At 44.0% G+C, this 72,089-nt stretch overlaps 1 protein-coding gene across 2 annotated transcripts; it reads right to left on the bottom strand.

Moving 5' to 3' along the window:
• Positions 1-20,101: 20,101 nt before the first annotated feature.
• Positions 20,102-53,135, bottom strand: WDR1 (WD repeat domain 1). 2 transcript variants are annotated; one of them, XM_084857112.1, is made up of 15 exons: positions 52,945-53,135; positions 52,213-52,334; positions 41,713-41,803; positions 38,765-38,912; positions 37,208-37,388; positions 34,710-34,787; positions 33,097-33,177; positions 31,706-31,939; positions 28,896-28,983; positions 28,018-28,174; positions 27,210-27,297; positions 25,409-25,519; positions 24,902-25,075; positions 23,459-23,603; positions 20,102-22,033 (listed from the first exon to the last, which is right to left on the bottom strand). In XM_084857112.1, the coding sequence occupies exons 1-15, from the start codon at positions 52,958-52,960 to the stop codon at positions 21,924-21,926; spliced, it is 1,824 nt and encodes a 607-aa protein (XP_084713238.1). In that variant the 5' UTR covers positions 52,961-53,135; the 3' UTR covers positions 20,102-21,923. The 2 variants fall into 2 exon arrangements, with proteins under 2 accessions (XP_084713238.1, XP_084713239.1); XM_084857113.1 differs by lacking the exon at positions 25,409-25,519.
• Positions 53,136-72,089: the final 18,954 nt, after the last annotated feature.

Below are 72,089 nucleotides of genomic sequence, written 5' to 3'. Positions count from 1 at the left end.
CCAAATGGCCATAGGAAATCATTGGAAGATTTTAGGGATCATCTTCAAATCAAAAAGAGATAAACATTTATTTTTCATAGAAAACAAGTCTGGATCAAAACACTTACTAATGGAGTGGTTTTAGGGAACAACTCCTATGAGCCCCAACAGAGCAGTTTCTAAGGATCATCTCCAAGGACACTGCAGTCTTACATAATTTTCTATAAGCACCAGGTTCAAAAGGCCTAGCCATGTGGGGGGCTGGGGGTCCCAAAACTGCCTAGGATTATTTCCATGTTTTCACCCCCCCCCCCCCCGCCGCAACCTCCCCTCACAACTGACCTGGATTTCTGAATGGCCATAGGAATACCTTGGAATGATACCAGAAGCCCCACGGGAAACACAGGGAGCCCCCAAACATCCAAATACTCCGGATGTGATGCATGCTGCATAGGAATGGCCCTTCCTTCGGCATGGCCATAATATTCAGGTGTCCTTTAGGATGGCCACAGGAATGCACTGGACTGAGATGGGCAGCCTCACAGGAAAAAGAAGAGCCCCAAACCACTTATGGGTACAACAGGGGGTACCCCAAACATCCCAGAATCACTGTGTGATGCATGCTCCATGGAATGGCCCTTCGTTGGGCTTGGCCATAATAATCAGATGTCCTTCTGAATGGCCATAGCAATGCACTGGACTGAGACGAGCAGCTCCACAGGAAGGAGCAGGAGCCCCAATACTGCTCACAGCTGACTCTGAGAGTACCCCCAAAAGCCCCAAGAGACCCAATGCCATTCCCTCTCCATAGCAATGCCTCCCCCTTGCGCATGGCCATAATATAACCCTAAGATGTCCTTCTGAATGGCCATAATAAGCAGCCCCACAGAAATAAGCAGGGCCCCCGGAATTAATCATGGGTGACGGAGGGAGTACCCTCAAAGGCCACAAGTGTCCTGATACCATTCCACCTCCAAAGCAATGGCCCCTCCTTGCACATGGCCATCATATTCAGATGTCCTTCCAAATGGCCGTAGGAATGCATTGGACTGAGACAAGCAGCGCCCCAGGAAGGAGCAGGAGCCCCCAAAATGCTCACAGGTGATGGTGTTACACTATCCCAAGAGCCCAGATGAGATGCACGCTCCATGGGAATAGCTCCTCCTTGCGCATGGCCATAATATTCATGTTTCTTTTTGGAATGGCCGTAGGAAAGCAGTGGGATGAGACAAGCAACTGCACAGGAGAGCAGGAATCCCAAAAGTGCTCACGCATGATGGAGTTAGCAACCAAGCATCCTAAGAGGATCTGTTGGATGCATGTTCCATAGGAATGGCGCCTTCTTGCACATGGCCATCATATTCAGATGCCCTTCCGAATGACCACAGGAATATATTGAGCTGAGACAAGCAGCCCCACAGAAAAGCATCCCAAGAGTCCCAGTTTAATGAACCCAGTGTTAATGAGTCCAATGCATTCCTATGGCCATTCTGAAGGGAACATGCTTCAAACAGAGACTCTTGGGGACTTTGGGGGTACCAGCTCTATCACCTGTGAGGGGTTTGGGGGCTCCTCTGTTACTATGGGGCTGCTCGTCTCAGTCCAATGCATTCCTATGGCCATTCCGAAGGACAGTTGAATATTTGGGGGTTGGACTCGATGGCCTTGTAGGCCCCTTCCAACCCTACTATACTATACTATTCTATGATTTTGGCCACCTGCAAAGAGGGGCCATTCCTGTGGAGCATGCATCACATCAGAAGTATTAGGATGTTTGGGGGTACTGCTTCTGTTACCCATGAGCAGTTTGGGGGCTCCCTCTGGTTCCTGTGGGGCTTCTGGAATCATTCTAATGTATTCCTATGGCCATTCAGAACTCCAGGCCAGTTGTAAGGGGAGATTGCTGGGGGCAGGGGGTATTGGGAGGTAGCTGGACTATATGGTGAAGATGTCTTGTTAGCACAGATCGTAAAGGAGTATCAAGTCCTCGCAACTGTGTCATGTTTTTCAACTCCTGTGGCCACTCTCAACTTGTGTGTAAGCTTTTCAGAAAGTGTGACATGCCAGACCCTCTTAATCTAACCCTGTATAGAGATACCCGATAGCATCACTGATGCAATGAATATGGACTTGAGCATGCTCCGGGAGAGAGCGCAGGACAGGAAGGCCTGGCGTGCTATGGTCCATGGGGTCACGAAGAGTCGGACATGACTGAACGACTGAACAACAACAACAACATAGAGAGACCCACTGTGGTTTCCCACTGTTTGGCCACCTCAATCCTTGCCATTGCCAGCAGCATTCTGATTAGATGCTTATAAAGCAGGGCTTTATTGTTGCCCTCAAAGGCTGATAGCAATGCCACCTCCCCACAAATCCTGATTGTTTGACCTGCCATATCTGCTGTCATTTGGAAAACTTGTTTCCAGAACTTAGCTACCAGTGGGCAATGCAGCCACATACGAGTGAATGAGCCTCGCTTCCCTCACACACACACCCTCCAGCAACTGGGCTATGTGGATCTGTCAAAGTGGTGCAGTCTGACTGGGTGAGGTGCCACCTGGGCAGGAGTTTTACAGTGGCTTCTCTAATTCAGGTGGAATTTGGCAGGTGGGTTGGACCAAATTAGGTCCCATTGAGAATCAGTGACCCTGGTTTCATGGTCCACTTCCCACACAACTTTCAATCCCACTGAGGGGGCACAGGTTTTTATCTCAGAGCCAGTTATAAATGATAGAGACTTGGCCTCTAGTTACATTTATCTGAGTAAGTAGACTTTCAAATAAAGTAAAGGAAGTAAGGACCTGAAGATATTCCCATTTGCTGCTAAGCTTGATGAAAGGTTAGAATTTGATCTTTCTGCTTATTCTCTAGATGTATTTTCCAAATAAAAGTGTTAGAAGATTTCCATCACTATTGTACTCCAGCACAAAAATGTAAAGGACAGTGAAAGCTAGATTTTGGAGATGAAACAAAGATGGAGCCAGTTTTAAAAGATTAGAACAAGGGTCTCCAAAATTTTTGGATGGGACGGCACATTTGGAATTTTGGGGAAACATCATGGATGTGCTCACAAAATGGCTGTCATGAGTGGGTTGCCCATTCATAAATGGCTGCCATGGTTGTAATTTCCCAGAAGGCAAGCTAGGGAGACCTGTGGAGGTTGGTGGCCCCAATTTCAGTGGGGCTATGAATCTATTCTGGGTTTCAGTCAGAACCAGCCAGAACTCTAAAGAAGCTATCCATGGTGCTGAGCTCTATCCTCAAAATAGGTTTGGTACCTTGGATAGCTCCTTTAGCATTCTGGCTGGTTCTGATTGAAATCCAGAATGGATTCACGGCCCCAGCAAAATTGGAGCGACCAGCCTCCACTAGGTGAAAATATAAGAAAAGTAACTTAGCCCAGAACCTAAGCACAATGCAGAGGGGGGTCTGAGCTTGAAAACACAGAATCACTCCATTGAACCCAGAGTTTTCTGCTCCAACTCCCATTTCACAGAAGCCAAATTGATGTGGCTCAGCAATACAGAGTGTGAGGCAGAGGTGGGGTTTGAACCCCAAATGCCAAATCACACATTAGAAAGCACAACAAAATACCCATTTCACAGATGGTAGACTGGTAATGCTCAGAGATGATGCTCAGTGATATACCCTACACACACACACACACACACACACACACGGTAAAAACACAATATACAAAAACAAACAATCTAACACAGAGGTGCATGCGTACACCCACCCACCCAGGCAGAACACCCCTCTTGCTCCCCACCACTTGCTCTAGCCCTAGGTATGTTTCCTGCTGTCTCCAGACTACCCTTTTATGTCATCTGGGTGGCTGGGCACACTATCAAGTGGCGCGCTGGGCTGCAGCTACCCATCATTCGTATTTTGTACTCTTGGAAATAAAGATGGTGCTGAAGGGTGGCCCTTCGCTCTGCAGCATGCCAGCCTCCCAGTTAATTTTTAAGAATTGTTTTCAAAACAAATCTTCAAAAATAAAATAAAAATCAGGAGGTGCTGGGAGCCTGGCAGATACCAAGAGAGGTGTCTGTGGGCACAATGTTGGGCACCCCGGGATAAGAAACGTTTGGACTGATATAATGGAGTCTATTAAACAATCAAGAATAAAATGTGAATTATTTCTAGATCTTCTTGCTTGGTAAAACCAAAGATATAAGAAATGGGAAATAGCATTATAAACTTGTTAGAAACATGCTGCTTACAGTAAGGACAATGATTGCTAAGAAATGGAAGCCACAAACATGTTTGTCATCATAGGAATGACGATGAAAGTTATAGCAGAGGGACACCTATGTGCAAGGTGACTTACTAAAGAAATCTGGGATGGAACCATTTTTTTAAAAAGATCTCTGGGTTTTGGAACAGAAAAAATCCTTTTGAAAATATGAGGCAGGAAGTCTTTCGTGTTATTTAGAGTATATAACTATTATAGAATTGTATTCTAAACCTTCTACATCCTAATGACATTATATACAATACTGTACTGAGAAAGCGTTCTCAGAGGGAATGTGTTGTTTGATACTCTAATTCCATTGTTTTTCTTAGGTATTTATAAATTTGTCTTTTATGGCAATTTTTGGATCCTTTTTCTGCAATTGGCAACCATGTCATTTTATCAGATGTATTAAAAATCATTCTGTTATTTTTTTTTCAATACTTCAATTTATTTTTAGGCCACCTTTAAGGGTAAAACTCCTTAAAGTTATATGAATGAAGCTGGCCAACTGTACAATCCAGGGCCAGATCTACATGGAAACAGAATGAGAAACGCTTTCTGGTTTTATGTGGATTTTCATGAAATTGAAAATCCACATAAAATTGTGTCCGTCAGTGACACAAGATGCAAGAGAAGTGGAGTATACACTTCCTAAAACTCCACTTACACAGATCACACAGCATTTGAAAATGACCATACTTTGGGGTTGGGTGGCTGGAGTCCAGCGAGTACAACATCAACATCATCAACCCCATAGGTGCTGCTTAGTGAATGAGGGAAGCTTGTTCCCCGCTCCTGTCCACACTCAGGGGAAGTTTACTGGAAGCCCTGAATGGAACTCCTGTAGTTTACCCCACACCTTCCTTCTCTCATCCACCATTGGGATATTGTGAAAGATTAAAACTGCACTTATATGAATGGAAAAATTAGGCTGCATTCTGTGAATGGGTAAAGCTGCTACTGCAGTATTCTGACTGGTTGAAGCTGCACCCTATTCCATCTGGGCCCACCTATGTAGCCAGTCATGCGCTAGACCTTGTGTTTGTTTCTGGAGGACTAGGGAGTGATCTGGAAGTCGGAGGTATATCCTCCACCCCCTTGTCATGGTCAGATCACTATCTGGTGATGTTGGACTTCTTGGTTCCACAACCCCTCCACATTAAAATGGTCTGCCCCAGGCATCTTATGGATCTGAATGGATTCCTGAACGCTCTTGGGGACTCTCTGGAACACGCAAACGGCCACTCAGTCGAGACCCTGGTGCGTGGGTGGAATGCCGCAATCACTGGGGCATTAGATCAGGTGGCTCTGAAATGCCCTCTCCCCCTGAACAGGGTTCAAACTGCACCATGGTTCAATCCGCAGTTACGAGCCCTGAAAGAGGAGGTGAGATGGCCAGTGGCAGAAGTCTCGCTCTGAAGACGATTGGACACGGGCTAGAGCTGTATCTTCAGCCTATCACGTGGCGGTGAAGGCAGCAAAAAAGGAATATTATGCTGCCTCTATCGTGTCTGCAGAGTGCTGTCCCAGGAGGCTGTTCCAGGTGGTCCGGTCCAGTTGCTCCAGAACCGATTCCAGTCCCCCAACCTTCAAATTAGCCCCATGGAGTTCCTAATTAATGAAACAAACAAACAAACAAACAAACAAACAAACCATGGGCCAGGATCTCCTGCATCATGTCTAGTTTGGACAAAGACGTCGATCTTCATTCATTGGAAGACCTTTGACCTAAGTGCATGGTTTGACAATATGTTCATCTGGATTGATTACAAGCCATCTCCCTTGCAGGCATGACAGGTGGGAGGGCTCCCAATCATACATGTGTCAAGAAGAGCCAAGCAATACCTTGCCCTAGCTTGAAGTCAAGCTCCTCCCCACTGTCACTTCCTTTTTTGCTCATAGCATACTATTACCTAGTTGTTACCTCAGGTATTTAACTTTTTATTATTATTATTATTAGCATTCATTGTATATTTAGCCAGTTGTCTTGTAGGTCAAATATTAGGTCAGAATTAATAGGCTGCTATTTGATGTGGGCACTCTTTGCAGCTAATTCTTTCATCTCTGCAATAAACTTTTTATTGCTAACGGAGATGCTAAACTAATCTTGCCCTACAATGGCAGGTTGAAGAATTATATTCGAGAAATCTGCTCTTAATTGCTGTAACAGAGTTGTTGAAGGAAAAGGTATTATGAAAAGACTTCTATTATTGGTGTGTTGGAAACACCCAGGGTTTACAAGCACCCACACTTTAGTGGCTAGCAATGTGACTAATAGCCTTGTTCATAATTTAGCTAAATTATTATCCTTGGGTTTAAATAGCTTTTGTCTCATTGAAGTTCATTGATGTAGGCCTTAATACTTCAGCTTAAACTAGTGCTTAAATTGCTGGGTAGTGAACTGGGCTTTAGGTGTGGCTGTTCTCCAAATTATTGATATTCTTAAAATAAAGTAGAAGAGAGTGAAATACGCAGTCTTTCTAATTGTCACTTTCTATAAAACCCTGAACAGAAAAGGGAAGTGTGACACCTTGAGACATGCTCTCCTCTGAGGGTTTAATGCAGGGGTGGGCAACCTTTTTTCTACCCACAAGATTACCTCGTCGGTCATCTCTTCGTCACACATCAGTGGTGAACAGGGCCAAAGCTACCTGTGGGCAGGTCCAGAGCCAAGAATAGGTGGGCCTCTCTCTCTCTCTCTCTCTTTCTTTCTTTCTTTCTTTCTTTCTGCCACCTCCGTTTTTCTCTCTTTCTGCCAACACTTTTTCTCTCCTTCCTTCCTTCCTTCCTTCCTTCCTTCCTTCCTTCCTTCCATTCCTTCCCAAAGCTGGCTGCCAGGGAAGGGACAGGTTACTGTTGCCAGAGGCCTGAGCTGACTGCATGCAGAGGCCTCTTGAAATCAGGCTGAGGGTCTCCGGTTGCCTACCCGTGATTTAATGAGAAGGGAGGTACAGCAGGAGTTCTTGATCACATTTGCAGAATTCAGGAGACGCTTAGAGAAATATCCTTTGTGTCCAAATGATTGTCCACTGAGGACAATTCTCTTGTGCAACCAGTATTAGATGTCCTGGCTAAGGTTGGACTCTGAGGGAAGTGGCTGGTCACTTGGGCACTTGAGGAGGCACTGGTATAAGGAAACCATGTCTGGCCGGGCAAGGGTCACCTTTGGTCAGCAGTTCTGCCAGGTAAACAAGAGCACAGCAAGGCAGAGACTAATTGCGCCTGGGAGAGCACTCTGCAGGAGCGGAGAGGCTGGGGCAGTTCCTCATGAAGAGATCTATTACATAGAAACATAGGAAGCTGCCTTATACTGAGTGAGACCATCTAGCCCAGAATTGTCGACACTGACTGGCAGCAGCGGCTCTCCAGGGTTTCAGGCAGGATTCTGTCCTTGCCCTACCTGGAGAAGCTGGGGATCGAACCTGGGACCTTCTGCATGCCAGGCAGGGGCTCTGTCACACTGAGCTATGGCCCCTCCCCATCTATTGTTCCAGCAAGAGCCTAGCAGCAGCAGAGGGCTTCCGTAACCCAGTCAGCTCAGGTCCCTCAGAAGCTCTGCCTCCCACTGGGTACTCACTGCAACTTTGATGTGCCCATGCTCATTTATTTAGCTTTAAGCTCCTACATGGCTGAGGGACCCGAGAGACTTTGGGAGAGCCATTCTTGGAGGCTTAGGCTGATGGGAGGGCTGAGTCCTTGTGTCCAGGGGATGTGAGCATTTTGCGTACTTTGTTGTGTAAAAGGTGAAAAAAAGAGCCAGCAGCCCACAAATCACTGGCAGTTGTTCCCTACACTCCAGCTGGAGTACTCTGGAAGAAGATAACTAGAGCACAAAATGTTTGTTCAGAAATGGGCTTTATGGATAACTCTGATCTGCAGTTTACTTTTCTGAACAAAGAAGACTATAACTACACCGAAAATTGATGCAATCTGCAGAATAATCTTTCTCCAAAACAACCAATCAATGTGACTAACAAGGAATGTACAAAATGATACTATAAGGGAGCCTTCCATAATCCAGTGCCCTCCAGATGTTTTGGACTTTAATTCCCATCAGCCCCATCCTGCATGGCTAATCGTTGGGAATTCTGGGAGTTGTAGTCCAAATCATCTGGAGGCCACCAGGTTGGGGAAGGCTGCTATAAAACTTCTGTATGTTAACAAAAAGTGGAAAGGAAGAGGATTTACCACCATTTGGCCAATGACAGCAAGGAAGTTACTGGCTGACCTATATGACCTGCACAGTTTTATATATGGAAGGTACCCTTGGGCTCCCTTTGGTGGGCCCTCTCCTCTATCAGTGGGCCCTGGCAGGCTTACCTGTAGCAGCCACACTCCAAATCATGCCAGGCAGCTGGATCTAGCTGCCATTTTAATTTCTCACAGTGCCCGAGAGCAAGGCTATTTCAGGGCATTGTGGGAAATTTAAATGGCAGCTGGACCCAGTTGCCTCAAATCATTTAGAATGCCAGCAGTGGTAGGCCCTGCTTTCAACTGCCAGGGCTTAAGCCCCCTAGAACATGCGAAGTAGAAAGTGCTGTGGCCCAGCTGCTAGATAGCAGGGTCCAGTTATCAGGGCGAGGTTGAGTTCTGCAGGGCCTATGTGTTTAAATTGCTTCCACTACATTTTAGAACATAGGTTCGTCTTCATCTTGGGAATGTTACATCTGTATTCACCCTGTATTTTTTGTTTTGCTTTGTTACTATGCTGAGATTTGCAAGACAATGTTTGAATAATAGTACTTCTATCAAGAGGAGAAATAACTTGATATATGTCCATATTATTGGTAATCATTACAATTTTAAAAATATATATTTCCCCAAACATGGCTGTGTAAGTCTGGCAAATGCTTTTTAGGCTGTCTCTTACTGTCTGCTAATGTACCTCTAAAGGACACCTGAACCACGTGAAAAGGCAGCTCTCACTGGTATGTTCAAGTTGCAATAGCCTTTGTTCCTTTGGTTTGACTCGGTTTCTGCATTAAGATCAAGATCATAATCTATAATCTGATAATAGACCTTTAAAATCAGAGAGATCTTTTTTTAATGCAAAGCAAAGAGTTTGCATGGAATTTGGCAAGGCTTTGGCATTTCAATATGACACATAAATAGTTTTATTATAATTTTTTTTAAAGGTCAACAATCCACCCAGTCACACTACAAAATTCATAGCAAAGGCATACTGGGCTGGTCGTGGGAAAAGATAATAACACAGGAATTCCATAAACGATAGAGGATAAAGACATTGTTTTGTAATGAAAGTATGTTAGTCTAGCTATAAAGCTTACTAAGGGTACAATCCTATGCATGTTTAGATGGAAAAAAGTCCTACTTCTCCCAGCATTCTCCAGCCAGTCATGCTGGTTGGGGAATGGTGGGAGTTGTTGGACTTTTTCCATCTAAACATGCATAGGATTGCACCCTAAGTTATCACAAAATCACACACACACCCCTTTCAATTTATTGTGATGTTGATATATTGCTTCTGATCTGTATGTCATTTAGATGCTGTTTAGAACCAGATAGCTAAAAATGTATGTGGGAAACACAAGTACGGCTGCTGGAAAGCATCTCTATTCCATTTATTTTCTGGAATGTGGATTCTTGTGCCATTAATGCCGTTTTTTCCTTCTGTCTCTGTCCCTTCTCTCTCTCTCTCTTCTTTACACATTGGCCCCAATCCAACTATACTTGCAACAGTAGGATATAAGTTAGTCACTAGTGTTTTCTCTCCATCAATGTTCATGGTACTTTACAAAGTAAAAACAAAAATGCAGAGTCCTGCCCCAAGGAGTTTACATTCTAAAATTTGACACAGGGTGGGGGACAGCAGAGTGAGAAAAGAAAAATGAAAATGAAGGCAAAATGTAGAAGAACATACATTCTGATCAGCTGCACATGCTTAGCTGCCTGGTCTGAAGTCTGTGCAACCTCGCTCAAGCACAGCAGGTCTGTGCCTAATCCAGAAGTAGGCAACATATGCCTGTTCCTGGACACTTTTCTTGGCCTCTACCAAGGCCCCTTACCCGGCCCACTCCCCCCCCCCCATTAACACATTTTCTTACTGGCACCTAGGATTGCTGTGAAATACATTTCTGTTGGTACTGAAAACTGAGTTCAAAGGCTCCAAGTGGGAATTCAGACCTCACCTCTGCCTAATATTCAGTCTTTTAGGCAGGCTAGTTGTCCTTTGCCACACCTCCCATGGCAGCCATTTTGTGGTGGTTCCTTGGACAGTTTCTCAATATGCCCACGGCCCAAAAAGGTTGCCTACCCCTGGTCTACTCAGTGCCTGGGTGAGAGAGTAGCTGGGAACCCCTTTTCTGCTGTCTTAAGTCCTATGATGAAAGAAGGACAGAATATGAATACAAAAAATAAATGGTACTTTCCCACTCCATCTCGACAATAGTTTTTGTGTATTATTATTATTATTATTATTATTAAATGTATTACTTAATTACAAGTGTTTCTTAATAAATAATTAATTATGATCATGATTCGTTGTTGTTGTTACAAGCTGTGCATGAGATCTGGAGAAGAAAACCTTGGTTCTGTAGTTCCAAGCTACAGCAGGAGAACAATATAACTACACAGAGATACTCCCTGTCTGGGAGCAAGGCGCTATTACTATTGACCTCAGTCCTGTTATCCATGAGACAATCATGATGGCTGACAAAGCACACAGGCCACAAAGGATTCGACAGGCAGCTAAGCAAAGATGGCAGTCCAATTCCTGCCAAAAATTGTAAGCAGAAGTACAGGCCACACTAAAATGCTGTGTTCTAGGCTGAGATGAGAGGAAGAAGTCTTAGGTGAACTCCATGAAAGGCAATAGATTTTCAGAGAGGAAAAGGAGACAGCATTGTAGAACTATAATTGTGCAATAATACACACCTTAAATTTTATATGCATGTGTACATTTCGGTGTGATTGCACTGGGTACCTATTGGGGAGTGCCCATGGCAAATATTTAAGTATGTCTTAGATTTATGGGCTGCTGTTTCCCACCGGCTGAGTAGAAGTTACAACAGTTTCTCAAGACACACATTTCTGTCCCCTTTGTAAAGAAAAACAATGTAAGGTTCTCTTTCAGGGTCAGCAATATCTCAACCAGAACATTTTCTTCCTTTTCCTTTCTTCCAGTGTGCATCAGATGAGGGTTTTATCATACCATTGCTCTGCCTCATTCATGGAATTTTATGGCAGCTGGAGTGTGTGTGTGTGTGTGTCCAGATGTTATTGTCTTCCATTTGTCTAGCCCTCCCATGTTTTCACAGTGCCTTTTCTAACTTTTTACTTACTGCAGAAAATCCATTAAGGAGAAAAAGACAGAAATTGCTGCACAGTGCCTTCTGATTCATAGTGCTGGGAGTCCTTTGTCTGGAAGAGTTTGAACTACAGCCTCCTTTACCTTTTTGCTGCCCCCAGCTATTCATTTTAGAAGGCTATGGGGCAGTAATGATTTGGCTAATATGGGTGGTGGGGTGGCAGAGTCAGGGGACGAGGCTTGTGGATTTCATTAAGGATACCCTACCCCTTTCCCCCCTAATTTGAACACTGTTTTACTTTGTGTGCGTGTGTTTTAAAGTTTCTCTTAGGAGTAAAAGTGGCTGACCAATTGCATTCTAATCTAGTCAATTTCACCTCTTCATTATTTATATAGGGAAAGAGGCTCCAATATAGAATTATGATAGAAAATAGGAAGATTTCATCCCCGTCCCATCACGTTAGTAGAATTCTCAAGTGACCTGTGTTGGATCAAGGCCTTGTCTACACCAGGATTCTCTCCCGCAACTTCATTTTTTGATCATGGGGGCTTCTGGCACAACACTGCAGATTGTACAGTCGATACCCCACTGTTTTTCTTTGTTTTAATCGAGTTTGAGAGCACATTAAAATGGACGCATGGAGAAGCCCTGCTTACGCAGACAATAAAACTGAAAGGTTAGAGGGAGTACATAAAGAAAGTATATGAGTGAGGGTGGCAGTGTCACTAACAACATAGCTTCAAAATGGCAGTATTAGAAATAACCATTTCCTGCCACCCACACAGCACAGAGCAAAAGCTGCAATTGGGAATGTGCTGTATGCTGCACGCATTCGATGGGATGCTGAGAAATTACTAAATGGATAAGTGGAATCACATCAGCAAGGACATGTGATTCTGCGTAAGAAATAGAATACCAAGCAACACATGGCCATTAAGTATCATGACAAAACCCCAGCTTTTATAAGGATCATTTAATCACGATGTAGCCAATTATACCATATTTATTGGGCAGGTATAACATGCCTTCAGAGTGAATGAAACTAGCTGGTTAAGCAACAAAATGCACACTTAACAACAGTGTAACTAGGACTGCCAATGAGAAGAACACACATTTGAGATGCACGTTGTTTTCTTCAGAGAAATATGCAACTGGATATTCCTGGCAGACAAGCATCCATTGTATTCCATTAGGCAATCATTTTGCTGTCATATATACTCATCGGGTCTCTTCATTCAGATTGCTACCCTATGAAGGGATTAAACCAAATGGTACCAATGCACCATCTAGTGCTGGCATGATGGCCATGCAAGCCACTCACTGTCTCTCCTGAAGGTTAAAGTGAGGGCCAGCGCACACATGATTTGTCCTGACATTTTTTTTTAAATGAAAAACGGTAATGGGAACCTGAAACTGGAGAGGACTTCTGGCCAGGAGAAAGGGAGAGGGATCACTTACCTCTTTTCCGTCCTGTTACTCGTCCTTTCAGAATAGCCAGTGGTGCAGTGAAGTTATTTTAAATTCTGGAGTTAAAGGTCTTACACAGCCCCCACCCCCTGCCCTGTTTGGGTGGTGATATGTATTCGTCACTTACCTCAAAATGTAGTAAGCCAGTCTGCTATGTTTGGGGACTCACTTGCTCATTCTGCTGTGTGGGGCCCTGGACTTGTGCCCTGACAGTACTACTGAAAATAACTATCCCAATTTGAAGGGGGGAAAAAATAAGGGACCTCCATTTTCTCCCTGCAGGGAGAAAAGGAGCAAGTGGGAGTCTTTTTGGTGGACTAGTGGCAGGAAAACAAAAGATTAAGTGGACTCTCCCTCCCTTTCATTCTCTGTTTTGAATTGTGTCCTGCCTGGCTGTAGAGAATCAGGAGGAAAAAAGGTCAATTTGTACCAAAACTATATATTTTTTCTATCACAGTCCCTCCCTGCTTGGTGTAAGGAGGCAGGACCAGCGAAGTCAAGGACACACAAAGTGGGCTGCACCTGTCAAAGCACCTTGTCCATGTCCTTAGGACTCAATAACAGAAATTCATCCAGCAACACAGGACCAGATGGAACTCTGGACACTTCCACAGACTGACCCAATTTAATTTTGCATCCAAGGAATGGCTGATACAAGTGATTTTATACATAAAGTGCTTTGCAAGCATGTCACAGCAAGCCTTCAAGGCTTCCTTAATATCACAAGATGGGCCAGATTGCAGAAGGCTCAGTGGATGGCACTGTGAGGATGCAATCGTGTAAGAAAAGAACTTCTTCCTGACAGTATTTGATCAGATTCCTTGCAAGTCTTCCACTACTGCTCCAGCCATCTTCCTATTTGCTTCATTGCTCTTAGCTCCCTAGAATACCAAGGAGCTGACCAGGCTCTGATCAGTGGAAGCGGACATTTAGGGGCAATCATGTCAACCAGAATATCAACAGGGGTGCCAACTGCAAATGCTCCAAGAGGTCTCTGGAACCCTGTGGATTCCATAAGCATTTTGGGGCGGACCATCCTAACTGGCTCCCACTCCTGCATAGAGGAATTGCTGCATTGAGTCTAAACCTTGTCTGGAAATGATTAGGACATAACAAGGAAGTTAAGAGTAAAATCCCCAGTTGAGAAAACCAAGTCAACAGTGTGTCTTGCTACATGAGTTTACTATCCCTATAGCCTTGAAACCATGTTTCTTTGTGGAAAATGTGCCTATCCTTCCATTTCATTGTGAGCAGAAGTGGGGTGGGTAGAAACAATACCAGACCCTTTCTCCTGTCTAAAACTCGTGTATGGTGACCATGACAGAAACAGTCTTTATAATAAGATGGAAAAGCCCAGCAAACAACATGTGAATTGAGGGTAGGAATGTTGAGAAATGTGTCATAGCAAGGGGTTGTATGGACAAAGTCATTAGGCCTGAACTGGGGAGGTGTCTTGAATCTCGCTCTCTGACACGAACCTTATCACTTGCATGTCCAGAGAGATATGGGTGTCAACAAGTTGAGGCACTGATGTCAATGAAGAGAACAGATACTACAACTTCTTGGGGATCAGTTGTGACAATTATATGACTCAAAGAAACAGGTCCCCTCAATTTGGGGAGAAAGCAAAGTGCTTGGAGGTGCCAAAACCCAGCACGCTGACAGTAGAAGTAGAATGCTATTATGATAGAAGCTTAGACTTCTGAAGACAAGTTCCTGCAGGGTGACCCTAAGCTATGTAGATCAATTGCAACGGGCTTGATTAATTTTTGGAAGAACATACATTTATGGTGGCTGTTGGGGGAAGGTTGAAGCTACAACTCTGGCACTTCACACGCTAATAGCAGTGAAAGTTCTAGACACTGCTGTGGCAGTCAGAAAGAAACTGGGTGGGGGCACTCACCTTGGGTATGTTCTCTCACCAAAGGGGAAGGCCTTTGCACCAAAACTGGCTTAGCTCTAGAAAGTTCTGAACAACTCTGCACAAGTACAGAACCCAACTGTGGATTAGCAGATTAAAAACAACGTGAAATATTGAGGTTCTAGTTATGATGACAGGCATTTCACTAGTTAACTTAAGTAACATTTCCAAGAAAGAAAAGTTATGCTGAAACAGGTATTAAAATTCAGAATAAAATAATCTCTTGCAGAACTGCTTCTGCCAATGTTACTGGATCCATAGTTCTAAGGTTAAGTAGCAATGAAAGGGGTGAGCATCCCAAAACACTTTTTGACCCCAGGTGGAGCTAGGAACTGTTTCATAGAATCATAGAATAGTAGGGTTGGAAAGGGCCTACAAGGCCATCGAGTCCAACCCCCTGCTCAATGCAGGAATCCAAGTCAGAGCATCCCTGACAGATGGCTGTCCAGCCTCGTCTTCAATGCCTCCAGTGTGGGAGAGCCCACCACCTCCCTAGGTAATTGGTTCCGTTGTCGTATTGCTCTAACAGTCAGGAAGTTTTTCCCGATGTTCAGCCGGAATCTGGCTTCCTGTAACTTGAGCCCATTATTCCGTGTCCTGCACTCTGGGATGATCAAGAAGAGATCCTGGCCTTCCCCTCTGTGACAACCTTTCAAGTACTTGAAGAGTGCTATCATATCTCCCCTCAGTCTTCTCTTCTCAAGGCTAAACATGCCCAGTTCTTTCAGTCTCTCTTCAGTCTCGTTTTGTTTCCAGTCCTCTGATCATCTTTGTTGCCCTCCTCTGAACCCTCTCCAGTTTGTCTGCATTGTTCTTCAAGTGTGGTGCCCAGAACTGGACACAGTACTCCAGATGAGGCCTAACCAGTGCTGAGTAGAGGGGAACTAGTACTTCCCGGGATTTGGAAGCTATGCTTCTATTAATGCAGCCCAAAAGAGCATTTGCCTTTTTTGCAGCCGCATCACATTGTTGGCTCATATTCAGCTTGTGATCGACAACAATTCCAAGATCCTTCTCGCTTGTAGTGCTGTTGAGCCACGTATCCCCCATCTTGTAACTGTGCATTTGGTTTCTTTTTCCTAGGTGCAGAACTTGGCATTTGTCCCTATTAAATGCCATTCTGTTGTTTTCTGCCCAGCGCTCCTGTCTATCCAGATCACTTTGAATTTTGTTTCTGTCTTCCAAGGTATTAGCTATCCCGCCCAATTTTGTGTCATCTGCAAATTTGATCAGCATTCCCTGCACCTCCTCCTCCAAGTCATTAATACAAATGTTGAAGAGCACTGGGCCCAGAACTGAGCCCTGCGGTACCCCACTCGTTACCTCTCCGCAGTTTGAGAAGGTCCCATTGATAAGCACTCTTTGAGTCCGATTCTGTAGCCAACTGTGGATCCACCGGATCGTTGTTTCATCTAGCCCACTTTGAGCTAGTTTGCTCATCAGGATATCATGGGGCACTTTGTCGAAAGCTTTGCTGAAGTCAAGGTATATGATGTCTACAGCATTCCCACGGTCTACAAGGGAGGTTACTTGATTAAAAGATGAGATCAGATTTGTCTGGCAGGACTTGTTTTTGACAAATCCATGTTGGCTTTGAGTAATCACTGCATTGTTTTCAAGGTGCTTCCAGATGGATTGCTTTATGATCTGCTCCAGAATTTTCCCAGGGATTGATGTCAGACTGACTGGTCTGTAGTTCCCAGGTTCCTCCTTTTTACCCTTTTTGAAGATAAGGACAACGTTAGCCCTCCTCCAGTCATCTGGCACTTCCCCCGTCCTCCAGGATTTCTCAAAGAGAATAGGCAGCGGCTCTGAGAGTTCTTCTGCCAGTTCCTTTATGACTCTAGGATGCAGTTCATCTGGCCCTGGAGATTTGAACTCATTCAAAGTAATGAGGTGTTCCTTGACCATATGCCTGTCGATCTCAAGCTGCAATCCTGCCCCTTCAGCCTGTACTTCGCCTTTGCCAGGAGGGTCATAGACCCTCTTTTGGGAGAAGACTGAGCCAAAGTAGGAATTGAGCACCTCTGCCTTTTCTTTGTCATCTGTTATCGTTTTGCCATCCTTATTTAATAGCTGAACCACCATTTCTTTCCTCTGCCTTTTACTATGCACATAGCTGAAGAAAGCCTTTTTGTTGCTTTTAGCATCCCTCGCTAACCTCAGCTCGTTCTCAGCTTTAGCCTTCCTGACGCCATCCCTGCAATTCTGTGCTACCTGCCTGTATTCTTCCTGTTACTTGGCCTTCTTTCCACTTCCTATATGTGTCCTTTTTTGTTTTCAGGTCATCCCTAAGCTTTTTGTGAAGCCACATTGGCTTCTTCTGTTGTCTTCCACCTTTTCTTCTTGTTGGAATGGTTTGTGATTGTGCCTTGAGAATTTCCTTTTTTAAAAGTTCCCACCCATCTTGGACTCCTTTTCTCGCTAGCATTGTTTGCCATGGGACCTTACTGATCATTGTTCTGAGTTTATTAAAATCAGCTTTCCTAAAATCCAGGGTACGCGTTTGAGTACACTCGGCTTTTGCTTCCCTTAGAACCAAGAACTCAAGTACAACATGGTCGCTTTCCCCCAGAGTTCCTGTAACTGCTACTTTATCCACTAAGTCATCTTTATATCCCACCTTTGTGCACACCACCTCTTGAGTACTAGTTGTCCTTCTGATATAATATAAAGTTAATTCACAAGATCTGATTTCATCAGGGTTTATACTATATTGGAGCCTCGTGTGGCGCAGAGTGGTAGGTGGCAGTATTGCAACCGAAACTCTCCCCACGACCTGAGTTCGATCCCAGCAGGAGCTGGGTCCCAGGTAGCCGGCTGAGGTCGACTCAGCCCTCCATCCTTCCGAGGTCGGTAAAATGAGGACCCAGCTTGCTGGGGGAAAGGTAGTCATGACTGGGGAAGGCAATGGCAAACCACCCCGCTATAGTCTGCCACGAAAATGCGAGCGTAAGCAGACGTCCCTCTAGGGGTCAGCAATGACCCGGTGCTTGCACAGGAGAAACCTTTCCTTTCCTTATACTATATTATCACATAATCACAGTGTTATAGTAGTTATGATTTTACTGCTCCACCTATGAGAAGAATTGCACCAATACACTTTCTTTAGCACACAACAAGAAGTCAAGGAAGCTCCACCTGAAAGCTAAGCAGCTTCATCTGCTTGTGCAGGTAGAAATTAATTCTTCCTTTTCCTAGAGTTATAAGCAGAGTGGTTGAGATAAAGAAATTTAAATCACCATCTAATCTTTAACTTTGGGGCTTTGTGGATACTCATTAGAAGGGATCCCATGTGCACTGGCCACATTGGCCATTACATTCTGGGCAAACTGCAAGATCCAGCTGGAAGGCACAGAAATCAGTGTCATGGGCAGCTCCAGACAGCATAGTTCTGTGGGAATAAATTATTTGTTGTAATGTAAAGCGTCAGGTGCTTGGTTGCACATTTTGTATTACAGCTAAATACCTCAGCTTGAAATGACACATGAAGTAATAATGTATCTGATTGAACTTCAAACCTCTCTGAGAGTCACAGTGTATAGGAACTTGACTGCTAACAGAGGCCTTGGTTACAATTGCTAAGGAGGGCAGCAAGTTTCACAGCAGTACTGGAAGTGAACGTCAAAGGTACTTATCAACTGATTAAGGGCATTACTAAGTGGAATGGTGTTTGGCGGGCAAGGTGGGTGGGTCCTTGGGTAAAATTCTATTGGTCCTTGGGCTAAAACCTGTAGGAGGTGGTCCTGGCGAGGTGGTTACATGTTATTGAACAGAGGCTGTTGCCGTCCTATTTATTCTCCACAAGAGAATAAGTAGGCCAGAAAAGGCATTGATGGGGGTGTCAGTCAGTTAGAGCTGGAGTCAGGTGCAGTAGATCCAGCGAGAGGAAGACAGAAGGCTGAAGGAGGAGGAACAGGCAGAAGAGGAGCCTGAAGAGAATAAGGCTGGGCTTGAGTGGAAGACCGTTACCAAACACCCTGAGAGTCTGTTATTGTTAACACAGTAGTCTGTGCCTGGGAAAAAGAGGTTTTGTTCCAGCTTGTGAAAAGTGCGAGAGCTTTGTTGCTCTTAGAAGCCAGGCCTGACAATCATGCACATGACACAAGGTTAGAATCCAATACTGATGGGCCTACTGTTACTCTAGAGTAAGTCTGAAAGAGTTCAGTGGGGCTTACTTCCAAGTAAGTAGATACATGATTGCAACCATAGTATCTTCTGCTCTTATGTTCTTTATTCTGGGAAACTAAGGGTGCAATCCTGTTGATTGTGCCCTTAGTAACTGGAAGCCCCTGAATGAGGTGGCTTCTGATTATCCAGTGCAGGGAGGGAGGAGAAATGGAGGTGATCTTCACTCCCCATCCTCCCGCCGTGCATTTTCGCTAGATGGGTTTTGCGCTTCTAGCTGGGGCATCTTGGAGGGGGAGGGAAGGAGGCTGGAGAGGCCCCCGGCCCGCTTGTATCCTGGCCTCTCTAGTCTCCTCCCCACCAGAACACCCCCTTTTCCCCCTCTCCAAACTTGCTTTTCCGACCTCACAGTGCAGTATGGTTCTTTCCGCACCGGCTGTGGGAGGGCAAGGGTGTGTGTGTCATATCCTTGACTCCCCCTTCTGAGGTTAGAGCTCTGTCTCCAACTTTGGAAGGGAGAATCCGAACAATCCTATGTCCCTCAGATAAAGTCTAGGGGCCACAGGATTCCCCCCTTAGTTCAGCTATTTTGGTGGATACGAATGGGTTTCCTAGAGTTATTGGCCTATGGCACCCAACTCCCATTGGGAAAAAAAAGCATGGAAGGGGCCCCTTCCCCCATATGTTCCTGCCCGATTGCCAAGATCCTCTTTGGAGGCTCTTCTCTGGGTGCCAACACCCACAATGGTGTGATGGGTGACTACCAGGGAAAGAGCCTTCTGTGTAATGGCCCCTCATCTATGGAATGCCCTTCCCAGGGAGATCTGCCAGTCGTCTTAGAATCATAGAATAGTAGGGCTATTGTATACATTTATACATTATACATTATTGTATACATTTATGAAGAGGGTCTTCATTGTATACATTTAGTCACTGGGTTAAGACCTTCTTCTTTAAGCAGGAATTTAACCATTAATTGTTGCTTTATTAATTTTACTGCTGTCCTCTCCAACTTTAAATTCTTTTAATGTTTAATTATTATTTTGATACTTGTATTTTTTATTTTAATTTTGGTTATTTTGTTGTTTTGTGTTATGATTGCAAATTCCTCTAAGAGCGTTGCTAGTTGGGCAGTATACAAATCTAATACATCCATAAATAAATACTGGCATCCATAGTAGGAGTGGGCATTATCTGAAGTCTGCCCACCCTTCACCAATATCCCATTGAGCCTCTGCACTAAATTGTAAGATACAGACCCAGGTCGCATAAGATGGTGGGTTATTGTGGGTTAATCAGCCCACGAATAGCCACAGCACATGTGGGGCATGTGCAGCTGCTGATTTGAATAATCTTTGATTAGTAGTTGGGTTAAGTGTGGGTTCTGTACCCCTCGATGAACCCGTAACAGCCAGGTTCACACGACACACCGCAACCCCCACTCACCCCGACTGGAGAACATATGTTCAGAATGGTGGCCACATGCGCTGGGGCTAATTGTCGGTTAATTAATCCACTATAAGCCGCCATGTCATGCAAACCAGCCCATACGTTCAATTTTCCACCAAGTGTCTCCGGTTAATGGTTAGAACCTGTTCTCCTTTTTGTTCTTGCTTCTTCTGTCCCTGGGACTGGGGGGGAGGGAGAACCCCAGATTCTTACCCCCCCCCCCAAAAAAAACCAGATTGTGGGAGAAGAAACTATCTAGATGAACTTATTTTGCTGCACCATTAGCCTTATTCAAGCATTGTAGTGATGAAGGAGCCTCTGCAAGTAGAAAAGGGCTGTTGGATTCTGCCTTTAGTTCAAGTCAGTGTCCCCTTGTTCTACTGTAACGTCTGCAGCGTACTCATGGAGGCTGCTCTGCATGATGGAGAATCCAGAATATTGGGAAGCTGGCACAAGCCATGCAATGGGCCTAGAGGCATAGCCTCACAGCTATGTTAAATGCGGAGATAAAACAATATCAAACCTTTTTATTGGGACAAGGGTCTCTTAAGCAAAAATTTGTCTCTACAAGGTTTGGGGTTGTTCTTCATAATGATAAGCCCAACTCACAATAATGCTTTACTTCACTTTAATTCCTGTACCAAAAAAGGTGTTTTTATAATTACTGCAAGTTTACTTACATCAACATATTTCTCCTTATGAAACAGGTATATTTAAAGCAGATCTAGAAGCATCCCTCTCCCCACAAACAAATCATGATCAAATATTCTCATTTGTTCAAAAAGGTAATAAACGTATATCTGGAAAAAATGCCTTCACATTTATCTGTAAACTTTAGATTTGAAAAGGATGGCAAAGTACATCAAACCCCCACATTTTTATCTTAAAAATAACTACAAATCTGGACATGAAATACAGGAAAAGTTTATTATGGATGTACCCCACTTGGATATCTGGTGAATGAAATCTGAGGCAACTATTTGGTGCATTACAGACAAGCCAATATACAGTAGCTGCACACGACGATTCATTTTTGGATCACAACTAGCATTCTTACTATGACTGTTAGTACAGAAATGTTCTGCAATTAGAAAAAAATGAGAATTCTCTCATGCTGTACAATACCATGTGCAAGTGTGTGTGTCTTAGATATTAAAAAATAAGGAACCAAATCACTTTAAACTCTTTTATGCCAACCTACTAGGCTGCAGACCCTGGAATGTTCAGCACACAAAAGGTTTTATAAGCTCCAGACATAATTTAAGTGCTTCTCATGTGCAAACCATTACCAACTAAAGCTTTTCAAAGGTCATTTAATTACAGATATGAACACCCTCTGCAAAGATATGAGAATATGCTATAGGACCACAAAGGGCATTACAGATTTGCTAATTTTTAAGAAAGAGAAATGCTATGTTTCATTCCAGTAGTTCTAGTCCCTGATGAGATTCTCCTGATTGAAGGCATTTTATTTGTAGGAAACAGACCACTCTTTGACAGATGCATCATGAGATGTCGTTACCAAGGTATGCTCATCCAGCCATGCCAAGCTGCTTACATGATGTAATCTGTGGGCATCTGGCAAAGGGAAGGTGAAATAAAAATGTAATTGGTTGCAACCAGTCTTGCCTCATCTTCCAGATTTACTCCTAAGTTTAGCAAGTATGCCATTTAGTCCAATGCTTATGCATGCACTTTCCACATGATGCTGTTTGCGCACCACTGTTGTATGATTACTGTTGTAATAATTATTGCATTTCTGCCCACCAGGGTGCTCAAAGCAATGTACAATGAAATTCGATAAAATAACATAAAAGCAACCCCATCCCTAGAACGTTCTTTAGAAACAGACCAGAGAATCTTAAAAGCCAAAGACCTGGTGAAACAATACAGTTTTTACTGCCTGTCTAATCTTTAAAAAGGATGGGGCCCTGTGGAGAGAGTTCCACAGCTGAGGTGCTGCTATGGAAAAAAGCCTTGTCTTGTGTTCCCACCAACCTCACCTCTTTTGGTGGTGGGACACACAACAGGGCCTCTGATGAAGATCTCAAATTAAAGGCAGGCTCATATGGGAGAAGGCGGTCCTTCAGACCCAATGCGCTGCAACATGGTCAGGTCTTCAAATTCCATCCGAGGTTCTGAGGGCACAATCCTATGGCTGCTAGTCAGCCACTAGAGGGCCACAGGATCGCTCAGTTCCTGGCAATCGACCTCTACCCCCTCCCGTGCCGCCTCGTAGGCAGCGCGGATCGGCCCTGCGCTCCACGCTCAGAAGAGCAACACAGAGCGGGAAAAACAGGGCATTCCAGGGGGTGGGCCAGGCAGGTCGGAAGTGCCAGTACGACACTTCCTACGTGTCGTCCGGCTGCCCCTTCCCACACTCCGAGGTCCCGTGGTTCGACTAGCCGCAAAAGCAGGGCGGTGGGAGCGTGGGGGACATCTGCTCCTCGCCACTCCACCCACCCTGCACTGGATAGGTGGCCACCCCCAGAGGTGACCCGGAGGTCGATCCAGATAGGATCGCTCCCTTAAGAGATCTCATCTTCCAGCATCTAGCAGCCCACACCACTTCTCCCCTACGTCCCTGTGCATGGTTCTGCTTCTGCTGGGATTTGCCTGTTTACCAGGACTGAAGGGAAGAGCTGCTGGAAGGTCTTGCTGTGTGGCACTGGACCAGGAGAAGAGGTGGTACAGTAGAGGGGAGAAGGCAATATCTAGGCCCTACAGCAGACACCCTGCACCCTCCTCTTTATGTGCAAGCAAAATTGCAGCCTTCCTCTCTCTGAATTAAGCCATGTTTGAAGAACCTATTTAGAAATCTCTAATCATCCTTTATTTTCAGAGCTATAATTTCCCCTGAAAACTATTTTCATTTCTGTATCAAATGTAATTAGCTATAAATAAACTGGGTAATTTTGACTGGCCAGCACTCTCTTATCAAGCTAGACCAGTATTACTCCTTCAAAATTAGATTTGCCTGTTACAAAGAAAGTATACAATTACCTTGTATTTTGACTCTGGTCTCTGGGTCACTCAGTGTCCAAACATATACCATCATATCCATGCCCCCAGAAGCAAAGTGTTCATTATCTGGTGACCAGGCAATACACACAATTTTTGCATGATGTCCATAGAACACATTATGTTCCTATTTAGAAAGAGAAAATAAAAATATTGAAGACAGACAACGTATAATATGAAGAGTGATTTTTAATCCTAAAATCTAATTATTGCCCAACAATTTAAGAACCCTAATCTAATCGCACAGGAGCTGTCAGATAAACAGAACATGATGCAGGAACAGCTGAATTAATAACCCAGTGTAATGCTAAAGGTAAAGGTGTCCCCAACCAGTCGTGTCCGACTCAAGGCTCATCTCCATTTCTAAGCCAAAGAGCCAGCGCTGTCCGAAGACGCTTCTGTGGTCATGTGGCCGGCATGACTGAACACTGAGGTGCACGGAACGCTGTTACCTTTCCCGCCGAAGCGGCACCTATTTATCTACTTGCAATTTCTTGCTTTCGAACTGCTAGGTTGGCAGGAGCTGGGACTGAAGATGGGAGCTCACTCCGTCACGTGGCACTCGGGCCTCAAACTGCTGTCCTGCCGACCTTCCGGTCTGCAGTTCAGCGTCTTAACCACTAAGCCACCACGGCCCCCTAGTGTAATGGTACTTTTAATGTAAATCAATACACACAAATTTAGAGAGGGGTAACAGATTCCAAGAGCAGGCTTCTATTTTTTCCCCTATTAATACTTTGTTTAGGACAGTGCTCAGTTCTTCCGCTAGTAGAACACTTACTAGTTTTGTATGTGCAATGGCCCTTCACAACTATAAATAAGCATGTTAGGTTTGCTGCAGCAGCTTTTAAATAATGGAGGGAGTGACCCTATGCCCCCTCCCCACGGACAGCACCTGGGGGGCACAGGGTAGTTTGGTCTCCTGGCTCTGAGGTCGGAAACAGGGCTCTGACCTCAGAGCCAGGAAACTGCGTTTCCCACCCCTCCGTCTCCCCAGTGTAGCCAGTGCTGAGAGAACCATGTGGGCTACCTCTCCGTACTGGAAAATGGAGTGCAGAGACGGGGAAAAGGGGTAATTTCTGGGAGAGGGGAGGAAACCAGGGAAGCTGCAATACATATCCTATAGCTGCCTGAGCCTCCCCTGCCCCCCCGTGAGGCGCTGCCGTTAGATGGGTGAAATCCCTCCACTGTCGCCCCGCCCTGCATTGGAAACTTGGCAGCCTCTGAGTTCAGAGGCTGCTGGCAATCCACATAGGATTGCTCTCTAAACAAACCTGTTTGTGAGAAATCTGTGATATAGATGCAAAATGCTCACAGTGCAAGATCTGGTTTATTTTGTGCTGACTGCTGGCAAAGCTACAATTACAATGTTTAAGAAATGAAAGTGAAATACACTCAATATGGAGGTCATAGACTGGTCCTTACCGCATAGCCATCAGCAACACTAAAGACAGTGACAACCTTGCTTGCATCTGTCACTGCAAGGAAGGCACCATCATGAGAGTATGCCAGGTCAGTCACAGGACCTTTCGCTTCCAATGTCTTCTCATCTCTTTTTAAAGATGCTCCCTGGATTGCATACAAGTACACTTTTCCATCCTGGAAGTCAAAATGTTACAGGGTCAAGCATGTAGTGTCTTAAAAGGCTTTGCCAGCTTTCAGATCTGGTATTGCCAACACTGAGAAATACCTTAAAAGCATGTCACCAGAAACTGCTTGTACCTTGCTACTGTCAGAAAATAATGGAGTTCATGCTTGGAAGTACTGACTTATTTTGGTACAGAAACAGCAGATGTATTGATTGGAAAGGAAAGCTAAGGGCCAAAACTGGCTGAGAGACAATGAGAACTCAGGCTCAGACATCTTTGCCATGCTGCTGCAGTAGCTGCCAAGTGCATGATGATCAGAAAATGAGAAAATAAGAATCCTTACTGTTCCTCCAACTGCTGCCATACCACCTCCTGGGTGAACTGCTACTGCTTCTGGTTCAAAACCAGGATTATCAATTGCAAAGCATTTCTTCTTATCCTTCATCAAGACAATCTATAATTGCAGGAGAGTATGCAATTTATTCCGAGCGCTTGCCTAGACAATTAAATTTTAATATATTCTACAAGCGGGTTGTAGGAATAGGAGTTTCCTGCTCTCTCAGTCCAAACGATTTGCAACACGAGCCCACTTCATTTCAACCTGTCTGGCACTGATCATTTCTGTCTTTCCCACTCAATTACCACTCTGAGGGAAAAGTAGGGTAGGAGATGCCCAGTTCTGCCTACATGGCTGTGGCATTCACACACGTACTGTGGTTGGGAGGGCTGCAGAATGCGCCAGCACATGCAAGAGGATGTTTTTCAGGAGTTCACACACATATACAGCTATAGTAGATCAATGGTTTATCAAATGGAATACCTGATGAAAGTTAGCAAAAATATATTAATTTTATTAAGAGATAGGGTTAGACTGAAATAATGTGTTTTAAACATTCTGTGATCCCAGTGTGAGCACTGCATGTTCTGAGTTATGCTAGTTAAGAGGAGGGTTAATTTTTCAGGACCAAGTACCTCATGAGAAGTCTGGCACAACCCCATAGCATTACATATTTTAGGCACCTATTTATATAGCTTGCTTGCTCTTTCTTTCTTTCTTTCTTTCTTTCTTTCTTTCTTAAGCAGACTTCATCTACAGTATGTGCACTTATTTTATCACAGTTGTTATGTTCGAGTAGAGGCAGCCCTAACATAAGACTAAGCAAGGCAGTTTTTGGCTGCCACTAAGAGTGGAAGATAGACAGGAGGCCCTCTTGTGCAAGCCCCATTATAATAAACAGGAGCAGCATAGAAAATTAACATGCTCTTGTGCCACTCCCACTAATTTCAGCTGAGCCTGCACAGAAGAACTTCCTAGTGGTTTGTGCCCCATATCAGAATGAGAAAGAGAGGGAACATATTCTGTAGATACATTCCCACTTTTTCTGCTGCAAGCCCCAACCCACCATGGGCTAACCCTGACTTGAAAAAGTCAGTCTTTGAAAAACCTTGATAAAAGTTACTGAAAAATAATGATTCTGCCTTTTATCTCCTTGTTTCCAATTCTTATGTGTTTTTGAATACCTCCTGGAGAGGTATTTTCAGACCTCTCCAGGAACGAATCAGGGATCAGACACATTAGCCCTCTTCAAAAGAAAACACACAAAGGGCAGATGGGGATGTACACGCCAGCCCTACCCCCTTAACCCCCAATCTGGTTATCCCAGGCAGTAACCACGTTTGGCTGAATGCAGCTATAATCCTCCACACGATCAGGAACCCAGACTGCACTGGGTTTCTGATCCTGTGGATCCGGTAAAAATATTCTGCTGAATGCAGTTACAGTGTTATTGAATACCTTCCCTATCAACACAGGATGCCCAGTGGTTGAGAGCTGGGGCCAGTGCATGCATCCTGTGTGTCCTCCATGTGCCGCCTTTCAAATATCTGAAGAGAGCTATTTTTGTGTTTTCAGACAAGCAGAGTTGCTTCCTCAGAACAAGAGAAACATGGGCCACTGGGTGACCTTGGGCCAGTCACTCTCTTTCAGCCTAACCTCCCCTACAGGGTTCTTCTGATGATAAAATGGGGTGGGGTGGAGGAGAACCATATATAGCACCTTGAGCTCACTGGAGGAAAGGTAAGATATAAATGTAGTAATTAACTAAATATAATAAAAGACCGTAACCCATTTTTCTGATACGCACTTCTCCAATGCATACGACCACTGCATATCCACCAGGTCCAACGGCTATACATTTTGGCTGAACATCCATTTTTACAACATCTTGGCCACTGGGGGAAAAAAAGATTTTTTCTTCAGCTGGAGGAATGAAGGCCACTGGCAAAGAGGTATCAGGATATAAACAAAGAGAGGGAAGACAAGGCAACGGAAGACTTTGAAGGCAAGGCTAAGGGGCACATAATGGATCTGGAAGCAGACAGGAAGCCAGTGACGGATTTTGTCATCAGAGTACTGGAAGGAGAGGAGAAAGCTGCAGTAGTTGAGGCAAGAGGTGACCAAGGTGTGATATTCTTCATCACTTCAAGAAGATGAGAACTAGCCCCAGATCAGCATGCGGTACTAAGAGAAAGGCTTGTTTGGTACAACAAAGGAAAATCTGGGAATACTTTGGACTTCCCATATTACAGTTCTCTTTAACAACAATTTAAGTTTCTATTAATGATTTGGTGAGCTATTAATGTTTTATTCTTGGCTGCTATTCATATATTTATTAATTCATTTCTACACTATGCAATTGTTAGTGTGAAACTAGCTAAATAGCTAATGCAGCACTTACACACTTGATCCACTTAACATGACAAAACTAATGTTATCTGAACACCAGTGGCGATATTGATTACAGAAAGAACTACACAATCGTCTGTGATATTTCGTTATCAGATACAGTTTTCTTAGCATAACAAATCTGACTGCCTAAAAAGTTGTATAAGGTCATTTTAATTTTATGTTGACAGTAAATGATTTCAGTAAATGTTATAACACACATCTACCTGTAGTCTTTTTTGCTAAGACTGGTGTAACGCACAGTATCATCCATGCTGCAACTGACCAGCTGCTCTGATTCATCCACAGCCATTCGTGAAACCTGGTTTGTGTGTCCTTTCCCCAAAAAGTCATCATTTTCCCCTGTCTCAGAATCCCAATAATGTGAGCAAAATATTAAGGAAATACTCTTCAGAATGAGCAAAACAGGAAACACCGATATTTATCCCATACCTCAAACTGACTTAATTCCAAAGTTGTGCTAGCAAGTTTTAAGACTGCAAACACATTTAGGGCCAAACTAGATGAGATGCCAATTGGTTTGTGAACTGTCCAACAGCCAAAAAAACTAAAAACTAGAATGCCACTGTGAACCAGATTGAAGCAGTGATGGCACAAGGTTTCAGAAGCTCTTGAAACAAGTACTGCAAGCCAGCACAAACATACATGATGAACCAAGAAATACATGCAGAGTACTTTTGGGTGTATCTGCCACGTAACATTGCACTAGAATTTTCTTAAAGATGCATTGGTAAAAATATCCAGTGCTGAATCTTACATGGTGGCACAGAAAGGAACCTCGAAATTCAATAAGCTGGAATGGCTGCAACGAGTATTCATTGCGTGGGATAGTTTGTGTCCAAGATTTTAGCCAACTCAAACAGCAGCGCTAAAAATTACACTGAAAATTACAGCTTCAAATGAGAGAACTGGATAATCATAAGACTTTCACTTAGCAGTTTAAATGAGAACTGTGTTCCAATACCACACTGTTGACAAGGGTTAACCGAGTAGAAAAGATTACAGAAAAGGAATTGAGAAGACAGTATAACGCTGCATAGTACATCAACTTTTTGTCTGTTAAAATGTTTTAGTCAAAGGATATTAATATGTCCATCATGGCTCCCAGAATAAATATAAGATTTCCCCCCATTTTTATGCACAGTAAGACACTGTATGGATTTACTGTGACCCTGCAAGAGAGCACACATAATTATTACAGACGGTTACATTTATATTTCAAAGAGAGATCACAGTTTTATGAACAGAAGCTTAGACCCAAAGTAGTACGTGGTTATTTCTACTTGCCCCAGTTTTTTCTGTATACCTCTTTTCTGGCAGAAGTCCCCCCATTCCCTTGAAAAGTCCCTTCTAACCTTAATCTACTTTGGCTGTAGCCAAAAGGACAAGCTCACACACACCATACATGGATGTGTCTTGTGTGAGAAAGGAGGGGAGGGATTGATTCCAAGCCATGGTCTTATTCTTTATGTAGTCTAGAATCAAAACAGGAAAGCCTTTATCCTATTACATGCTACACATCTGCTTTTTGCCATTCCAGTGTTGCCCAATGCAAGCAAAACCTGAAAAGTCTGATATAGTCATAAGCACTTTTGAGCTTTGATCATGAACTCTGCACTTTTAAAAATATTTCATGTTACTGAAGTATACAGATCGAATAGTACTCTGGTCCAAAACTATTACCTTGGCTACAATCCCAAGAGATGCTTTACGCTCGCATGAGCCCAGAGGAATGTTTGACTTTTTATTACTAATGTAGAGTCATCAAGGGGTATGGTGCTCACAATCCAAATTTTGACATGGATGAGGAAGGAGGTAGCGATGGCAAAAGGGAAAGAATATGCATTCTATTCAGTTACACGTACTTTGGCTTAGTTTCTATAGGGGATGGGTACTAAGGTTGCAACAAAGACTACCTGGAAAAGGTGAGCTTTGAGGACAGATCTGGAGAAGAGAGAGCTGTATCATGTAGGTGTTACATTATTATCTAGTAATAATGGGACAGCAAGGGTGAATTGCAGGGTCATTTAAGATATGGCTGAAGATGGTTAGCAGGAGGAGTGGAAACCCTAGGCAAATGTACATTAGGATATAAAGGAAAAGAGATGCAGAGAGCTTTCCAGGCAGTGTCCATGATCCGAAGCCCCATGCAACTAGTTCTGCATACCAATTGCAAGGGGCTGTTCGTGCCCCAACATGTTACTGTACCCAAATATCCACCAGTTTAAAAAGAGGTTTGCCTCATGGCAATTTCAGGAGGAAAGGAGGGAGAGAAGGATTGCGGCTTTAGAAGAACATGTCAAAAATCCTTTGGGCTTGGCATACAGAAGTTTATGGTTCTTTGAACCCTGGCCACTGCCTGAAAGCAACTGGCATATTGCATTTTGATCAACTTGTTCCCAGGAGACTCTATTTATTTATTTATTTATTAAATTTATTAATCGCCCATCTGGCTGGTCACCCAGCCACTCTGGGCGATGTACAACATACAATAAAACAGTTTAAAACAATAAAATTCTACAATAAAAACATTTTCTAAAATACCCTAACACACCCCAAATGCCTGCCTGAACAACCACGTTTTTAATGCACAACGGAAGCTCATTAAAGAGGGGGTATGATGGAGTTCCCTAGGGAGGGAGTTCCACAGAGTGGGGGCCACCACAGAAAAGGCCCTCTCCCTCGTCCCCACCAGTCTAGTTGTCCTGGCTGATGGGACAGAGAGAAGGCTATCCGAGGCTGATCTTGTTAAGCAGCCTGTCTGGTGCTGCTGGAGGCGCTCCTTAAGATAGGCTGGGCCGGAACCATATAGGGTTTTAAAGGTCAAAACCAACACCTTGAATTTGGCCCGGAAAACAACTGGTAACCAGTGCAACTCCTTCAGCACTGGAGTGATGTGATCTCGCCGGCGGCTGCCTTTAATCAGGCGAGCCACCGCGTTCTGTACCAGCTGCAGCTTCCGAACCATCTTCAAGGGTAACCCCACGTAGAGCGCATTACAGTAGTCTAAACGAGAGGAGACCAGGGCATGTACTACCGATGGGAGCAGATGGTTGGAAAGGAAGGGGCGCAGCCGCCGTATCAGATGGAGTTGATACAGCGCTGTCCGGCTCACAGTTGACACCTGAGCCTCCATGGACAGGTGGGAGTCCAAAATGACCCCCAGGCTGCGGACCTGGTCTTTCAAGGGTAGCCGTACCCCATTCAACACCAGGTCAACATCCCCTAGCCTCCTCTTGTCTCCCACCAAAAGTACCTCGGTCTTGTCAGGGTTCAGCTTCAGCTTATTCCTCCCCATCCAGCCACTCACCGTCTCCAGACATTTGGACAGGGATTCTACGGCCAACCTTGGTGAAGATTTGAATGAGAGGTAGAGGTGTGTGTCATTCGCATATTGATGACACTGCACCCCAAACCTCCTGATGATAGCCCCCAGCGGCTTCACATAGATGTTAAATAGCATCGGGGAGAGGATGGAACCCTGTGGCACCCCACAAGTAAGTGGCCACGGGTCCGAAACCTCCTCTCCCAGTGCTACCCTCTGGTACCTGCCGGAAAGGAAGGACCGGAACCACCGCAATACAGTGTCTCCAATGCCCAACCCCTCCAGGCGGTCCAGGAGGATACCGTGGTCGACGGTATCGAAAGCCGCTGAGAGGTCGAGGAGAACAAGGAAGGAGCATTCACCCCTATCCAGAGCCCTCCTCATATCATCTACCAAGGCCGTTTCTGTCCCATGCCCAAGTCTGAAGCCCGACTGAAATGGGTCTAGATAATTAGGAGTTCTTCCTGTTCTGATTTATGTTGATTCCCCACCCCCACTCCCAAATATTTAAGAACTAGTTTCTTTAGCTTTAGTAAAACTACTGCCTCTTTAATAATGATCCAACAGACCTTTATGACGCGAAGAGGTTTGTCTGGGTTGTTCTCATCCAGATAGTTGATGTAGCCAGAAAGAGAGAGAGTCAATAAATGGCCTTTTTGCCACAGACAACCCAACTGCTGATCCAGAACATTTGATCCCATGTTAAATGTATTCACTATACTATTAGCACCAACATCCCAGATCTTAGCTGTTTTGTCTCCAGAAGCAGTAAGCAGGCGATTGCCATCTGGACTCCAACTAATCTGTTAAAAGAAAACAGGAGATTTAAAAGCAAAGCCCCACCCTGTGTATCAGAGATGGCCTATGTCTGAATTCCCTGGGACGCTGTTCTCCAGGGGGGGTGTTGGAAGACCTTATGAGAGGTCAGTCTCCATAATAAAGTCAGTGCCATCTCGCAGTAAGGGTGTCTCAGTTATGCAGCGTATCCACTGAGGCACAGCTAGACAAAATCCAGAACAGAAATTAATAGATATTCTACATTTAATTTCTTACACCTTAAAAACACTTTCCTACTAATGAAAATGAGGGCCGATACCTAATTCAAGAAGTCAGACTGAAATCCAATGCATACAAGCCCATTGTGAATTAACTTTAGGATTGCCCAGTCAATGAATTCTACTAATTTACATACATTCGCATGATAACAAGGGTAAGGATAAGAAAATAAACCTTACATTAAGAAGAAATGATCCAATATTAACAAATAAACCAGATAGCCCTCATTTAAAGAACACATAACTGTTTTTTTTTTTAATAAACAACACGAACAGCCTGGACGAGTTTACTTGGCAATATGGGACTTTTATTTTCATACTCCAGCAGAATGGATTAAAAAAGGAATAAAAATGAACAGCCAGAGAGGACATAGTTATTCCGGGGTCCATTAAGTTGGAACAACCAGTACAGGTTTGTTTTTTTTAAAAAAATGGCAAGGATCTGCTTCCCTGGTTAATTGGGGCCACCTTTATTGATCAAGAGGTTTTAAATCAATCCATCTGATTAAACTTAAAAATTATTGTCAAATCTTGCACTCCTAGTACTTTGCTGGCACTAGAACACAGCTGCAGGTTCCAAAAGCATTGCTGCAACTGTGCCCACTGCCCTAATTAATCCTGGAAGCAAGGGGATATTGGCCTAACACAGCTTTATTTTTCCCAGGAACAAAAATGTATTCATTTACAAGATTTATAGGTGGCCTCGTATATGGGACTCTCTCAAAGTGTCTGACAAGTGACTGAGCAACTCTACCACACTTGCCTAACATTCTAGGTGCTGTGGAACAAGGCACAATTTGTGCACTTGAAGTAAAAGCAGGTTCATAGGACTGCGGTACAAGTGCAAATCAATATATTACCACAATCCAATCAAGGAAGGGGGCTGGGGAATCAGGCATACTTACTGCATAAACGCCTCCATCGTGTGCCTTACTTCCGCCCAGAGCACCAACTTTCTCTCCAGTTTTGCCGTCATAAATAAAAATCTTTTCAAAACCAAAGGGAGACAAACACCTGTTAGTTACGTATTTTTGTAGCAGTTAAATACAGGACTACTTTAAAAGAAACTGCTAATATTTCAGTATGTGGGGAAAGAGCTAAGTTGAAAAACTCGATCTGATATTTTCAAGACAGCGTGCTCTTGACATCAGAAAACGCTAAATGCATTTTTAATAAAAGTATTGACCTAAGAATCCAAACATTTGAAATACAGGAAGATACCAAGTTTGCAGTTCCTGCTGCAATGGAACTTTGCCACTCCGCACAGCCAGAGCTGCCTCTGTGTTAAAACAGTCACTGCCATGGCAGATCCCTTTCACGGAGGGAAGTAGTTTACCAAGGGGCCTGCCTGCATCAGCGCCTGGCATCCTTGGGCAGCTGCCTGGGCCCCAGCACTGTGACAGGGGGCCCACCAATGATGACTGCCCTGGACCCCTTAAAAAAAAAATTACAGGCTGATGCTCCAAGCACCACTGGCCACACGTTACCCACTCCTGTGGCTCTAGCTATCATTTTAATTTCTCATAAGGCCACAGAGTGGTACTTAAAATGAGGAAAATGAAAGTGGCAAATTGAGCTGGACTCAACTGCCTGGAGTGCTGCTGCTACCTGCTAGAGTCTATTGTTTTTTGGGGGGGATCCCTACAGAGGGCACTTTGCCAAGGGTCCTGTCAAACCTGGAGCTGGCATTGCTTTATAATCAAGCCTATACTTATGACCAATAAAGCAACCTAGTCAGGGATCCACAATTTCACAGTCGTGCTGCCACCCCTCCTGGGTGTCCTCCAAAACACATACTGAACATTCTGATGACTACTTTAAAGCATTCACATTGCCGTTAGATTTGGACATCGCAATTGCCTATGACCAACAGTCAGAAAGTCTCAATTCGGACCACGTAAAAGCTCCTTTCAGACTGTATCAGGCAATCGTAACCACTACATGCCATTTGTTTTGATGAGCTCCAAGTCCAGTATGGCAACGGTAAGCATATTTATCCCTGAGAGGCTCACACCCCACATTCAAGCTTTCTCCCCTTCAAAATTCACCTTCTTTGCAAGGACTTCAGCGTAGACCGTTAACCCTCTTTCCCAACTGTAACTAAACTCAATATGTAACTTCTTTTAGTCTCATTCTCTCTTCCATCTACCGTCTTCCTCAGCACTGATTTCAAAGCACATGTTCCTTGAAGGCGGAGACCTGTATTTATTTATTTTGCCTACAGCAAACAGCGCAATAAGAACCATCTCCTAAGCTAACAGCAAGGGAAACGTCTCCGCGTATGCCTGATACAGGATCAGGCCAATAGTCCATTTAGCTGGGTGCCGTCTCCTTGGACTGGCAGTGACTCTGCAGGGCCTCAGACACAGGTATTTCCTAGCCCTGCTAGTAGGGATCCCTTTAGCTGGAGGTACCGGGGACTGAACCCAGAACTTTTTGCATTCAACGCATAAGCTGTAGAGGCTCTTCTTCCCCACATCCCACTTGCACCTTATTAGTAAGAAATTGCTCATTTTACCTGGCCATCTGCACTGGCTGTAGCAAGCCTATTTCCATCAGGAGAAAACCTCACACAATTAACAAACCGGCTGTGGTCCTGTAAAAGAAAAATACACCACAAATCCAGTTGATTTTCATCTGCGAGTTCAGGGGTATGCAACTTCATGCCCTCCAGAGGTTGTTGGACTGCAACTCCTATCAGCCCCAGCCAGCATAGTCAATGATGAGGGATGATGTGAGTTGCAATCCAACAACATCTGGAGGGCTACAGGTGTCCAGCCCTGTGCCAGTTGCTTTCTATCGTCAGTCTGTTGTGGGCTGTGCAAGAAGCTCCAGTCAATCCTGCCTCGTGCCAAGTGTTTGGAACTCCACGGAAAATGACTGCTGGCACCCCATAGGAGGGTCATAATTGGAAGACAGGAAAACCAGCAGTTAGACTGGAGAGCAGTCCAGAAGATGGGGTCTAAGAACAGCTCTGTCCTTGTGTACAACACAGATAATACAAACACACTTGCTGAGGATACAGTCGATCATTTAACCACAAAAATGTTAAATCCTCTGTTACATGCTGTAGGAAGAAACAACCAGCTGTCAAGTCATTACAAGAAAACCATGGTAAGTGACCTATGTCCATCCTCTGCCTCAGCAGAGACCACCTGAAGAACTCACTCTCCAAAGACTGCATTGTCTGACGCCTGTGTTAATCTGCAGTGCCTCATTAATTTCTCTCTGTCTCACATGGATACGTGATGTTATCCAGGAATGCCACTGCACCTGTTGTCTGCGTGTTTTGAGAACTAGGCATCTGGACATTACACTTTGTAGCTAAAGTTACTATATAGAACACTGACAGTTGGTTATAGGGCAGATTAAACATATAATAAATAAGTAAGTTCACAAAAGCCTTTTCCAGATGCGGCTTGAGCCTGTGCAGAGTGAGGGATCAAGACTGCGCCTACTCCTACTGCCCCTGCTCAAGATCTGCATGCCAATTTAACCCCCAAACATAAGCCTACAGCACCCAACTTGGTGTCCTCTAGATATTTTGGACTTCATCTCCTATCTGACCCAAAACATCAGGCAGGGACTAAGCTGGCGGAGGCTGGTCTACATGGCGCAGAACAAAACACAGTGCCAACGTTTCTAGAAATAAATGCATCTCAGACCATACTTTGGCAGAGCAGCAGATGACTCCATTTCTTCATAGATCTTTTCAGCTTCTGAAATGGAAGAGCCTCTACAAACTGGACAGTATCCGTTAAAATGATCAGATCATACTAACATTCTTTGAAGCCCAAATTTGGGGCTTTTAAAAGCAAAATATATTTAAAGAAAATAGGAACAACCTGGAAGCAGACACAGTCATAGGGCATTATTTGGTCGCTCATAGGGCATTATTTTGTCATGACTTCTAGTGTACAGATTTCATGTGGATCTGGCCATGCAGGTTCAACCCTGATCCTCCACTACACGTAGGCTCTACATGACCACAGCCACATCTGTATAAAGCTAAAGAATACAGAGCTGGCTTTCAACATAATTTTAGGTTCACACTCGTGAAGAAAAAAGTGTGCACACATCATATGTGCCGGATTACCTGTCACCTTGAAGAACTGCATTTTGCTGGACGTGTATCTTGGATGTGTATTCAGAAAAAAATGGACAGCTATAGGAAATCCAAGTAATAGCAGCCCTTTCATGTATAACTGATCAAAGGGCATGTGATCCAAGGACAGCACAACTGCACAACTTTATCTTGCCTCACCCACACTGTCCAGGTATGGACTTCTGCAAGTGGAAAAGCCTACCTGCATAGATCTGTGCATCTGCTGGCTTCCCTGGAACCATGATTACACAGAGATCTAGATCCTAGATCTACACATGTAGGCGTTCCCCCCTGCAGATGTCCATGCTTAACACATGTGCTTCGACCATACAACCTTGGGTGCAGGGCCAGCAGTGTATCCCCACTGCCCTTTGATCATTCAAGTCTTCCTTTATGCAAGTAATACATGATGGGGACTAATGAAACCATCGCTGAAGGTGCAAGTTCTGTTGACCTGAGCAGAAGAAGCAGTCTGAGTTTAAATCTAGAGAGCTTCAGGCAAGAATGGAAACTGCTGAAGTTTTGACCACTGAATTGTACTGCAAGACAATTGCTTTCAGGTATTAACAATGCTTCACGCTCTCACTGGGCAGATCAACAATGTTGACTTAACAGCAAAGAGATCTAGAGTCCCAAGATGTGTTGTAATTCTGTAAAATACTATGGATGGGTTCCAAAGTGGTATGAGGGATCTTATGCTTGCACACAGGGACTTCTACACTCCCTTCTTCTTTCTACACGCCCTCTGGAACACCCCACCATGAGATGCAAAGGGCCACTTCCGTGGTGTGTGTGTGTGTCTGTGTGTGTGAGTGAGAGAGAGAGAGACAGGTGCTTTCTGCTTGTGCAGGGGTCGGGGGAGCTTGCACACAATAAAGCTTGCACACAAGTAGCAAAGGGTGCCAACTCACACTTATTGTAAACTTGAATTTGAATGGTGGCCCCTCAAAGAATGCTGCACAGTTATCATCACTGCCAGTCGCCAGGCGATAGGGCCTTGTCTGTTTGATGTCCACACTATTGATCACTTTGTTGTGGCCAGCGATCTCGCCTACTGAAGAACCAGTATCCCACAGAAACACTGCTCCAAATCTATTTGTGAGAAACAAATCAAGTCATATAAAATGCTGAACTATACACAGGGCTTAACTTCTTGCGCACAGTCAACATATTTAATGTACTTGGTCATAAAAATGAGATCTCATCTAATTAAGCAATTTCAGCCTTGCTTTCTATGGCATTCAAGTGCTTTGTCCGTTACATATAAACAGATACTGTGATGAAATAGGACACATGCTTCATGGATTCAGAGATGAATGAACTGCACTCTGTAATACAATACTGATCAGCCACCTGAAGCTACTTTTAAAGACTAAGATGCTCCTGTCATTTCAACACAGCACCACATACAAGACTTTAAAGTTGATCAGCATGTTTTACTCCACCCTAAACAAGCAATTGCTTCTTAAATAGATTCCATTTGCATGATCTAAATCAGCAAAAAAGGAAAGTGAGTTTTCTGTGTCAATCAATTCAGGGTTTACTGTGAGTTGATTAACGCAGTGGCATCTTTACAGTACTGTCCTAGTTATGAGCGCTTAACTCCTCAAATTACTTAGAAAAGCCTACTTCTTGTGTAAGAATACTGCAAGAAAAAATATCAACATTACTTCATACTAGAAGACTCCTCAGAAGGGAGTAAACAAGTCCACAGGATCCAAAGGCACAGAACAAAAGACAGTGTGCCAACGTTTCTAGAAATAAATGCATCTCAGACCATACTTTGGCAGAGCAGCAGATGACTCCATTTCTTCATAGATCTTTTCAGCTTCTGAAATGGAAGAGGCTCTACAAACTGGACAGTATCCGTTAAAATGATCAGATCATACTAACATTCTTTAAAGCCCAAATTTGGGGCTTTTAAAAGGGGAATAAATTTAAAGACAACAGGAACAACCCAGAAGCAGGCACGCTACACCCACACATCCCTTTTCTTTGGAGAGATTCCTTTGGAGATTTCCTTCTCCCTTTCCCCTTCCCAAATAGAGGAATTCTTTAAAAAGCAATTTTAGTCTCAGATACAGAAATGTGGAAACAAAATGGAATGCCTGCACCAGGACGCAGTTCTCATACCAACCCCTCCCCGACTTCTTGGGGGCTGTTTCAAGAAGCATTTTGGGAGTTTAAAAGGATGAGGAGCTTGGATTGCAGGTACCCTTAGATTGCAGGTCCTTCTGCTATGCCCAAGACTAGAATACTAGCAAACATTTCTTATTGCTCCTTGATGCTGTTTAAGAATGTGTGCTTTGCTTCTGGAAACTGTTTCTAAGGATGTGTACTATTAAAAGATTTCTAGCTGTCAAATAAACAGCTATTAACCATGAATCTGGAAATTAAAACACAATAAAGAGCTAAGTTCTTTTGCAACAATGTGAGAGACTGATTAATACTTTCGTTTCCCTACTCACTTTTCTCTTCCTTCTCCAACAGCAGCAAGCCTCTTGCTGTCTTCAGTCCATGAAATATCTTTTATTTTTCCTGCAAATGGCTGATATTCATACTTCAGAAGATGTTCCTTCTGTGTAGTATCCCAAATTCTAAGCTTTCCGGAGATATCTGTCATAGCACAGCAATTCATAAAGTCACAGTTCCAGCAAGATCAAATTCTTGCATGACCATCACATTGTCACACTCAAAATTTCAGGCATGCCAGTTCTAAAGAACTTGCCCCTGAACACATTAGGAATGCTAGAATTTTAAGCAAACTGTAGTTACCATGATATAGTGGCTATCTGAAAAGTTTTAGAACAATTTCTTCAGGATGTTGGACCATATGCAGTGTTGACTACAATCTTATACGTGACTTGGTTTATACATGACTTGAATGAATCAAGATAGTTAGCTATGCTTATCTCATTTACAATTACTTTTTACCTCTACTCGGCCTTTCACAACCTGATGCCCTCCAGGTGTTTCAGATTTCAGCTCCCATCAACCCCAGCCAGCACTGCCAATGATCAGGAATGTTGGGAGTTACAGGCCAAAACATCTGGAGGGCACCAGGCTGGGAAAGGCTGCTTTGCTTCATAAGGTATATTGATGTATATTTGTCTTGTTCATAAGGTATGCTTGTATTTATTTTGGTTTTTTAAATCCACTCCCAAAAACCCGCTGGACCAAATATTTCTAACACCATGTCCTGGATATAGGCAAAATGGACTTGATTTTCCAAAGGCCTCTACAAAAAATCCATAAAGTCACTGGAGTGCCAACACAGCATCTTTCTTACTTTGAATAGTATGTTTAATCTCCGCCTTGGTTTTCGTGATCTATGCCTACTCAATGGAGGCCACAGCTCTTGTTTGTGAAACTTAGACTCTCATTACCATACCATTGTTCAGACACCATTTTGAAGTCTAATAAGGAGATGGTCACTCCCCAAGATGCTTATAAAAATATGGCATAAACAGCAGCATTGTTTCTATTTTACCCACTGTTTAGAACTCAATCTAGAAAGCCTATTGTTGAGAACAAACATATCTTTACTTTACCTAATGTCTTTACCTTTAAGACTTTGTTACATAGATTCATGATATTCAAGAACAATCTTCACAACTGGTTGGCACAATCCATCTTCCGATTGCTGGTTTAAGTTAAACAATGGGATCGGGTATATGTTGTGAGGTCCAGTAAGTTAGGGCAGAATCCCAGGAGAATGGACATGAACCTGTGCCTTCCACTGGAATGAAGGAGCACAAACGTGCAGGCTCACACACCAGTGCCATGCTTGGCAAGTCCAAATGCAAGTCCAAAAACCAGGTTCATGCCAGGAGTAAGAGAAGGGTCAAGCTGTTAGCACTGCAGTGCTGTTGATAAGCAGCAACTGAAGCAGGGGACAGGCCTACGCCACCCTATCCCACCATGCATCCAGTCTGGAAGCCACACATACACAGGGCCTTCAATGACTGACATAATCCAATGACATCCATCTATGCCCAAGATCATTGCTGGATCTTGCCTGGGACCCACCTGCTTTTGCTTACCCTGAAAAGCACACAGCGCTGGATGTTATTATGATTAACTAAGACTCACTTTTACATCTAAAAAAAGTTAGATGTTGGCCAAGTAAAGGTGCAATCCTATGCATATTTAGACAGAAAGAAGGCCTACAATTCCCAGCATGCTTCAGGAGATGTGAACCTAAAGTCATGCATTTTATATCCAGGTAGTATGTGCTTAGCAATTTTACAGAAGTGCAAAGTAAGTATAGTACCAGGTGTATAATTCTTCTTTTGAAAGTTGGCTTTTTCTTAAAAGCAAGTTTCTAATCCTAATGATTAGGAAATCAACCCTGAGTGCTCATTGGAAGGACAGATACTGAAGCTGAAGCTCAAATATTTTGGCCACCTAATGCGAAGAGAAAACTCTCTGGAAAAGACCCTGATGCTGGGAAAGACTGAAGGCAAAAGGAGAAGGGGACGGCAGAGGATGAGATGGCTAGATAGCATCACTGATGCAATGAATATGGACTTGAGCACGCTCCGGGAGAGAGCGCAGGACAGGAAGGCCTGGCGTGCTATGGTCCATGGGGGCACGAAGAGTCGGACACGACTGAACAACAAATCCTAATGATTGCAGAGACAAGCCTTAAAAATATGTTGACACCATTTAGTTACAAGATCGGGGATTGAACATTTTGACCAATTGCTTAATTTGCATCATCTATAGAAGTCAAAGACTTTATTTTTTTAATGCAAAGTGCGCACAAAGCTGCATAGTTGGAAGCATTAAATTCCTTGAAAAATAAAGAGAAAACTAAAGAGGCAAGGACAAATATTTCAGATAATGTATGCAAATGAGTTTCTTGCCATTTTTAATTAATCTTTCAGTGGCAAATGTAAAGCCATTACAGATTTTGCAAAGGAACTTTGCTTTGGGGCTCAAAATAACTAAGCAATCTGGAAACCTGTACACAGCCATTTCTATCACAATACTATTTAACGTTTATATATCACTTTAGAATATTCAAAGCACCTCACGTACATTCTCTTCCTCAAGTCCGTACAACATACCTGTAAGGTAAGTCAGTATCATTCCCATATTTCAGATGGCAGGTGGAGGGTAAGGCCTAGAGAGAGTGGCTTGCCCAAGGCTACCTAGTGAGTTGGCAGATGCATACCAGGGACTTTCCCACACCTCAGGCTTGTAGCCTCCAGAGTACGCTAGACACAAACATTCAATGGCAACAAGAACGAACAATGCTATAGGCCATAGTCCAGCACAGAGGTACATACTATTGAAACCAAAGGGCTTCAGTGCGCAGAATTTCAGTCATAGATTAGTAAGTACTTCTTTTGGTAAAATGGGTAGTAGCAAGAGCGCACTGCATTTTATGCATCTTAGTATTATACTATACCTCCAGATGCAATGTAGAAGCCACTGGGAGCATACTTGGCGACCACAACTTGATGGGCATGTTCAGTGTAGATGTCAGCAATTGCTGGATTCTGTAAGAAAATTATAATTTGAAAATGAAGCTTTTAAAATAAGTGTTCAAGGAAGTTTCCCACTAGTTGTTCACAGCCAGCAGAGCTATTGCAAAGTCTTGGGAGAAATGGAAATAAGGATCTCTACAGAAACCTAGAGGCAGGTCTCTAGGAAACAACTGGCAATTGCCCATTAACAGCTTTGGGAGGTCTCTGCCAAGCAGAAGTCAGAGCCCTGGAGCACAGTCCCACCAATAGCTGCCAGGATCATGAGCCATGTCACCAACACCTCGCCATCAATGGCACTAGTAGTTGCCTCTGGATCTAACAAGATCATCAGGGCAGTATGTCTCCTACCATGGGTTTCTTGGTCAGGACTAGAGTCACAGCGCTAAACAGAGCTTAACAATTAGGCCGGCAGGTCTGAAAGTACAATATCATTTGGGTGTATATGAAGCGTCCTGCCTATCTAAACAAGGGAAGACTGTGGAGGGAATACGATCTGGTTTATTTATTCATTCATTACATTTCCAATCCACCCAATAACCAGTGTTCTCTGGGCAGATTACCAACAGTTAAGGGCGCAATCCTATGCATGCTTAGACAGAGAAAAGGCCTACAACTCCCAGCATTCCCCAGCCAGGCTGGCTGGGGAATGCTGGGAGTTGTAGGCCTTTTCTCTGTCTAAGCATGCATAGGATTGGCCCTAAAAGACTAAAATGCCATAGAAACAGTTATAAAATACAAATATTTAAAAGAATAATACACAGTGCAGTGCAAAACAACAAACAGCACAGGAACCGATAAAACAGTCATAAAAATCTAGAACTACATCTCTAAAATGCCTGGGAGAAAAGAAAGGTCTTTGCCTGGTGCTGAAAGATAATGTAGCTGCCAAGCGAACCTCTTTGAGGAGTTCAGTTCCGTAAGTGGGGTGCCAGTTGCTCACTTAATTTCAGAACTTGACTTCCTGATTAAAGGCCTGATGGAACCCCCCCCCCCCCCGACTGCCTTCCTAAAGGGGAACACAAGACTTGTGCAGACAGTATTCGCTACATGCAGTGATCGAATGTGCCTGCCGACTCTGACCCTACGTGGCCCCCAACTGTCAGATGTCTGAGTTCCTGTTTGCAGAGTGGCCTATGTGCGCACACTCCAACACGCATAGGCTCTAAATGGGTGATCTGTACTCTTAAGAAATGAAGGGTAAAGAGCTTAGGTGCACTGGCATGCATACACACAGGTCCTTGTGTAGACAGGACCTCAAAACACACAGATGGAGGTTGGGTGCAGTGAGGGCAATCCCACCCCTGCTGCCAGCTGCATCATAGAAAATGTGACTGATGGTAGCCCAGTGATGTGGGGTGGAAGTTCCCCACAAAAACTTCCACCATTATATTTTTCCACAGAAGGTTTTCCAGTTATTTATTTGTTAGTTTCTTATATCTATATCCCACTTTTTCCTCGAAGGAGCCCAAGGCAGCTTACACAGTCCTCTTCCTCTCCATTTTATCCTCACAACTATCCTGTGAGGTAGGCTAGGCTGAGAGTCAGTGACTGGCCCAAAGTTACCCAGTGAACTTCATGGTCAAGTAGGGATCTGAACCCAGGTCTTTGCTGTCCAACACTCTAACCACTGCACCACATTGGCTCTCATTTAGAAATGTGTTGTCTCAAAACTTAACTCGTAACGTAGTGAATTATTACAATAAAAGATCAAATTGAGCAACTGGAATGGAAACAATACTAACCAAATCTAAAAGTCAATGCTCTAATTAATTTCAGGTGACTTCTCACAAAGCACATATATTTAGGCATACAACTCTTCAGGCATGCTGACATGACAAGTTTTCAGTGGCTCCATTTTTCTTAAAATCTAAATAATGTAAGGAAAGTATATGCTGCTCAATTATCATGTCTTTAAGTATTTACAGGTATTCCAATAAAAATAGCTTCCGAAGCTTTTACATTTGTTTGAACATAAAATTTAAAAGCACAATGAAGGCACTTTAGGGCACAATCCTATGGGGAGACTTGGCCACCTCCGAACTTGGGGGCTACCAATTATTCAATACAGGGCAGGCGGAGCGCAGAGGGGAACCTCCTCCACACTCTGGCTGCCCTGCATTTGCGGCTAGATGGCTGATTTCAGCTGTCAACCTGGGGTTCCTCTGAGTGGGGGCACCAGATGCCAGGCTGCGCATAGGAAGCGTTTTAATGGCCCTTTCGCCATCCCCTCTCCCCCCAGGAATGCCCCTCTTTCCTCCACACCACACTGCTCTTCTGAGTGCGGAGCCAGGGACAAACTGCACCGCCTATGAGGTGGTGGGGGCAGGGGGTGGTTTTTTGGGAACCGAAAATCCTATGGCCATCTAGCCGTGGTCTACTGGCCATAGGATTGCACCATTATTAATTCTTTCCCCTCGGATATTGCAGTTCAACTACTTTTTGCTGTTGGAAAACCTTTTCAGATATTTACACAACACATAAAATTAACATGGCATACTTAATATAGCAAACAAAACATAAGAAATGCCAAGAGGGACACTGGAGGCTTTTTCTTTTCAAAGTTTTCCAGAAAACCCATATCACTGAAGAGAAACAATGGTTGGTGTCTCTCCTCAACCAGAATAATCATGATGCCCATCTGTGGACAATGACTCAGCTTCCTATGCCTAAAATTCTGACGTTTAAGTCAAGCTAGTGATCTTCAAAAACAGCCCAGATTTATCCAATACATAACTCAGAAGTTTCTAGTTCATAGGGGTCTTTGTCCACCAAGGCTAGTCAGAAATTTAGAACCTGAAGCATCAGCTTTTTAAAATTAACTGAATATACCTTTTAATAATCTTGCTGAGATTTAAACACAGACCCACCACAGAAAAAAATGATTTTCCTGTTTATGATTAGTATAATTCCCAGACGTATTGTAAATAATCATTACCAACGATAAAGTAATTACAAGCAGTCCCACTATATTAACAGGACTGAAAGCAGCACGTGACTGCTTTCTGCAAACTTAACACAGCAAACCCACCATGCAGAATGTAAAAGCCCATGGAACTCTATCAGGGAAAGTTGTTTGCAGAGCTAAAACATCTTTATAGAAAATGTATTTTCTATATCAAATTTCTGTAAAATACCCAATATTGAATGACTTTATAGATTTGCATACCAATGTGCAACAGCGGCTTCATCTTGGACTACATTTCTAGAGCACAGTCATCATTGGGATCACTCCAACACATTCACATTCCTTTTGAATTTAACAAAACTGACTCAGTCTCAATGAATCAGCAATACAGTACTGAGTTTCCTCCAACACCCACATGGGGCAATTGAAATGCTTCCCCCCCACATTGGGTGCTAGTCATAGAACAAAGATATTCAAGTATTATGCCCCAATACCACATGCTATCAGTATTAAATTATGATTTATCCACTCTTTGGCTTGGAAGCCAAATGTGCCTCTTGGACAGTTCAGTTGCAGCTCTTGAGTCAGCCAACGAAGATGTCCATGCATTTTGCATCTCCTGTCATCCTTCCAAGATGCCAACAGACTGAGCAATCCCTGCCCACTGCAGCCACTGCTGAGGGCAAAGGGGACAAGAGATGGAAGTAACTGAAAAGGCGTGGACAGCATGCAGCAGAAAGAAGACAGAGAAGGATGCTGAAGAAATATGAAAATGGTGGTGGTGGGGAAACTGAAGGAGTTACCAAAAAGGTGTGGATAGCGTGGAAAGGAGCAAAGTCTATGGCTGCAGAGGCATGAACTGAGTGGAGAGTAAAGAGAGCAGGCTCAGTCAAAAAGGAACAAACAAGCCCAGGGCAGAGCAAAAACAGAAGGTAGCTTTTAAGGCCTAGAGAAGGGTGAGAAATCTATCAATATTGCTTTGGGTGCCCATGGCCACCTTGCAGGAGGATAAGCCCAAGGTATGGGGCTTTTCCCCACTTTCTCCTCCTCCTGTGCTCTGCAGGCCTCACCTCTGAAGGACAGATTAATCTGCCCCCTCCAAGGTTTTTCCCCCTTTCATAGGTCATTAGACCAAAAGGAGGGGATTAATTTCTGCTTTCCCCAGGCCTCCTCCACCCCCATGCTCTGCAGGCTTTAACTAGGAAAGAGGAGAATAATCTGTGTCCCGATGGTCTTTTCCCATGTCAACCAAATTTCAGGAATTTTATAACCAAAGACCTCTACCTCTAATTAGCTGTGATATTATTTTATATTGTTAATTTAAAAATGTTTAATGTGTGTGTAAAGGTTGTTGAGTATCTTGTGGCTCTTGAACTTTCAAGGATGTAGTCTGCGGCTTGGAGGGACTGAAACTTTGGCCACCCCTCTTAGGCAAGAGGGAACCTTTACTGATGCCAAGTGATAGAAAATGCACTGCTATTTTCAGGCCAATAAATGCATTTGGTCTTGTCCTTCTACCCCAAATTAGAAAGTTAGTATCTTATATAAGAATACCTTCACTTATTACTAGAGATCCATCAGGCTGATTTTTTTAAAAACTGAAGCTTGAGCAGTATAGACGGGCAGAAAATGTCAAAACTTCGAAAAGGTTCAAAATTCGAGCTTTAACAGCAAAACAGTATGTTTATTTGCTCCGCGCCAAAAAGTCTCCTACTGCTGTATGGTTCAGTGCCAGTTTATTTGGTCTGAGCCAGACAGTGTTTGATCTAACATCAAGTGTTTTCAGCCAAGGGCAGGTGAGAGAAAGGTGGCATTTTTTCTTCTCTCCCCCACCCGTTTTTCAGGCCCGGGTGGGGTGGGGACTTCTTGAGTGGGGGCTTAGAACACCCTCTTTCCCTGCAAACAGAGAAGGGATAGGTCTGTCTATGCTTTCTTGTAATGGGAGGGGGTTCTTATTGGAAGAAGGAAGGTTAATTGTGTGGGTGAATGAGAGTGAGGTGGGTTGGAAGACCCTGTTTGCTATGGTGGTGGGGAGACTTGCTTTAATGTAATGTGAAGAGGTCGTATTATTGGGGTGCTCAGTGAAGGGAAGCTGATGTGGGAAATAATTTGAAAGTTGAGAGTGGAAGAGGGAGGGAAAAAAGGAAATGCCCCCGAAAGTTGTTCCACTTGGAAGGGAAATGGCCAAACATATTTTCATCCAATCATTCTCAGACTACTAGCACCTGTGGCGATACAGGCTTTACAATAGTGTATATTAACAATAAGCATGTGTATGTTGTGATGCTAAAGGTTTTTGTGACGGTGAAACCTCTGGCAGCAATTGGCTGCAATGCTATGATGACATAGAAGAGAAGGACAGGCAGAAGTGGCTAGGAAAGAAGCAGAGATGGGCCTAGGGCAGCACCAGGCTCAGAGAGGCATGACAGTAGACCAAGCAAAGGAGAATTAGAATAGGAAGTTGAGAGCAAAAGTGTAAAGGCCTTGTAAGTGAAGGCAAACTGGAAAGAGAATGGTCAGAGAGGAGAAGTGCACCTGGCCAGAAGTTGCAGGGGATAAGGCTGAAAATTCACAGATTTGAAATAACCAACCAATCCCTTAATGAAGGGCTCCGGTGTTTTCTGTTTCATTTTTTTTACTAGCCATTAAGCCTCAAAGGGTCCTGTAAAATACAAAAGCTTACCTGTATTCTTACATTTTCATCCAGAATAATTTCATCTAACCAATCACTGCCTACTTAATGCTTTTTGAACCTCAGAAATTAGTTATAACTGCCCAAAGTAGTGGGATTCTCAGTTCTCTAACTCAGGAACCCAGGGAGAATATGGTTTAGTGTTACATGCACAAGCCATGGGCCTGTACACTTGCCCCCCCGCCCCCCTCTGGCATGGTCATGAGGAGGAAATTGGAAGCTTTTGCTTTCATTCTTATCCTGCCATCTGTTGTTATATTTGTTAGTTAATTTTATCTACGGTTTAGGGAAACAAGCCAGGATTGTAAACCATGGTTTAAAATTAGCTTGCTTCTCTAAACCATAGTTAAGACTAACACAGTTCACCCAGTATCAGACATGACAAACCATGGTTAGCTGAAACAGAAGCAAAAGTTTCCAATCTCCTCATGCCTATGCTGGAGGAAGAAATGGGAGAGTACGAGCTCAAGGCTCATTCACATTATGTTAAACCATAGTTTTACGTCTGAATGCAGCCAGTATGTGTGCACTGGTTGCATGCACTTCACACCTTGGTTAGTCATCCTATTGGTCACTGTGGAGTCACTCAGGCCCAAATGAAATACAGTGCAAAACTGCTGTTTGTCATGAGGAGAATGAGAACATACTACTCCACTCCTACCCCAATTCACACATAATGGGAGAACGTTTAAAGCTTCATTACAGTTTTGAACAAACTGCAGTTTCCCATTAGTGATATGGGGAACCAGTTAGTTCAAACAAACCAGGAACAAGCCATAGTTTCAGATCCTGCTTTATTTTAACTAACCGTTAGAACAAACCACAGTTCCAAGTCTGGATGCAACAGGGAACTATGGTTTGTTTTAAAACTGAACTGGAAGCTTGAACTGTCCTTCTTACACTTACAGAGAAGAGGGGACACTCATTAGCCCAAAATGCATCATGGCTAGCTCCTGATCACCAGGTTTGCATGACAGCCTGAACTAGTCCCAACTTTGCTTCTGTCTTTGTCTGTTTCTGCCTTAAAACTACTGTTTCTTCTCCCCTATATGCACACACACCCTCAAGAAGGGGGTGGAGATCCCGTTTCCCAAGCTCCAGTGGAATTCTATTCAAAACATTCAAGAGATCTGTATGAGAAACCATTTCCTAACAATTAGCTTCCATAAAAAGACATCAGTGGACCATTCAAGACTATAAGCAAGCATTTCCTCTAAAAACAGGATTCCAGCCCAGCCACCTATCCCATTCTATGGTAGCAGTTACTTCTAGAAGAAGAAACCACAACTGATTTCTACTGAAAGCTCAAATACCTTATTTGCTGTTTAAGTCAGGCATTATTTAAAAGACTGGTGTTAAAGGTGGAACATTAAGGCTACAATCATTTCTTTTTCTATGTTACATACCACAGCTCCTCTTTGAGCAAGAGACAAACACAAACAAGAGAAACCCACTTTGAAAAAGACTGTACCTTTTGCATTTCGTTGCCACTGGGACACACTACACATACCAACTGAAAAATAACACTTCATGCATCATGGTCTCTCATCCATGAACGTTTAGGCCATAACAAATTTGTTAGTTAAGATTTTTTTTTGTCGAAAACCAAAAGACACACCAGGAAAGCTCTAAACGAAACCAAATACCAGACACTTCAAAGGGGGGCGGGGGGGGGAGGAGTAGATTAACTAAAACTTGCATACGTATTCAGCGATGTAGTACTCTGGTTCACACAGTCTCCTTTTTGAGCACTGAAACCAGATATATTTGTGACAGCCTGCAAATCACTAACACGGTGCTGGATGAGGGAACCACAGAAGTAAAATATTCATGCAGTTAGGTAGTCCAGCCTTAACAGATGTCCTTATGGTGCTTTCTAGAACTCTTTTAGAAACCCTCTTAATGCACAGCACCTCCTGGACTACTCATTATGGACAGCAGTGAGACAGTAGTACAAGAGACCTGATGTATGTCCTCAGGGTGAAAAGGTATACCTATATGATCTTGCAACATGTCTTATGGTAGTTTATAATCCATCACATTTCTTCATTGATTCTCATGGTAAGATTTTTGGGGATGATGTACTTTATGTTCCTGCAGGTGCTGTAGATAGTTTGTTTATATGGCTTCTTACTTACACTAACTGTTGACCACATAATATTTTAAATTCACTCTTGTAGTTTTTTTTCGATGAGGAGCCTTTGGTATTTGAAACGCTTTGTAAAATTTATCTCATGTCCATAGTAGTAAGTGTTTTTGCACCTTTTGAGGATTGCCACTGTTTTGTTGTCCTTGAGTCAGTGCAGCTTTCTTTTTGATCACTATCCACATTCTATGGCCTAATGCCATATAGCTGGGAACAACAAAAGTTGTTTTTGGCAATTTATTTATTTATTGCATTTCTATACCACCCAATAGCCAAAGCTCTCTGGGCAGTTCACAAAAATTAAAACCCTAAGATATAACATTAAAAAGTTTAAAACAGAATAAAACCAGAGTTGTCTGAGAGGCCATATGATAAGGATAGGATCCCCCGCTCTGCAATCAGACACAGTGCTCTCACCTCAGAATGGGGAGTTGGAGATCTGTCCTCCTCCCTCCCCCTCGCAGCCAGGGTGGAAAGAATTGCACCAGATGGTCTCTGAGGTCAGAAAAGCAACCTCGGAGAGGGAGAAAAGGAACGCTTCAGTTGGCAGGGAGGGGAGGAGACCAGAGAGGCCAGGATACAAGCTATCCTGGGGCCTCTCCACCCTCCTTCCCTCTCCCGCCAGAGTGCCATCAGTAGAAGCACCATCACAAAAAAGCCCATCTAGTGAAAAATACAAGGCGGGAGGATGGGGAGGTGAAGATCGCCTCCACCATTCCTCCCACAACTGCACTGGATGATCAGAAGCCTCCGAGTTCAGGGGATTATTGAAGGCATAATCGATAGGATTGTGCCTTCAGTCTTCTTAGTGGTTTAGTGGTTAGCTGTTAGAAATGTGATATGTAAGTTAATTTTGTATACTTTTTAAAGAATCAATTTATTAACATTTTAGTTTGCAAGCTTATATTCTAATAAAACTTTAAGAATTGGGGATGGGAGGAAGAATGTTATGGATTAGTTGGCTTAGCAACTGCAGACTGTGAGCTGAATACCTCCTCTTCCTCATTCTGTCTCAGATGGTCATCATGGATTAAGCAGTGAACAACATGACTCTTATCCCTGCACATTTTTGCAGTGGTATATAATCTACATCAGTACTGCCCATCCTACACCAGTGGTGCCACCCTGTTGTGTAGCATAGCAAAGATACAATCCCCCATGCTCCAAGGTAGCTCTCCAGACCAAGTCCACAGACCATACAGCAGTGCTGAGAGACAAGCAGGCATGTAGCCTCCTGATTATGCCATAGCCCGGCCCTCCTGCTCCCTACTAGGCATGCCACAATCTTCTGTTGCCCAAGTTGTAGGACTGGTTACTTATGCGTTATGTAGTTGTTTATATGTGTCCACAAATTTCAGTAAGCCAGGATTGTGGTCACCAAGGCCTTGCACTTCCTCCATGGGGGAATAGCAGGGTCTCGTGTGATGCCATGTTGAGCTTTGGCGCTGTTCAGAACATTTCAGTATGCAGCACAACTGTGGGGATGATTTCCCATTTCTTTCTCTAGCACCAAGATCAGGAGGACAGATAGGGCTCAAATGTAGGGAGGAATGGTAGAAGACTGCTTCTCTAAACTCATGTGATAGTTTGGATAATACCATGTCTAAAAGGTTTTTGCTGAGTGTAGTGTCTAGTCTTTATGGACACCAACATCAAAACCAAGAGACAATCCCATGACCAGCATTTTTTTTAAGATGGGGAATATGGGCAAACCCACATCCAACTTCCAATATGTAAATATTATATCAAACATAAATTTTCTTCTCATCACTTCCTCCATATCTAAATATCTAAGAAATTAGACATGTGGCTTTCAGTGACACAAGAGGCAAGGAAATTTCCAGTAGTAATCCCCAATAATAAAAAGTTTGTTTCACCAGGTTCAAGGTCTATTTCTCCTCCCTGAGAGCGCTAACACCTGCATAGTTGACAAATCTCAATAGGCTGAAAAAAGCTTTGTTATGTGCTTATAACTGTTACCATTTAAATACTATTATTACAATTTCCCTACTGTCCGCCATAGCTTTAGGGCATGCAGAACTGCTGACTATGCTTCCCCCCTTAGACAGAGTAAGCAAAGGGTCTCTTGCAACTACAACCTTAAACCACTTTACATTAAAAAAAGGAAGTTATTTAGGACTTCTAACTAGGATTCAAATATGTAAGCACTCTCATACCAGACAAATTCTAAACACAGATATTCCCATAAAGCAACACACACACTGGATTCCAGTTATACTATTTCAAAGATTAGGGAAATCACAACAGGTGAAAGGAGATAAGCTTTAATTGTTAGAAGACAATAACAGAATATTTTAACAGAATAACAGCAGAATATTATTCAATATCCCCAAAGCTTTGTGATTCCACATCTGTACTAAAATATGCCCCATAATATCTCCAATCTTTTCACCCCACTGTACCAGTATTTGTATTTCAGGTGTTTTATTTATTTAGAACATGCATATGGTAGTTGTCAGGTTGGTAGTTTCCACACACAGCCTCATCTATTGGTTATTCTCAGCTCCTGTGAGTCATTTTCTACTTTCACCCTAACGCCAGCCATCCTAAATTGTCACAGATCTCTGACCTTGATATACAGTTATCAAAAATCCATTAATGCACCAGTTTAAAATGAAACATTATGAAGAATTAAGGTAAAAATGAGGATACATTACATCAATGTTTCGAATGATGACACATTTCCCGTTCGTGTACAGAAAGTTATTGCCCTTTGGATCTCCCCCAATGATTTTGGAGACGCCTCTTTCAACCTGTGGGAGGCTGGCAAACACTTTTTCTACGAAAGAAAAATATAACATATATGAGCAATGTATGACCAACAGCAGTCTCCAGAGGAAGAAGAGCATAGGCAACGCAGCTATAGATGCATTTAACTTGTTGCTGGAAATAAATGGTGGAATGTAAGGCGCCCTCAGACAGCCACATTGCCGATTTTCCCATTAAGGAAATGAGAGGCGATTCGGAAAAGTGGAAAAATAACCTACCCTCCTCCTAATTTTGCTAATCGCACCAAGCAGATGGGAAGAAACCCCCTCTCTGCAATCCTGCTGCCTTTAAAGGTGCTCGTCTTAAGACTGGCTGGAGTTTGATTTTTCCAGGGCGGCAGGCGAATTCAATGGCATCCTTCCCTCCGATCAACTCCCCCCTTCTCCCTCCCTAAAATCCACAAGCACCCCCTCTACGCACGGAAGGAGAGGAAGGGGCAGAGAAACGTGCCCCAGACTGACAGCAGCAAGACGAGCAAAGCATCAGCGCGGCCATGGGCGACGCTTCCTCTCCGCCTCCGCCTCCTCCTTGTAATGGAAGAAGCTGCAGCGCTACGTCCATGCAAGCAGCCTTCCCCTCGGTTCTTCTACGCGAGCGAGACACCAACTCGGCTTACTTACTCAGCTCGGAAGGCATCTTCGCACCCCCACTTGTTACTGCTGCGGCCGCTTCTTAACTGCGACAAATGCCACAGCGGAACGGAAAGGGAGGAAAAAACACAACCCAATCCACTGGGCTGAAAATCCCTTCCTGCGGCGGCGGCGGCAGCAGCAGCAGCAGCAGCAGCAGCGACGTCAACCCCCAGCTGCACAAACCAGGAAGCGCCCGCTCGCACCACTTTTCCTTCTCTCCCCCTGGCTTTGACCATATATAGTCAACTCTGCTCGAGCCGCGCCGTGCGCGTCGAAGGAGCGGCTTCCAAGCGAGGGCCTGCCTTCTACTGCGACTAGCGCCCGCCCGTCTCGGAAATGCCGCCAAGGAGAAGAGCGAAGCGGGGCAAGCCCCGCCTCCCAGCCCGAACAGGGAAGGGCGGCGGCGGCGGCGGCGCGCAGGCAAAAGCCGCCCTCTGTCGTCAGCACGCGCGCCTGTGTGCGCGTGGCCTGACCGGCGAAAGGACGCAGAGCTGGAAATACAGCAGGCGATGCGTCGCTTGAATTTCCGGTGGTAATAGACCCCGTTTTGGGGTTACGTGGATAACTGTGACGGGAAGCCCCCGAGCTCCCCGAGCAGATGCAAGATAGCAGGGCTTCCTGCTCTTTCCAGCGCGGGCCTTATTTCGCGAGAAAGCGTTTCTTTAAAAATTTTGTATAGGCAATCCTATGCAGGTTTAGGCAGAAAAAAGTCCTACAACTCTCAGCATGCGCCCAGCCAGCATGGCTGGCTGGAGGCATGCTGGGAGTTGTAGGACTTTTTTCTGCCTAAACCTGCATAGGATAGCGCCCTAAGTAATAATAATAATATTTATTTATAGCATTTATATCCCACCTGCTCCCCGCCCCCTTGCATGGAACCCAAGGTGGCTTATATGATCCTCCTCCTCTCCGTTTTATCCTCACAACAACAACCCTATGAGGTAGGCTGGGCTGAGAGTTTGTGACAGGCTCAAAGTCACCCAATGAGCTTCCAATGCCAAGTGGGGACTAGAACCCTGATCTCCCAGCTCCCAGTTCAGCACTCTCACCGCTCCACCACACTGGCTCACCACTACACCACACTGGCATCATCATAAATGCAAAGTGTCTGCATGTAATTCAGCAGAGCACAAGGCTTCTGCATGCAACTGAAGGTTGGATTTGGGCTGGGAGGAAATCTGATGGGGTGATTTCAGTAGGTTGACCTTGGCTGCAACCTGAGGCGTGTTTTGGCTGGAGTGCTAAACCAGCCTCAGTGCTACCTCTGACCTGCAGTATTAACACTGGACTACATCAACTACATGCTTTCGAACTGTGGTGCTGGAGAAGACTCTTATGAGTCCCCTGGACTGCAAGGAGGTCAAATCAGTCCATCCTAAAGGAAATCAACCCTGAGTGCTCATTGGAAGGACAGATACTGAAGCTGAAGCTCAAATATTTTGGCCACCTAATGCGAAGAGAAAAGTCACTGGAAAAGACCCTGATGCTGGGAAGGATTGAAGGCAAAAGGAGAAGGGGACGGCAGAGGATGAGACGGCTAGATAGCATCACCGATGCAATGAATATGGACTTCAGCACACTCCGGGAGAGAGCGGAGGACAGGAAGGCCTGGCGTGCTATGGTCCATGGGGTCACGAAGAGTCGGACACGACTTAACAACTGAACAACAACAACATCGAAGGGCTGTTTGTAAGCCATGTGCTGTGGCTGAGACAAGTACTGACCACTGTTGGCAGTTATGCTATGGATATCACTCGCTTCACAAGGATTATGCAGTGATTTCTATTAATGGTTATAAGTTCCTAGGCCACGTGGGAGCAGTATTTCTCCACAGGCACCTTGCTGTAGCAGAGAGGATCTCAACTGAGTGTTCATTCCAGAATTTTTTTGCAGCCATCCTTGTGTTGAGTTACTAAGAGCTTGGGTTTGTGAAAAAGCAGCTATCTAGCATGACTACTGTAGTTCATTAATGGCTTTGGCTTTATCTATCTTGGGCTCACAACCTCTGTTATTCTGTCACAGCTGAGAGTTCTTCAGTCTCTCAGTTATCACACTGGGGTTTGTTAGATACCAGGGCATGTAGGCATTGAGGGCAAAGAACTGGCTGAGCAGGCTGCCAGGAGGGTAACCCAGGTTATTTGTAAACATGCAAAAATTCCATCAAGTGACCCCCCCCCCCAACTTTGTCATTTTTATATCCAAGTTGAAGGTCCAGTGGCAAGAGGTGTGGGAAGACCAGACCAACAGTAAGCTGCTTGAGTTGAAACCAGGAGTTCATTTGTGATTAAATGTGTCACATTTGACCAGAACCAGGCAGGGCAGGAGGAATGACGGAGGAGGTGATTTAATTTCTCATCCCTATGACAAAACATGACCCAAATTCAGCTAGAGGGGTATCTGAGCCCATCTAGCTCACTTCCTGCAATGGGTGGGGATGGTGATAGAAAGGCTGTAGGATCCTGTGGATCCTGGCCTCCTCTCCCCTCCCTACCCTCCAGAATGCCCCCTTGACCTCTCAAAGGTCATCTGAGGTTGCTTTTGTGACCTTGGAAGAGCAGCCAAGTGTTTTCTACAGCAGTGTGAAGGGGAGGAGGAGAGGCCTGACCCCAGATTCCCCCTCCCGAGGTCATCAGAGTTTCTACAGTCTTGGGAGGGGGAATCTAAAATATCTTATGGTCCCTGGGATGTTCTCTTAGGATTGCTTTGTAAAGAACCAAAGAAAAGAACTCTGCTGACTCAGTTCTTAACAGATTGGGCAAACAGTCCCTTCCCAGTAGTATCCATCCTTGTGAATGCCTTGTAGCGTCCCATCACAAATCTCAAGTACCCAACAGGCTTTTCTGCATACCCAGTTTCTTACTCTGCCCATCCTCAATTCTGAGGGACGCTGTTGGTCTACGAGTTGTATGTACATTCCTGAACTCTATTGGCTGTCCTCTTTTAAAGGCTAAAACAACTCTAAAGGCACTTTAAAGACTAAGAAATTTAGTTTGGCATCAGCTTTTGTGGACTATAGCCCTCTTCAACACATGGAATGTTATTGAAAGTTTCAGGTATATAGACATCCATAGACAGTACATATGGTGATGGTGGAGAGGATTGTAAACAGTGAGGTCAGAAGGAAATGAAATGCAGAAAGTACTGACAGTGACAATCACATTATTAACAGTGGTCATTCACAGTACAGTTGTTGCTGCTAATATAAATATTATGGCACTAGGGTAACTGCCAATTAACACATGTAGTGTGATAAAAATCCTTTAACCTCTCGCAATAGAATTCAGCCTGTTGATGAATTCTAATTCAGCAGTGTTATCAGCAGCAACAGTTGTTGTTGTTGTTGTTGTTCAGTCGTTCAGTCGTGTCCGACTCTTCGTGACCCCATGGACCATAGCACGCCAGGCCTTCCTGTCCTGCGCTCTCTCCCGGGACTACTGTTAATAATGTGATTGTCACTATCCATATTTTCTGCATTTAATTACCTTCTGACCTCACTGTTTATAGTTCTCCCTCTGCTACAATATATACAGTATATATGCCTGAAACTCTCAATAACACTCCATGTATCTGATGAATATACAAAATCATATTCCATAATACATTTGTAAGGTGCCACAAGACTCTGTTGTTTTTGCTGCAGTAAACACCACTGCCATCCGGAATATTTTAAGACTGTTTGAATTATTAGGAACAAGTTGCTGATAAAAGAACTCTCCTGCAATATGGACTAGCTACTGCTGTGCCCTAAACTTCAATATATCTACCTACCTGTCTCAGCCATACTCACAGTATGGGGAGAACAGCACTGTACTACATTGCAGGGTTCCTGTAATCTACTTTCTCAGCCTCAGCCTGACCCCTAACCTCCCGTAGAGGGATAATACCCTAGACTAAATTGCAAGGTTGTTGTAAGTCACTCAGCCATAGCCCCATCCTCAACCTGCAATACAGGGATAATTGACTATATTTGCATCGAAATTTGCACTGGCAGGGCTGTAACCTAGACATACGTTTGTAATATTCCTGTCTATATTTTATATTTTACATTTCATATTTATTGTGCTCTATGTTTTTATTGTAATGCGATATAAATGTGCCATACGATAAATAAAACTTTCTCTCTCTCTCTCTCTCTCTCTATATATATATATATATATATATATATACTCTGTGTGTGTGTGTGTGTGTATATATATATATATATATATATGTATGTATGTATGTATGTATACTGTGTGTATATATATACAGTCAGGGCCAGAAATATTGGAACAAGGATAACTGTTTTGGCAGTTGGCCTCTGTATACTACCACATTGAAGTTGAAAGGAAACACTCCCAGATGGGAGTGAAGTCAGGACTTTCAGCTGTAATTCAAGGGGTTTGACAAAAGTGGGGCACTAACCATTCAGGAAGTGCAGCCAGTGGCATACCCCCCCCCCCATCATTGGTGGCTCATAAGTAATGGAACAAACCAACATCATTTCAAACTTAAGGATCGCCTTTAATACCTGGATGAAAATCCTTTGCAGTCAATGACTGCCTGAAGTCTGGAACCCATGGACATGATTAAATGCTGAGTTTGCTCCCTCGAGATGCTTTGCCATGCCTTAACTGCAGCTCCCTTCAGCTGCTGCTTGTTTGTGGGTCTTTCTGCCTTCAGTCTTGTCTTCAGTAAGTGAAAAGCATGCTCTATTGGGTTGAGATCAGGTGACTGACTTGGCCATTGAAGAACATCCCACTTCTTTGCCTGGAGAAACTCTTGGGTAGCTTTTGCTGTATGTTTTGGGTCATTATCCATCTGCAATATGAAGTGGCGTCCTATCAGTTTGGCAGCATTCGGCTGAATCTGAGCAGAAAGTATAGCCCTATACACTTCAGAATTCATCCTGCTGCTTTTATCAGCAGTCAGGTCATCAGTAAACACCAGTGACCTGGTTCCATTGGCAGCCATACATGCCCATGCCATCACTTCCTCCACCATGTTTGACAGATGATGTGGTATGCTTTGGATCATGAGCTGTTCCTTTCCTTCTCCATACTTTTTCCATCATTCTGATACAAGTTAATCTTGGTTTCATCAGTCCAAATAATCTTATTCCAGAACTCGGCAGGCTTTTTTAGGTGTTTGCTGGCAAAGGCTAATCTGGCCTGTCTGATCTTCAGCATTACCAGTGGTTTGCACCTTGTTGTGAAGCCTCTGTATTTACATTCACAAAGCCGTCTCTTGACTGTAGGTGTTGACAATGACCTGCCTACCTCCTCAAGAATGTTCTTGACCTGGCTAGATGTTGTGAAAGGGTTCCTTTTCACCATGAGCAGAATTCTGCGGTCATCCACTTTAGTTGTCTTCCATGGTCTTCCAGGCCTTTTGCTGTTGCTGAGCTTGCCAGTTAATTCCTTCTTTTTCAGGATGTTCCAAACTGTTGTGTTGGCCACTCCCAATGTTTTTGCTCTCTCTCTGATGGGTTTTTTTTATTTCCTCAGCCTAATGATGGCCTCCTTCACTCACATGGACACCTCTTTGGACCTCATGTTGGGAGTTCCAGTGAACAGCTACCAAATGCAAATGTAACTAGGGATGTTGGAGAATTCCACCACGGATTCCAGTGAGGCCGGATTCTTTAGAATTTGGCCCCCTGGAGTCCGTGGCAGAACGGACACCCCCCGCCACCCCCCGAAATCCCCCCTGGAACAGACCTACCTGGCGGCGGCTCCGGCAGCAGCGGCTCTGGTGGTGGCGATGGCGGCTCCGGGTCATATCTACATAGCCTATCACGGCAAAAGATAGGGACGCAAATGGCATAGCGGCCGCCATTTCCGTCCCTGCCTTTTGCTGTGATAGGCTACGTAGATACTTACATAGCCTATCACGGCTTGGCAGGGACGCAAATGGCGGCCGACGTAGTGGCTGCCATTTGAGGCTGCAGCCCGGCAGCGGCCGGAAGTCTGGCTGTGGCCGGCGGAGTGGAGTGGCTGGGGAGGATTCCGTGGGGGGAGGGACGGATTGCCTCCCCTCCACTGCGGACTGCCAGCTGGAACGGGGTAAGTATTTTGCACACCCCTAAATGTAACACTCAGAACCACCTCCAGGCCTTTTATCTGCTTGATTGGTCATAGGGTACTCAGGAAACAGGCCACACCTGGCCATGCAGCTGCTTGTCAGCCATTCGTTCCATTACTTATGAGCTACCAGGGATGGGAGTGTGTGTATGCCACCGGCTGTACTTCCGGAATGGTTAGTGCCCCACTTTTGTCAAACCCCTTGAATTACAGCTGAAAGTCCTGACTTCGCTCCCATCTGGGTGTGTTTCCCTTCAACTTCAATGTGGTGGTGTGCAGAGGCCAACTGTGAAAATAGTTATCCTTGTTCCAATATTTCTGGCCCTGACTGTATATATACTGTGTGTATATATATATACACACAGTGTGTGTGTGTGTGTGTGTGTATATATATACACACACACACACACACACACAGTATATATATATACACACACACACACAGTGTGTGTGTGTGTGTGTGTATATATATATATAATATTTTCCCACATAAAATAAAAAATGCAAGTTAGAAAGAGCACAAACTCCAGTCTTTTCTTCCCAGTGGACATGCTGGTACCCAATCATAGCTATGGTAGAACCTTGAATTACTCCATTGATAGACAGCTCTCATTTTCATCCTGGGAGAGTTTTAAAAATGGCTCCTCCAATGCAAATGCAGCAATTCCCCAACCTCTTTTTCCCCTCTCTGTTAATGGAGAAGAGCAGGTCATTGTGCATAGCCAATGTGTGCTTGACTCACTACTGTGGGGGATGAATGCACAGAGCAGCACTACTAAATATTTCCCTGAATACGCCAGCAGTTGAGGGTTGAAGGATGAATACCAGAGCTCATTAGAACTCCCATTCCTTGCAGTCTTTAACAGCAATTTGGCTCTTAAAATATTTTGAAAATTAAATTTCATCTAAATCGAAAGAGTAGCCTTAATTCAATGGTTGATTAATTTTATTTATTTTAAGCATGTAAATACATAAATGGAACAGAGCTTTAAAGAGAAAGAAGCAGATAGGTGAGGAGCTAATGTCTAAAATGATAGCCAGTGAAGGATGAACCAAAGCTCATAGAGTTAATTAAAATACTGAAAAAGGTAGCTGTGGAAGATGAAACCATTAAAACAATAAAAAAAATAACTGCAAATCAGTGGCAACTGTTGCCTCCAATCAGTGAAGATGCTACAAGTTTACCAACCTCACCAAGCCATTCCCACCAACACAGTGGGTTTACTGTAAAGTCTGGTAATTCAACAGGTGGAGCTCACAAAAATTCACTCTTCATCTCAGTTGTTCAGCCATTTCATATGCTTATAAATCTTCTGCCACCAAGCAATACCATCCACACATGACTTCAGGCTATCAGAGATCAGCACGATGCAGACTACAATTGTCCAACAATCAGAAAGCAGGGAAAAACCTACACAGGGAGCAAATATTTCAAAGAATTCAGCCAAACTGCACATGATCTGCATTACATGGTTAATGAAATAAGCATGTAGAATATTTATGGAAAACATTTACCTGAAGTGGATATATGTTTTCTAGAAAGTATTCTACATGCTTATTTCCTTAACCGTGTAATGCAACTCATGTGCAGTTGTTTAATATTTTTATATACTGTTTGTCACTCTAAGAACATTTTTTGTTAGTGAGATATTTCATAAATAAAATAAATTTTAGAGATGAGGAACACAACACCAAACACTGAGGAATGAGAATACTTCTCTCTCTCCCCCTTCCCCCCAAGTGCTTCCAGATAGAGGGTTCCTTGCACTTACACTCAAAAGGCATTGTGCAGCTATTCTATCCCTACATAGCAGTTTTTTTCTGGCAAGGAAAAAAGAGAAGTGGTGAGAAAACACAGGAGAGATCCAAATGGAAGACAATGTTCTTTGCAACCCCTATAAAATTCCGTGAAAGTGGTAGGGTGATCATACAATAAAAACTGCACCTGAAAGCCTCCTCTGTCTCTCTCCCATGCACATAGACAGGATGGCTCATACAACAAACATACATAATGGAGGCATTGATGTGCTCGATTTCGGATGATCTCGGAAGCTAAGCAGTGTCAGCCCTGGTTAGTACTTGGCTGGGAAACTGCCTGGGAATCAGGCTTCCTGCATTGAGCAGGGGGTTGGACTCGATGGTCTTGTAGGCCCCTTCCAACCCTATGTTTCTATGATTTTTCTATGATATGATATCCCCCCTTCCCTGTGCCAAATACCAGATGCTAGGGGACAAATGGCAGAAGAATGCTGTTGCACTCATAGGCTACTTACAACCTTTCCACAAGGATTTGATTGGATGCTGTTGTAAAGGGAGTACTGGGCTAGTTGAAGACAAATGACATGTCCAATAAACTGAAAACAAGGCAAAAGTTAGGTCTGAGCCCCCAAATGTCAAACTACTCCTTTGAACCAAAATGTACAGGTGCAACACAACATCTATTGACATTACCCATTACAGAATTTGAATATGTAAGCGAGTTATAGTGGTTACTTATTTCCATTCATTTCCAGCTTCCCACCCTAGTCCAAATGTTTTATCGACTCCCACCCCACCTCATCCCATTTTTGTTCCAGCTTATTTCCATTATTCTCTCGTCCTTCTCATCCATTTCTTACCCCTAGCCAAATTTATATCTCTAGGCGCACACACACTTCCCCATCTTTTTGTAATATCATGTTATTTAAATTGAATACCTCTTTAAAATGTTGCTGCTGTGCTAAAATCAATTTAAGTGTCTCAGAGTCATAGGGTCTGGGAGACAGACTAAACATCAGAGTGCCCAATGGCCTCCAACAGGTTTTGTTTTTTGTATTATTTTAAGTCTGGGCAGCAGCCTAGCACACACTAGTTAAGTAACCTCACTTAAAAGCAACCCATCACTGAAAGCTTTTCAAGTGACTCACAAATGAAGTGGCAGAAATGCACTGTATAGAACACCCACAAAACTAAAGGAAGAGGGACCAATGAACAACAATAAATAGGCTGAATCAACACTAGCAGTATCCATTTTTCTAGCAAGCACCACGGTGATTTGCTTCTGTTGTCAGTGGAGGGAAAGTCAGAGAACCAGAGAAGACAAATGGGCGGGCTCAGAGCGGCAGCAGTCATAGGCAGTAGCCTCTAGCCTCCTTCAAGCCAGCTAAATAAGAGCAAAAGTGAACTGAACATCTGACTGAAGTAATGCTGAACTGAAATCCCCCTCCCCTGTTTGGGGCGACCGTTTGTGGGGTGGAATTTCTGCACCTTTCAGGGAGGCAGGCGAATTTCAGTGAACATTTTTTTGTTGCGAGGGGGGAAATGTTCCATTTACCTTACTATAATGGGGGTGCCAAGCAGTGGAGGCTGGTGGCTCCGATGTCATGGGGGCAGTGAAGCACCCTGGACAGCTCCTTAAGAGTTCTGACTGAAACCCGGAGCGCATTTTCTGCCCCACTGACATCAGAGCTACCAGCTTCCACTGGTGCTAAGTTGTTTTCGTTTCCGTTTTAAGTCTGAAAAGCCTCCTGTCCCTGCTGCACAGGCCAGAATGCCCACGGGTGTTCTGCCCCACCAGCAGGAAACAGCAGAGCCAGGAGGTGCTGGCATGCTTCGGTGTGTTTGACCAGCACAAGGCTTTCTCAGACTTAAAAACAGGAGAAAAAACCTTGACACCTCATTGAAGCACAATGAACCAAACCTCCCACACAATGAGAAATTTGCTGGAATTCGTCCACACCCCCACCCTTGGGGCTTTTGATTTTCACTCCCTCATCTCCTTGTAAATGGCTGGGAAAAGTGTCAAAAAAGTATCAGTTCAGCAGTAGACTCGGGATGTGATAAATCCATTTTAAAAGTTTGTTTTCTTTCTGAGAACTAGAGAATGCTACGTTCCAGATGAATTTAATGAAGTGCACCTGCCTTAAGGACATGACATCAGATTTAGCTGCTTTGAAAAACACAATCTATTATGTGACAAATATGTGAGTTGGGTTTAAACTGCTGCTGTTCTTACTTTTGTAATTGGATTGTTTTAATTATATTTTTAAATTTTGTTTTATGGTTTTAATTATCTATTGTAAGCTGCCTTGGGAATGTTTTGCTCTGAAAAGTGAGATGTAAGTGCTTAGACAAATAAACAAAGAGTACCTGAGGTGGAGAGCTAAATATCAAATGCTGCAGACAATCTCATGAAAATCTTCTATGTTAGGCAGTTAGTGAGATCTAGAACCCATAAAATTAAAGATGCTTGATTTATAAGGAAATGTGTTTAGAAACAACCTAAAGGTGCAATCCTTCACATGTTTAGACAGAAAAAAATTGTACAATTCCTAGCATCCCTTCAGACAGCCATGCTTGCTGGGGCATGCTGGGAATTGTAGGACTTTTTGCTGTCTAAACACACATAGGATTATGCCCTAAGAATTCCTAAGGTCCTGGAGGGAGGGCAAAGATGTATATTTGAATGGGGCTTATTCCCCATTGGGTAAGTGGGTTTAGGATTATAGCCTACATCTGTCCCAGATGTCAGTTAGAAATTGAAAATGCATGTTGCCCCATTGGTAAAAGACCATCTCCAGTCCTGGTGCTCAGCCAAAGGCATTTGTGGCACAGCTTCAAAGATATATAACCAGAGATTACCTATTTCAGAGAGTGAATATTATTATTCCCTTGATAGGTGGGAAAATCCCAAATAAGATCTCCATCTTCCTACATCTGGTGTTCGTTTTTAAAAAGTTGGTGACAAAAGTAAGAACATTCTTGAAGGCTAAACCCATACCAAAACTAAGGAAGTAGGGTGTTACCTTCAGTTCCCTGACACCTTGCCTTGTACAGCTGGATGAATGGAAAAAAACTTTACTTCAGATGAAGAAGCAGAAACCTTTCTACAACATCTGTGATGTGTCTTATGAGCACTGTAACTTCTGTAAAAGGTTAAGGGTGCAATCCTATCAGATCCACCCTTGATACTTGTAATTCATGGATGTTTCCAGGTCCTTTACATGACATCGTCATCCTCCAGGGTGCCTCCCACGCTAAATGACCTTTATCCCATTTTTTAAAAGTTTGGAGATAATGATCTATCTAATTACAGCTTGTTGATTTCCCTGAAAAAAGGTAATCCCGCAGTAAGAGGAGCTAGACCATGCTGCCATCTAGTGGGTGTGTAACGAAACATATAGAACATGCAGATAAGGGGGAAATGGGGGGAAGGGAAGCGCGTGTAAAGGGAGCCCATTGTGATCCTGCATTTAAAATGGAAGCAGAAAGCCCCGGTAAAGTTGCAGGATTTTAGGCTGGTGTAGAAATGCTCTCTGTGATTACAGTAAGATGTTGCAGTGACCAGTCTAAAAAGAATATGCTTATTTCTCAGTCTAACACCACAGTTCCTATATATGTTTGAAGTGAATGTGCACAGGATTCAGTAGGACTCAGTTCTGAATAAACATGCAGAGCTTTGCACATTTCTCAGTTCTGAATAAACATGCAGAGCAGGTGGGGGTGGAGGGAAGAAGGAGGCACCTATCCTCTTCTCCACCCCGACCTGCTGGAGGCCAGGGCAAGCGGCTCAGGGGTGTCTGCCAATGCTCTTTTCCCTGCGCCAGCCCTTGACAGCCGGCGTGAGGAAGAGGGGCAGTGGCGGTGGCACCCAGTGCTCGCGTTTTTTTGCGGGGGGCTGCTGGCTTCTCCGTGATGTTCTTTTTTTCTAATTCAGGCATGATCTTTGAAGATTCAAAGATGTGAAGCTTCACATCTTCAAATCTTCAGAGATCATGCCTGAATTGGGGGGGGGGGAAATCACGGCGAAGCCACGATTCTTCGAAGATAACGTCTTAATTTTTTTTTAAAAGGCGAAGTGGGCGGTAGAAGGGGGTAAAACTTAGTCTCATTTGGAGGGATAGAACAACCCCCTGCTCACTGCAGGAAGCCTCATTCCCAGGCGGTCGCCCATCCAACTACTGACTGGGACTGACCCTGCTTAGCTTCCAAGATCAGACAAGCGTGCACACATCCAGCCCTTTGCTTGTTGCTGAGGAAACACTGAGTGCTGAGGAAGCTATGCGATCAGTAGCTGGAAGTCGACATGGGGCCATCGAGAGTGGTGACTGGACAGGAGGGAAATACAAACACCGCCGTATATGGACAGACGTGGGAGGGGACTACAACCAGATACGGTAGCGAAGGCGGAAAATCAGAGCACATTAAGGGGAAATACCAGGATGTCAGGGTATTGAAAGCAGGAGCATGGAAGTGGGACATTCTGGTTCCAATTCGAGGCGGGTACTGCGCAGTGTGAAAGACGGGCGGTGAAACCTCATTGGAAGCAAAAAAACCCGGTAAGTGTAGATCGGCCCATAGTCAAGAAAACCAACAAATAATAGATTGCAATTAATCAGCTAGGCTGAATCTACACATAGCAGTTTTACCTTTATCATACCGCAATGATAATTCTTGGTGCACATGACACCAAGGGGCACCAATAGTTATCAATGCAGTATGATAATGGTAAAACTGGTATGTGTAGATTCAGCCCTAATCAGCAATTAGTTGATTAATTGATTAACTAGCAATTAATTGTGGGGGGTTATGCTTTATTTCCCCCTTTCATACTTGACTGTAGAATGCAAATCTAAACACATATTAAACAGACACTGAGGGTGCAATCCTATTGAGATAGACTGTCACCTCTGAAGTCGGAGGCAACCGCCTATCCAATGCAGGGTGGCTGAAGCATGGAGGAGAGGATTCCTTCCGTGCTCTGGCTGCCCTGCAGTTTGCTTTAGATGCCCAATTTCGGGCGTCTAAGCGTGGCTTCAGGGAGGGGGCGGGAACGGGGCTGGAGACCGCATAGGAAGCTGTCTAAAATAGCTTCCATGGTCTCCTCCCCTCCCCTCCCCACCCCCGGGAATGCCCCCTTTTCTCCCTGTCCATGCTCTGTGTTACGAGCATGGACAGGCATGGAGGGGCAGCCACCTCGGTTCTCTCTGCCCTGGCTGGGAGGGGGAGGGGGCAGGAAGCATGATTTCCCGGCTACGAGCAGGTAGCACTCTCTATGAGCTTGGAGCTTGGAAACCAAAAAATTCTATCTCCCCTGGACACTGTCTAGGGAAATAGGATTGCTCTCTGAATGAACTAGTTTAGTTAGTAAACACTGCAACATTCACTGCTAATTTACTGACAATCCATTTATTGACAGAAGTGCTTTTCAACAGCAGCATCTCATGGAACATCAATAATAGTGCAAAAGCAGCATGGAATATTCAAACACTTTCCACTGAAATAGAATTTATGTAATCACTCCAGGCAGTCCAGGAGCACTACACTATCACAGGATTATAGTTGGTCTGGTCCCTCAATATTTCTTTTCATGTTGGTGAACTATCAGATGAATGGTTTCACAGTAAGAACAATTCAAACATAATAACTAGTGAATCTGCAAAAAACATCAAGATGGTTGCTCTATTAACATGTGATGGCTGCTAAATCCATCAAGAAACAGAACATACCAGGATGAAGGGCAGGGCCACCCATAGGGTTTATGGGAGCAGGTGCAATGTTGGGGGCCCCCTACAAGAACCTATGGATTTGTGTACAAAACTGGGTGACCACATGTGAGATTTCTTGCATACACAGACCACATGCAAGAAACAGAAATCTTTCCTTGTTTTCTCGCCCTGGAAACAAGTGTGCTTTTCCATGGAAAGAGCAGATTGGCAAGTTTACCTCAGAGACATGTTAACAGCTAATGAAGCATTTATTAAACTTATGTCACAAAGTTAGGAAATAAAGATCAAACTAAGAAAAGTGAAGTTCGAAACACTTTCTTGGTTTAGGTGCGTACCAGGGGAATTACAAGATTTATGCAAAATATTTCTTTCTTGCCTTCATAGATGCAAAGTCATCTATTGTTGTTGTTGTTCAGTCGTTAAGTCATGTCAGACTCTTCGTGACCCCATGGACCATAGCATGCCAGGCCTTCCTGTCCTCCGCTCTCTCCCGGAGTGTGCTCAAGTTCATATTCATTGCATTGGTGATGCTATCTAGCCATCTCATCCTCTGCCGTCCCCTTCTCCTTTTGCCTTCAATCTTTTCCAGCATCAGGGTCTTTTCCAGGGAGTTTTCTCTTCGCATTAGGAAGCCAAAATATTTCAGCTTCAGCTTCAGAATCTGTCCTTCCAATGAGCACTCAGGGTTGATTTCTTTTAGGATGGACTGATTTGATCTCCTTGCAGTCCAGGGGACTCGTAAGAGTCTTCTCCAGCACCACAGTTCGAAGGCATCAATTCTTCGGCGCTCAGCCTTCCTTATAGTCCAGCTCTCACAGCCATGCATTACTACTGGGAAAACCACAGCTTTGATTATATGAACCTTTGTCGGCAAGGTGATGTCTCTGCTTCTTACTATGCTGTCTAGGTGAGCCATAGCTTTCCTCCCAAGGAGCAAGCATCTTTTAATTTCATGGCTACAGTCACCATCTGCGGTGATCTTGGAGCACAAGAAAGTAAAATCTGTCACTGCTTCCATTTCTTCCCCTTCAAAAGTCATCTATTACATCACCATAATTTACTTGCTTTGTAAGTGCGTTCTCCATTAGAGCATGATGCATGGTTCAGCCTATCCTCCCCAATCACTGACCACTTCCTAAAAGTGTGTTCCCTTGGTGCAATACAGACTGGGAAGGCAATGAGCATTCTCAAACAAATGCATATCTGAGTGAACACAGATTATAGACCTTTTCCATAAATCTGGCCGAGAAGCTCCAGTGCAGGGCCCATGGCTCCTCCAAAGGTACACAGATACAAGTCTTTCCTGATTTTGTAAAACAAGCAAAATTCATCTTGCAAGTCCTCCTTGTTCACATCTTGTGGATATGTGGTGGACAGGGATTTTGCAAACTTTGCAATGTCTTCATCCTCTGTAACAGCTGGTGGGTCAAGGATGGATGAGAACAAGTTTGAGAGTTTCCCCATGGTCTCCACTAGAGTTTGAAGATATGAGAGGAGCATATCCAGGCAGTGATGAACACTTCAGCTCTGAATTCATCTTCAAGGGGATGGAATCTGTGTTCTGGAAATCTTTCCTCCTTTGGATCCTTCTGGGTATCCTCTTGAATAATGGTGATACCTAGTCCCTCAATGAAGACCTTCGCTTCCCTGAGAAGACTTGCCTAGGAATAAATCAAACACTGGATCTCCTCCAGGAGGCTCCTAACATGTTGCACCCCTTCTTCCATGGTGAACTTAGAAAAATTTGCTTTGGGTATCAAAAGGACTGCAATAGCCTGTCAGAAGAATGAATTCAAAGGATTGCATCCACTTAAAAAGTCCTGAAACACTGACTTGGGTTGCTGCTTTCAAATCCAGTTCTTCCTCAGTTTTGAAGAGAGAGTCTCGCTCCCCATTATGATTTTTCACAAGGGGTCAAATGGCAGTGATTCTTGAACTCCACCTAGTTGTTAATATGGAGTAGATAGAGAGTTCTGCAGTTTCCTGAAGAATTTGCCATCTTGCAGTTCTGCATGAAAATACCATGCACAGCTTCTGTATATTTCTGAAATACATTTTCACTTCAGGGCTCTTCTCCGTAGCATGGGTACCACATAGATTCAGAGAGTGTGAACTACAGGGTGAAAACAATGCCTGAGGATTTTCACACTGTATTCTAGTTCTTATACCCTGGTATTTCCCAGACATATTTGAAATATTGTTGTACCCTTGGCCCCTACAGTTTTGCAACTTTACCCTTGCCAAGATTCAGAATGAAATAAAGGCAAAGAAATCTCCCAAGGCAAAAATTGGAAAGGTGTGTGTGTGTGTGTGTTCCAACAAATTAAGCTTATTCTGCAAAAGCAGATAACTGAGGAAGCTATGACTGATGAATTCACCCAACAAATCAACATGCAGTTTTCTACTGATGAACTCCTACTGGAGAATATAAAGGGAATATTCTAATGCAAGCTTTAGAAGATGATATATCAGCTGCTGAAAAAGCTATACTATTAAATATTCCTGTGGTCTATGTAAGACCTGCAATGCCTCCCTTTTTATTAACAAGGAGCTGCAGTGGCTCCCAGAGGTCTCCTCAAGAGTTAGTGACACTGGCTGGGAACCTGCCACCCATCTCAGAATATTACTCTATAGAGATGAGGGATTGGAGTTAGCTGGCAGAGCTCTAGCATTTAAACCGCAGTTGGAACAGATCAAGGAGAGAAAGAGAGAGTGGAAGGACAGAGAACATGCATGTGTGCGTGCGCGCACATGTAAAGCTGTACAGAAAAGCAGGTAGGCAGAGAAAACCACCAGCCCAGCCCAGCCCAGCCCAGCCCAGCATGCCACACCATGAAGGAGCTCATTTGCATGTTGAATAGAGTTGTTCATATGGTTTACTGTAACTGTTAAAATGAGCTAAAAAAACAAAAGGAGTATTTAGGACACTTTGTTTTTCTGTCCTCCTCAGCCACCCACAGTACTGGTGCTGGCTTGCCCTGAGCTAAGTGACCCTTGGAGAGCAGGGGTCACATTTCTAGGAAAGGCAAAATTGTTGTATTGGGAACTAGAGTTGTACTTTGTGTAGGGGAGAATTGACCAAGTTTTATGCTTGCAGTTGCTTATGAAGAAAATCTTGAAAAGCTGGAGTATTCCCATGCTGGAAGTAAGAAATATAGAATTGTTAAGTATTCTAAACTGAATTGTTATTGGCTGGAAATCACTAATATCTTGCCTCTTACTCTTTGGCTAACATCAGTACTAGGGGGGGAAACTTAGACTACGGTAGTACTGATTTACCCATCCCCATTGGTTTGGAGCTGTAGAGTCACTGATGTTTCTATCTGCTGGCTGGAATTCCTTATTGCAATGCACTCCCAGTTGTTGCTGCTTCCCCCTGCAGTTGCAAGGCTGCGGTGGCTTAGTATTGGGGCTGCGGTGGCTTAGTGGTTAAGATGCTGAACTGCAGATGCTGAACTGCAGACTGGAAGGTCGGCAGGACAGCAGTTGAAGACCTGAATGCTGCATGACGGAGTGAGCTCCTGTCTTCAGCCCCAGCTTCTGCCAACCTAGCAGTTCGAAAGCAAGAAATTGCCAGTAGATAAATAGGTACTGCCTTGGCGGGAAAGGTAACAGCGTTCTGTGCACCTCGGTGTTCAGTCATGCTGGCCACATGACCATGGAAGCATCTTCGGATAGCGCTGGCTCTTCTGCTTAGAAATGGGGATGAGCACCGCACCCTAGAGTCGGACACGACTGGTTGGGGACACCTTTACCTTTACCAGTCCTACACCTAGAGGATCCCTACTCATTGGCCACATCCTTAGACTAACTGTGAGTAAGGCCAAAGGACACAGACTTCTATAGGCATATCTGTGAGAAAGTGGGATGTGTTGGACTAAAAGATATTTTTGGTTTATGTGGCTGATCTCTTGTTAATTGATTGTTGACTTGAATAAATACCATTACTAGTATATATCTCCGGAGCATGTGGTGGTGGAAGGTTGCTACTCGGACATCCAAATTGGAGTCTCAGATTTCCTGAGTGGGGGCTTGAGCCAGATCTAAAAGTAAGGGAAGAATAACCCATAGACACTGAATCTGCCCTGGGTGCCGGCCGACCCAAGGGTTACGTTTGTGGAGGCCTGTCCGGGATCCTGTTAAATTGATGGGGTGGGTCTGAGACACACCCTCGCTGATTCTGAACTGGTAAACTAGACTTTCAAACATTGTATAGTGTGTAATCAGAAGTCTGTAACATGGCTGTGCAGTTTCTGGAGGATTAGTGTAAGGGTATGAATATTGATCCCATGAAAGCAATATTGGTCACCCAAATAGCAGAGAAATGTGATGAGGGTATTGTTAAAGGAAAAGTGCGTGCTGTTGAGGCTCTGAGTCAGTGCCAAATGCGAGGGCCATTTTATAGGTGAGAAGACAAGGCTTATGCTGCCTTAATTGAGGTACAAACTGGCAGTCATTAGAGAAACCCAACACAATTACAACTAGTTATGGGGAATGGAAGCTTGTACATTACAAGACTTCTCCTCCCATCCAAGATGTGGAATTTCTCAAGAAACTCAATAATTTCTTAACAAGCGAAGGGAAGACCATTTCTGATATGGAGGAACTGTTACAACCTTCTAAGCCAACTGTGGCCACAGAAGCCTCCACTATTGCCATGATAGAAGCTATGGGGAAGATGTTGAGAAAAGTCTTACAGCCCCATCCTGAAGCTACTCGCTATAGAAGGCTGAGGATTTTCTCTGGCAGAAATGCTCCAGGGCCTGGAGAGGAAGAACATGGGGCCTGGATCCAGCATGTTAAAGTAATGATGTAGGATTGGCAGGTACTAGAGGCCAAGAAAAGGAAGTGATTAACAGAGAACCTGAGAGGGCCTGCTATGAATGTCATACACAGCCTGATAACAGCTGACCCTCAAGGTGATGTACAGGCATGTTTACAAGCCTTAGAGCATATGTTTGGGAGTATGGAGAGTGCTGAGGACCTTTTGTGTAGACTTCACACTACAGTGCAGAAGGAAGGAGAGAAGCTGACTGTATATGTGCTGCAATTAGAGAAAATTTTACAGCAACTGGTCCAAAAGGGCGGAGTGACCGCAGGACAGACGGATAAAGGAGAGTGTGGCCCAAGTACTGAAGGGGACCCTGTATGATGAACTGTTGTTAGTAAATATCCACATGAAAGGGCAACAAGAAATGCCTCCAACATTTTCCCAGCTAATGAAGGAAATTTGAGAAGAGGAGAAATAGGCTATTAAAGAGGCTTGCAGAAAAAAGACACAGAGATCCACCCAATCTGCATCTCCTTCCTCAGAGGTGTCATTTGTAACTAGTGCAAATGAACCCCCTCCTGAGCTTGATGGCTGTGTTCCAAGGCGTGGAAAGGAGCCAAAATCTAAAGGTCCAGCAGGAAACCCAAAGGAGTGCATTATGGGGACCAAGAGCCGCTCAATCTGCTACACCTAGGAGAAAAGAGGAGGGACCTTTTTCTGTAATAAGTTTGGAAATTATGGCCCCATAGCCTTCAGGTGTCAAAATGAGGGAAATCCTACATTCTACAGAGACTCTGTGGTACCTGGGATAAC

Source organism: Heloderma suspectum, chromosome 5, assembly GCF_057233095.1.
Source record: "Heloderma suspectum isolate Gila_16-S chromosome 5, 16-S_ref, whole genome shotgun sequence".
Classification (NCBI taxonomy): Eukaryota; Metazoa; Chordata; class Lepidosauria; order Squamata; family Helodermatidae; genus Heloderma; species Heloderma suspectum.
Note: the sequence above shows the minus strand (reverse complement) of the source record. Positions and strands in the feature narration are given on the sequence as shown.

Excerpts from the sequence above, each read along its gene's own strand:
- WDR1 (XM_084857112.1), bottom strand. Across the intron at positions 31,940-33,096 it reads ACGATGGAGGCGTTTATGCA|ATTAGTTGGAGTCCAGATGG; the intron begins GTAAGTATGCCT and ends TTCTTTTAACAG. Across the intron at positions 28,175-28,895 it reads GAGCCATGATGGACATATTA|ATTATTGGGATTCTGAGACA; the intron begins ATATCCTTTGAC and ends TATTTTGCTCAC.